Genomic DNA, 72,089 nt, shown 5'->3' with positions numbered 1-72,089 from the left:
CACTGATGTCTCTCACTGGTGCAGGAGGGAGCCTGTGTCTTTGGGAGGAGGTAGTTATTCTGTGCTGGCCATTTCTCCATAGCCATGTGGACTCCCCCCGACCCCCTTTTCACAAGGCTCTGGTAGGTTCCAGGCCTGCAGCACTGGAGCGTGGGGGTTATAGGAACTGGCTGGACCCTTCTAGGTTCTCCTCCCCTAACCCCAAATGGGTGTGTTCACAAAAATCTTCACCACGTTAAATAACGCAGAGTGAAATAGTAAATAGCAGCGGGAGAGAGAGGCGGAAAGGGAGGCGAAGAAGAGACTGCAAAGCAAAAACATAAATCTGTGGCCATCTGGAGGAACAGCGACATGGATCCGCTAAAAGCTGCATAAGAAGAAAGAAGGGGGTTGGGGAAGCTCTTGGAATGTGGCTCAGCTCTTAGCTGCAAAGGTGAGGGCATGTCTTGCAACAAGCAAGGTGACGAAGGGTCAGGTCTGACCTGATGAAGGCAACCAGAGAACACTCTGACGGTACAAGTCCAAGAGATGAACGTGTCCTGCTGCCTTGGCGTGCCAGAGCTTGAGCCAGCGCTGGCCTGGGTTAAAGGAGGTGCCACTTCAGGGCTGTAAGTCAGTGTCACTCAGTGGAGCTACGTGGACTGAGGCCTGCAGAGGGTCTGTCCCCAGAAGTGATGAGTACCCCTGGCTGGCTAGTAGAACCGCCATAGGCTCTGTGTGGTGTGGACGTGAGGGCTTGGGCTGCAGCTGAAGCTCTGGGACCCTCCCGTCTCTCAGGGTCCTGGAGCCCAGGCACCAGCCTGAGCCTGAACGTCTGCTCAGCAATTAAACAACCCCTTCGCCCAAGCCCCGAGGGTCTGAGCCAATGGGCATGGCTCAGGTGTCTAATTGCCCTGTAGACATACCCCATGAAGTTCCATAAATCACAGAGGAATGCATGGGCCAGATCTTTTTTTTTTTTTACTTAGGCAAAACTCTCATTGAAGTCCACTGAACACACCCAATCCCTGCAGCAAAGAACCTACAATCTAAATAGACAAGGGGTGAAAGGGGAAACTGAGGAAGAAGCAACTAACCCAAGGGCAGAGGCAGTGCTAGAAACAGAACCCAAGTCTCCAACTTACCAGTCAAGTATCTTACCTATTGGACCATGCTGACTCTTTACATGTATTAGATCCACAGGGTATTTCCATGATCTTTAAAAAACTCTCACTGGAAACAAGTGCTTCCCCCCCAACCCAGTGTTAACGTGCTGTGTGGTATTGTCAACACAAACACAGCTGCTCTTTCTTGTCTGCAGGGTGTCCTACACATTCATGGCAACAGTAACCTCAGGGGGCTGGTGCATGAGCCTCAGAAAAGTGAAATTGACCATAAATGAAGGGAAACTGACCCCTGGGAATGTTCAAGCTAAGTGGAATGAAATAATGCTGATGATGATGATGAAGGAAAGGGAAAGTTTTTAAAAATTCTTTCCATTTTAAAGGGGCACACTCAACTTGAAATCTAATCCATATCTTTAAAATGATTTTAAAATAGTTTCAAGTGCCCTTGAGTTCCCTCTGCCAAGTTTTGTGGGTTTTTGGTACAATTTGTTTATTTTAATCTTTGTCTTTGTGGTGTGAAGAATTCACACAAACACCAGGGTTAAGAAAGGATTTTTTCCCCTTCCTCTGATATCTTTCTGCTAAAATTATCTAGGGGTTAGTTGTAACAACAGGTGACAATTGTTTCTAGACAGATCTGATTTATAAGGTCATGCTGTCCCTTTAATAATACAAGGTGTTGTTAATAGTGTGTATAAGGGATTTCTTTTAATATATTTTATTTGCCTTGAGAAGGGACCTTTGCAACTGAAAACGCACTGAGAAAGGACAGCCCCACCGCGACAGGGCTGATGCATCCGCACTGAAAGCGGGGACAAACTTTCCATCGATTTCAGCAAGAGATGGATCAGGCCCTACGTTAAAAGCTGCCCATCCATCCCTTGAAAGAACCACTGATTCCCTTTTACTTGTCAATACCTTTATCCCTGTGCAGAAGCCTGGATTCTGTCAAGAGGCGCATGGGGGCCGACACCTGTGCTTGAGAGGAGCCCCCTGAAAGCAATAAGGCTCCACGTGAGTGTTAGGGTCCTTCTGCCCATAATGAGCTCCTGGTAGGGTTGGGGTCTAAACCCTCAGTGTTGGACTTCAGTGGTGCAGAGGACTTCTGTGGGTCCTCTTCACAGAACTGACCTGCTGGGAGTCAGTGTTGCCCAGCGGATAGTGCAATGGAGCGGGACTCAGGTGAGCTGGCTTCTGTCCTCCCTGACCTCTGCACTTTCTATGATGTTGGACACACAAGTAATTGAACTGGGGACCTCAAGAGCCAAAAGTAGGAGCTGTCATGGCTTGAGCCCAGCTGCTGTAGCTTACATTGGAACAACTCATACCCTCTGTGGATCAGCAAAAAGGGGGCCCTGAAAAACCCACTCATCAGTGGGTTATATTTCTACTTTTCCCTTGGTCCCTCTATCTGTCTTGTCTATTTAGGCTGTAAGAGCTTTAGAGCAGGCACTTTCCTTCACGATGGGCATGTACAGCAGCTATCACATGGGTGCACTGATTTTGACTGGGGCTTGTAGTCTCCACTAGTATATTAATAACAATAATAATAGCCCTGGGCACATAGGGGCTCACATGTTTTTACAGCAAAAGAAAAACAACAACGCTAAGACAAATTTTAAAATGAGCTTTCACACGTTTGGGTGTTTTGCTTCCATGGTCACTCACTCCAGAAACACCCTAGGAATGCTGGAAGAAATAGCATTGAAATGCACCAGCACAGAAGCTGCCAGATTTTGGATCTCTCGTTATTTCCCGCCCCTTGCCACTTTTCTGCCTGGATAAATAAAATCATTCAGCAGGTATGTTGTGAGGTGCTAAGCAAGTGTACGTGCAACATGCCTGTGAAATCATCCCATGACATTAACTGGTAACCGCCTTTTTCAATAAACAAAGAAAGAAGAAGAAAATGAAAACCCTGCAGTTTGGCTGAAAATGTATTTGCTTAATGCACAAGATATGAGCATCAAAAGATGGAGGCTTATTAAAATGTAATGGTGTGGAGAACAAAAATAAAACGGCAAAGAAAGCAAGCATTAAACCTCTTATCAATATTTCTCCTGAAATATACATAATGCATTTTCTTTTCTGAAAAATTAATAACCTTGCTTTGTCAATTGACTTTTTCCTCTCTCTCGGTCTCTCCCTCTCTCCTGCCCACAGTGGATGTCCAGTAGAAATCAAGCAGAGAGTGAAAAAAACAGATAATCCTTGGCAGTTCAACACTTGAGCTTTTTAGTGGCTGCTGAGGGTTTGGCTTCCAGACACCAAGTCTCTACGGGATCTGTAAAGAAGAAACTTGGATACCCTTGCTGCTGCTTTGTGCGTGGGTGTTTTTTTGTTTTTGTTTTTCGCTTGTGGCCCCAGCTCAGCAGAGCATTCTTCTTCAAAAAAGCACGTAAGCATGTGCTTATGTCCCATGGATGTGAATGGCCTTAATTCTCCATGGCTCTGCGGTGTAAAGGAGGCTCAGAGCATGTGTAAATCAGAGAGAAGTAGCAAGGCCTTAGGGAGACTGAGCATTCAGGTCATTGACTTCAATGCGACTTGAACATGTGCTTAAAGTTAGACACGTGCTTAAGTACATGGGGCCTGAATTCAGCAAAGCACTTAAGCACATGCTTAAATTTGAGCATGTTCTTGACCCCTGATGGAAATACTCATATGCTCCGCTGAATTGGGGCCTGGCTGCACAGGGACGGCCTTCAGCATGTACTGAAATGCTTTGCTGAACCGGGAGCCGTGTGAACAGGCTCCGTTCTCTTTTCCAAGATGATTGGGTCTCTCCTGTTATTCTCGATCGTCCTGTTGTTTCATCAGCAAATACCGGCTATAAGCAGCAAGCAGTCCTCCCTGTCTGCATTAAAATCCATAGCAGCGTGGATTAAACCATGAGGTTTAACCCTGTCATATCCCGAGGTCAGCCCTGCTTTGTGCCGACGCAGCCCTACCTACGTCAGGGGTTTGTATTTTTGTCACAAGGTCAATGTCATAGATCAGGGCGAATGCCCTTCAGGTAGGGAGGGGTGAAAAGAACTCTCAGGAATCTGGTTGATCCAGGAGAGTTTCATGGATAGATGAGCTGAGATTTCCCAAAATGACTAGGGATCTTTAAAAAAGCCACCAACAAATATTATGTGGCCTGGGAGCCATGATCTTAATAGAATGTGACACTCCATCAACCTCCTTTGCCTCCAAGGATCAAAAAGCATTTTACACACTATTGCCAAATGACACATGTGGACAGGATCATCATCTCCATGGGACAGATGGGGAAACTGAGGCACAGAGCAATGAAGACCAACACTGCCAAACTTGGGTGCCTCTGTCTAGTTCTGGGTTCAAGGCAGTCAGTGATCTGGCCTGTGCTATGCAGCAGGTCAGACTAAATCATCATAAAAGTCCCTTCTGGCTTTAACATCTAGGAATCCACCAATCCACAAAAGTTAGGCTCTTAAATCCATACTTAATCCGGTGACGCGCGTACATCACTGCGCTCAGTGTGAGTAATTCCTTTAATTTCACATGAGCAAAGTTACTCATGAGCCGAAGTGCTTTGCAGGATCGGGGCCTTGGGGACTAAACTAAGTGGCCTGATTTTCAGATGTGCTGATTACCCGCAGCTCCTAGACTCAGGAACTAGACAAGTTCATGGAGGCTAGGTCCATCAATGGCTATTAGCCAGGTTGGGCAGGGATGGTGTCTCTAGCCTCTGTTTACCAGGAGCTGGGATTGGGCAATATGGGATAGATCATTTGATGATTCCCTCTTCTGTTCATTCCCTCTGGGGCACCTGGCCTTGGCCACTGTCGGACAACAGGATACTGGGCTAGATGGACCTTTGGTCTGACCCAGTATGGCCATTCTTATGTTCTCCCACTGATTTCAGGGCAGCCCACTTTGAGCAGACTGACCTAAAAGACTATCCCAGAACCACACACCAGCTCCATACATAGCTAGGAAGAGAACCCAGGAGTGCTGTTTCTTTTGCCTCTCTTTGAACCATGGCGTCACAATCCCTCTCTCATGTCCCCACCTGAGGAGAGTCTAAAACATTTGTTTTTCCCGTGTTAACAAAGAAGGGCCTTGACTGTGCTCGTACTGAAGAGAATGTTGGTTTTGCTCCTGATTCCAGGTGGGAGCAGGGTCAGGCATAAGGCCTCAATTGATTTGTCTGTGCATGCCCTTTAAAAAACATTACATATGGTGCTCTTAGAATCCTGAATCCATTTGACATTAAAAAAACAGGGACTTCCATACTCATGCCTTATCACAGGGAACCCCCTGAACGGTACATGTCATGGGGTCATTTTAGTATCATGAGCTCCCTAAACTTTCTGCTTGACCAGCCACCAGGGAAAGATACTGGATGTCCTGACAGCTTGTACAATAGGAGAACACAATTGTTACAAGATAATTGTTCTGGGGAATATGGGAAGGTGACTAGCTGGGAAGATTTAATGGGCATCATCAGTGAATGCACTGAAACCATTACAGCAAGGGATGGGACCGTCTCTCAGGGTGAAATTCACTGCTGGTGGATTAAGCCCCATTTAAATCTAACAGGTTTACATGGGATGTAGTGGCCTACAGGTCATAGTGAGCCCCCTGCCTGAAGGTGAATTCAGCCCCCTTTGAATATATTTGCCAAACACATTTTCCAGAGTTTTTTCTCTATGGATTGAGCACAAACACCAGCAATTTGAGCTATGTTTCTTAATGATGATTGGTCCCTGCTCCCTGATTGGATGCGAAATGTGAATTCACCCACCTGTGAGTTTACATTTGATATCCTCACACACTTTGCAATTCTCCCTGGTCAGCAAAACACAGGCATGCGCCTGGAAAGTGACCACAAAAGGGGGCATAGGGGCAGGGCTGAGGGCCAATTCCCTGGAAAACTGAGGAAGTTTTGCATTGCTGACCCAGTTCTAACAGGCGCTGGTCCTGCTGTCCCCAAGTTCTGCAGAAGTTTTGCCATTGATCTCAACAGAAGCTGGATCGGGCTCAGACAAATATCACCATTCAGGATAGCACTTAAACACACACTTAAATTAATTTAATTAAAGTCAACGAGACTCAAATTTGAAAAATTTTGACCAGCTTCCTGAATGGCCAAAAAACGAGGAAAAGCTTTTGTCAGCCAACTCTAGTAATTCTCCTTGACACTTTTGCCAAATACCATGGGACTTCCCCTTCCCCCTGAAATGAGACCTTGGTTTGCGGTGTCATTTAAAAGACCTGTTCTTCCAGTTGTGGCAGCCTTGTCACATGTACGGCATGGTGTAAGGGCAGGAGCCAGAAGTTTCCAGTTGAGAGGTAAACCTGCTACCTAGCACGACATGTTAACACCTATTAAAGTGTGACTGCAATGGTGCAAGAGACCAAGCATGAGCTGAAACAGCTTAAGCTAAAGCTCTCAAGCTAGGGTTGTAACTGACTTAGATTTCTGCCAATCAGGCACTGGAGGGGACTAGGCATCAGTGTGTTACACAACAATAACTGGCCTTCAGGCGGTATGATTGAAGTCCTTTGGGAAGCTTTTCCTGGAAACAAAGCTGAGAACGGTGAACACTGGATGGGTGGTGGGTTAATCATAGCATAGTGAGCTGTGGAAAGAAGAAAGGAATCTCTAGAACCGTTCCAAGCTTTGATGAATTTCATATCCACATCAGCTTTGGCCCATCTAGTGCTAAGAATGATCCTACTGGAAATACTTCATAGATTCCAAGGATAGAAGGGACAATTGTGATAATCTAATCCAGTGGTTTTCAACCTTGGGACCCCTAAACATTTTCAAATGGAAGTGCAGACCCCTTTGGAAACCAGACAGTCTGCGGGCCCCCAGGGGTCCATGGACCATTGATCTAATATGATTTTCTGTATAACACAGACCATAAAAGTTCCCCAGAATAACTCCTTATGAACTTAAGCAGCAGTTCTCAAACTTCCTTGCACAGCGACCCCCTTCTGACAACAAAAATTACTTCATGACCCCAGGAAGGGGGACCGAAGCTTGAGCCTGCCCAAGCCCCAGTGCCTTGGGGGCAGGGGGGCCAAAGCCCGAGCCTCACCGCTCCAGGCACAGTGGGGAGGAGGGGAGCCCAAGGCCAAGGGCTTCAGTCCCATGCAGGGGGCCTGCAACCTGAGTCCTGCCATGCAGGGCTGAAACCCACTAGGGGCTTGGGCTGCAGCCCTGGGCCCCAGCAGGTCTAAGCCAGCCCTGGTGACCCCATTCAAAGGGGGTTGCAACCCACTTTGGGACCCAACCCAGTGAACTAAAGCATATCCTGATTTAAGAACCGCCAATAATGGAGAAGCCACCATAGCTCTTAGTAAATTGTTCCAGTGATTAATTACCTTCATTATTAAAAATGTACATCTTATTTCCAGTCTGAATTTGTCTAGCTTCAACTTCCAGCCATTGGATTGTGTTAGACCTTTCTCTGCTAGGCTGAAGAGCCCGTGATCCTCGTGTAGGGACTTAAAATGGAACATAGCTCTTAAAGTTCTTGGTATCCGTTGTCTTGACCTGAAATGTTCTAATGGTTCAATTCGCTGCCAGTGGAGTGTATGAAAAATTCTGGCTTCAGACCAAGCCAACAGAAAGAATCCGAACACCCTTGACAATCTTGGTTTCGACTGCCAGGTGAGGAAATCATGGCTCAGTTCCCTTCAGCTAACAATCCCGAGAGTGCGGAGTCTACAGAGCAAAGGTAGGAATCAAGTGGTTCTCTGGCGAGCTCTCAATGGCTCTTTCAGAGAAGACAGCTGGGCTTGTGGTTAAGGCCCTGTAGCCAGCGTTAGGAGATCTGGGTTCAATTTCTAGTTCTTCCAAGACATTAGCTTGGCAAGTCATTTAATTCCTTTGTGCCTCAGTTTGCCTTCTACTGAAAGGGGATAATAGTCCTTCCTTTGTCCATTTAAATTCTAAGTGCTTTCAGGCAAGGACTGTCTTTTACAATGTACAGACCCAAGCATGAGGAGCCCTAGAATATCAGGGTTGGAAGGGACCTCAGGAGGTCATCTAGTCCAATCCCCTGCTCAAAGCAGGACCAATCTCCAATTTTTGCCCCAGATCCCTAAATGGCCCCCTCAAGGATTGAACTCACAACCCAGGCCAGTGCTCAAACCACTGACCTATCCCTCCCCTGATTGCATATGGGTCATCTAAGCCAGGGGGTCTCAACCGTTTTCTTTCTGAGCCCCCTCCCCCAACATGCAATAAAAATTCCATGGCCCACCTGGTGGGTCACAACAACTGTTTTCCTGCATATAAAAACCAGGGCTGGCATTAGGGGGCAGCAGGCAGGGCCATTGCCCAGGGCCCCAGGCTCCACAAAGCTAAATTGCTCAGGCTTTGGCTTCAGCTGCTGGTGGTGGGGCTTGGGCCCCGGGCTTCAGCCCTTTGCAGCGGGGCTTCGGCTTTCTGCCCTGGACCCCAGTGAATCTAATGCTGGCCCTGCTTGGTGGACCCCCTCAACCTGCTCACGGCCCCACAGGGGTCCCGGACCCCTGGTTGGGAACAGCTGAGCTAAGTGCTACTGTAATACAAATAATTGTACGTCTTCAGAATTAAGGAACAATGCCTAGATCTTACAGAGCACTTTTAATCAGTCAATCTCAAAGCAATTTACAAAGGAGTTTGATATCATTAACCCCATTTTTCAGATGGAGAAATGGAGGCACAGAGAGGAGAAGTGACTTGTCCAAGGTCAAGTGTGAGGCCAGTGGCAGAGCCAGGAATAGAATCTACAGCTCCTGATTCCCTGGCCAGTGCATTATCCTATGTAAGTGTGCATCAAAAAAGGCATAATAAAGCAGAATAAGGGGCAGTAAGAAGAGGGGGTTTTTTCATTGTGTGTGTGTGTGTGTGTGTGTGTGCGGGGAGTGAGGGAAAACCAGTGTGGGCTTTGCTGAATGCTCTGCCTCCTAGGAGAATGCCCCTAGTAAATGGCAATGTGTTGTCATGGCCACCAGAGCTGTCCATGGTCCTGGCTGGGTTAGAGTGAGTGAGGAAATGGCTGGAAATCAGAAGACGAGGAAGTCACTTGCTTCTCTGACATCATTCCTCAAGGCCCATAGAGGAAAAGCCACATAGCTACTGCTTGCTACCACAGTGGAGACCGAGGTCATCCGGGCTGGTTCAGACTGTCTTGGACAATCCTGAGACAAAGTTAAAGGGATCCCGCTTAGAGTGGAATACGGGGGAAAGCCACGAGCTTGACAAAGTGGGATTCAGCTCGTTAGAAGAGTTTGATTACTGAGGCTTGGGATCAAAATGAAGGTTTATGTGGTGGTGAAGAACAGAGGAATATTTTACCCAGATACTGCTAAGATCTCAGCAGCTGGCAGGGTCAGCGGATAGCGTGTCAAATATTGAGCAGACATGTCAATGTTGCCAGCTCTAAGTGAAAACAAAAATCCGTTAATGGTCTTCCTGAGACATCCTCTTGGCATGGTAAGTTCTCACAGAGCCTGGAGTAGACAGCATTCACAAGGAGTTGATACAGTGTTTAGTAAAATGATCATTCAACAGCCATTAACATAAAACAGACCCCAGACTCCCCCAAACCTATGGGGAAAGAATGTTATTGCCCTGTTTCCGGGAAGATCCATATTCGACAAAGCACTGAAGCGTGTGCTTAATTTTATGCACGTGCTCATGTCCCCGTCATGGGGTGCTCTACTCACCGCAGGTGGTGCCTCCTCCTGTCCGTTCTCTCCCTCCGTCTGCAGCCTCTCTCTTGCTCCAGGAGCTGCAGCTTCCTCTTTGTGACTCAGTCCTCTGGCCTGGTTTCCCCTTCTGGGGTACAAAGTCTCTCTGGCCCCACTATCCAGGCAATGCCACTCCTTCAGTGGCTGGTAGGAGAACCCCGGCCTGCCCATTCCTCTAGCTTCCAGCTCAGACACCCTCTAATCAGCAGCCAAAGTCTGCACGATCTTAAACTCTCTTAAACTCCCTGAACCTTTTCCTATACCCTCTCCCCTAGGTTTCCGTCTTTCCCTCTCTAATGCCCAGAGAGAAGCTACATGCTCCCTCACTGCCGCCCTCTTCTGCTGCCAGCTTCCTGGCTTTATAGTTAGTCCCCCTCCAGCATCATTCAGGGGTTCCTCAAACACCTAATTCCCCTCTGCTGTGGCCTATCCAGTTAATTGGCCCCTTTGCAGCCTCATTAACCCCTTCCAAGATGGTGTGGGGGTGAACTCCCCATCACAGGGCCATTGAGGACAATGGGACCGAAAGGTAGGGGTGAGCAGGAAATCGTTTTCCCATCTGTAACAGGGTTCATTCACTGCAAGAGACCTCTTCCTGGCAAGCCATGGAGTAGCAGCTTTCTGCCATATGGTGCCCCCTGCCGATGGTCACTCTGCCACTGTGGTGGTCTTTCTCCCTGTAATTCACAGGGCTCTCTTTTTATGACTCAGCCCTCTGGCTAGGTCCCTATATAGTCCCCCCTTCTGGGGTATCAAAGTCTCGCTGGACCAGCTGTCCAAGTGGAGCCTCCAGTAGCCCTCACCACTTACCAGTGGCGGGGGGGGACGGGACCCAGCCCTGCCCCTACTCTGCGTTCCAGCCCTAGGACCCTTTAGCCATCTGCCAAGGTCTACACACTCCCCTCCTTGCTGTTGTTTCCCTGGGCTTCTTCCTACCCTGCCTTCTCAGGCTTTCTTTCCCCACAACTCCTCTGGGGTTGACCCTTCTTTCAGGGTTAAGATCCCAGGGCTTATTCTTCCCCTTGAGTTTCATCCTTCTCACCACTATTCTCCCAGAGAGTGACTAAAGACTCTCTCCCTGCAGCCACTTGCAGCTACAAACTTCCTCCCTTTATAATCCTTACCCAGCTTCTCCCCCAGCTGTGCTTCATCAGCAATTAGTATTAATACGTCCCTGGGCCTCCTGTCAGGTGGCGCGGTGATGTTAATTGGCCCCTTAGCCCCCTCAGGGCCGGTGGGCGGGTGAACACTCCATCACACCATCTCATATCTGAATCAGGACAAAAAGCCAAAATCTCAAAACTGTGTGTGAACAGATAAGCTAAAAAACATTCTGATCAGGTAAATGGAAATGTTTTGTTTTGATAATTGCAAAATAGCTTATTTTGTTTTCCACCTTTTATATGTTCTTAGACTTTTTTTTTTAGCATAAATTAACTACAGCTTTGAAAAAATTCTTTCAAAAGAGAAAATGAAACTTATTTTTGAAAATGTTCCCCCCACATACGGGAAATCTATTTCCTGCCCACCCTTACCTTTCAATCCGATATGTGACCTCATTGTCTTCAATGGGACTGTGATGGAGTGTTGACATTTTGACAATTTCAGAATTTTTTTTCAAAAAAATGTTGACTTGAGAGAGTAATCAAAACCAATCCTTTCCCGAAGTGCCAGATTGCACAAATCAGCCTTTTTCACCAAAAATACCCACCAAAAAAACAAACAAAAAGAAAATTTCATTGGAAAATTCCTAACCAGCTCTAAAGTATAGGGATGGACTTTAATTACTGTAACGAACTGGGACCTCAGGTTATGAAGTCAAGTGCTCATAAGCCAGGCAATGCCAGAATGAAGGTAGCATTCTTTGCTGTGTAGTGACTTCCCCTCTAATTTTAATAACTTCAGGACTAGTTAGTTTGCACCCTACCTAGAACTACACACACTTTCACCTGTTTTTTAAAAATATGGATACATTGATGAATGGAGGGATTTTGATTTGTCCGCTTCTCTGGAGCAATCACATTCTGAAAAGCATTTAGGTTCCTAATCCAGAGTCTGATGCTGATTTCATGCTACTGAGTTTGCTGGCTTCTACCGAGTTACACCAGTACGAGGCAGATCAGAACCAGGCCCCTGAGTAAGCGTTGTGCACCAGAGGGTGCAAATTGGGAGGACAGGGGAAAGCACACGGTCTGTGTGGAGGGAGTTACTGAGCCTGCAGAAACCATGACATCTTCAGGACCCCATGGGAGTGAGTGTGCAGTGCATGCTGCCATACCTGGCAGAGAGGCATAGCTAAGGATATGATTTCATCATGGAGGTCACAGATTTTGTGACTTTAAGGGCCCTCCATGACTTCTGCAGCTTTAGCTCCCACCACAGTGACAGGGCGTGAGCTGTCACCCACCCACTCTCCCCTCTCCCATGCAGCGTGGCTAGGACTGACAGATCCTTCCCCCACCTCCCACATGGATAGATCACGGGCTTCCGTGAAGGTTTGTTTATTGCTTGCGATCTGTCCATGACTTTTACTAAAAATAACTATGACAAAATCTTAACCTTAGGCATAGCCTATGTGCTCCCCTTGTCAGTGCCTGGGGTCGGGGGAGGTGGTTCTGATTAAAGTTGGGTGATTTTTTTTGAACAAATAGTTTACTTGCCACAAAAATGTGGTTTCAGAGCGACGGAAACTATTTGCGAATCCATGTAGAATTCAGTGAAAAGTTCCGGTCTCCCCACCTGAAAAAGTCTCAGTGTTTTGACTTTTCATTTCAAAACAACACTTCATTCAAAATTCATTGAGATTACATTTTTTTAAAAAGGGGCTGGGTTAAAAAAAAACACCCCAAGATGAAATGAAATGTTTCATTCCACTCAAAATGATTTCCCTCCCTGATTTTTCAGTTTGGCCACCAAACCAAAAAACAATAAAAAATTAATCTATCATTTTCTCAGTCTGCCTCTGATCTCACTGCTTTGACTTGCCCATGCCTATATGGCCAGGTTCTGCTCTCACTTCCATGTGTGTAAATCTGGAGTAGCTCGCCAGTGAAGTCACTCTGGATTTACACTGGTGTGATGCCGACGGGAATCTGGCTTGAAGTACTTGTGAGATGAGACGCTGTTCCTCGAACTCTAGGGGAGCAAGAACGTAAGACTCCAGAGGAGACAATGCATTGATCCCAAGGCTCTCTTATAGTCAACTGTGAACACGACAGACCAGACTTGCTCAGACTTGCCCCTGGGTCTTTCTTTCCTAGATGTTACCTTTCCTCTACAGTCAGCTTAACCCATATAACTACCATCTACAAGATTAGGAACCATCAGGGGATCTGATCTTGATGTGTTCTCCCAGCTATATGTGGAAGAAGGTGGAGTTTGGAAGATCATGACTTAAAATGACTTAAAATCGATGCCTCTTGACATCACGAGTGCAAAGTGGAAAATCTTTATGGGGGTGATGAGTCAACCCTAGAACTGACCCTTGTCCTTTGACCCAGGCCACAGAAGGTTGGACAGACAATACTATAAAAATACGTGGACAAATAATGGCAAACACATGAGAAAAGACATCACTGGGATACTGCAGCTTCCTTGCCACAAAGAGAGAAGATACTGTGGGGCACGTCTGAGAGCACTTGAGTTAGGAGAATTACAACCATTGCCTCTTTTTTCAGCCAGTTATCATGGGTTGGTAGCTGAACAGGGGAAGGCCCGTAGAAAACAAACACATAGGGCCATATTCTGCTGTCAGGGACAGCTGTGTAAATCCGGAGCGACGGAGAGCAGAATATGGGCTACACATTCTAACCCAACAGGTAGAAATTCAAATGATTTCCTTTACACAGAAGAACCCCTGCAACTAGAATCAACTATTGAGGGTTACAGAGTAACAGCCGTGTTAGTCTGTATTCGTAAAAAGAAAAGGAGTACTTGTGGCACCTTAGAGACTAACCAGTTTATTTGAGCATGAGCTTTCGTGAGCTACAGCTCACTTCATCGGATGCATAGCTGCAGTTTCCACGATATGCTATGCATCCGATGAAGTGAGCTGTAGCTCACGAAAGCTCATGCTCAAATAAACTGGTTAGTCTCTAAGGTGCCACAAGTACTCCTTTTCTTTTTATTGAGGGTTAGATTTCCAGTTGTACATTGTAGCTGCTGGTGTCACAAAGACCAGTGCAAAACCATGTCAAGGTTCCTTCCCCACCCTGAACACTAGGATACAGATGTGGGGACCTGCATGAAAAACCCCCTAAGCTTATTTTTACCAGCTTAGGTTAAAACTTCCCCAAGGTACAAACTATTTTACCTTTTCCCCTGGACTTTATTGCTGCCACCACCAAGCGTCTAACTAATATATAACAGGGAAAGAGCCCGCTTGGAAATGTCTTTCCCCCCAAAATCCTCCCAAAACCTACACCCCCTTCCCTGGGGAAGGCTTGATAAAAATCCTCACCAATTTGCATAGGTGAACACAGACCCAAACCCTTGGATCTTAAGAACAATGAAAAGCAATCAGGTTCTTAAAAGAAGAATTTTAATGGAAGAAAAAGTAAAAGAATCACCTCTGTAAAATCAGGATGGTAAATACCTTACAGGGTAATCAGATTCCAAACAGAGAGAATCCCTCTAGGCAAAACCTTAAGTTACAAAAATACACAAAAGCAGGAATATACATTCCATTCAGCACAGCTTATTTTATCAGCCATTTAAACAAAACAGAATCTAATGCATATCTAACTAGACTGCTTATTAACCCTCTACAGGAGTTCTGACCTGCATTCCTGCTCTGGTCCTGGCAAAAACAACACACAGACCGAGAGAACCTTTGTTTCTCCCCCCGCCCTCAGCTTTGAAAGTATCTTGTCTCCTCATTGGTCATTTTGGTCAGGTGCCAGCGAAGTTATCCTAGCTTCTTAACCCTTTACAGGTGAAAGGGTTTTTCCTCTGGCCAGGAGGGATTTAAAGGTATTTACTCTTCCCTTTATATTTATGACAAACCATAATTCAGATCAGCAGATCCCAGAGACTGAATACACAGTGGAGGTATGTGATTGTGTGTGTGTGTGTGATTGTGTGTGTGTGTATCTTTCCATTGTGTCGTCATAGTTTTTCTGGCCACCTGCTCTGAAGATGACTACTGATTTTTTGTTTTTTTTCACATCAATAAGAAATTTATCACCAAACCCTGCTTGTCTTAATCACATAAGTAATTGACCTCCTTGGTACTCCTGTAGTAAGAGACAAGCAGGATTTTGCTACCTTTTAAAATCAGTGATGACTGTGGTGTAACCAGGTCCAGGTGATTGGAATGAGAGGAAAATCCCAGATTTGGATTTAAATCCCGTGAACCACATTGTAGGCAAACAACGCATTGTAAGCCCAGGAAAAGAGCCGAAGTGACGGCTTGTGTCTGATTCATCTAGTTTTTATTGTGTATCATTCCTACAGGAGCAGAGCTGTGTATGGTGATCTATATACAGAGGCACGACTGCCTTCCAGGCCTATAGCGCTTCAAGTTGTACATAGTGGATGTAACACTGCCCTGCAGTGGCTCAAGAACATGAGTCCCAACCTCAGGGCAGAGTGTTAGGAACCAGGGCACAAACCCCACATTGGTGGTGAGTTCTATACCTAGATTTCACCAATTACCAAGTGTAAGCATCTCAGGCACTGTAACAATCTTAACACGGAACCCACACGAGGAAAGGCAATTCTTGATTTCGTCCTAAGTGCAGCACAGGATCTGGTCCAAGAAGTGAATATAGCGGGACCACTTGGTAATAGTGACCATAATATAACTAAATTTAACATCCCTGTGGCGGGGAAAACACCACAGCAGCCCAACACTGTAGCATTTAATTTCAGAAAGGGGAACTACACAAAAACGAGGAAGATAGTTAAAGAGAAATTAAAAGGTCGAGCGTCAAAAGTGAAATCCCTGCAAGCTGCATGGAAACTTTTTAAAGACACTATAATAGAGGCTCAACTTAAATGTAGGCCCCAAACTAAAACACGGTAAGAGAACTAAAAAAGTGCCACCATGGCTAAACAACAAAGTAAAAGAAGTAGTGAGAGACAAAAAGGTATCCCTTAAAAGTGGAAGTTAAATCCCAGTGAGGAAAATAGAAAGGAGCATAAACTCTGGCAAATTAAGTGTAAAAATGTAAGTAGGAAGATCAAAAAAGAATTTGAAGAACAGTTAGCCAAAGACTCAAAAAGTAATGGCAATTTTTTTTTAAGTACATCAGAAGCAGGAAGCCGCTAAACAATCAGTGGGGCCACTGGATGATCGAGATGCTAAAGGAGCGCTCAAGGACAATAAGTCCTTTGCGGAGAAACTAAATGAATTCTTTGCATCAGGCTCCACAGCTGAGGATGTGAGGGAGATTCCCAAACCTGAGCCATTCTTTTTAGGTGACATATCTGAGGAACTGTCCCAGATTGAGGTGTCATTAGAGCAGGTTTTGGAACAAATTGATAAACAAACCAGTAATAAATTACCAGGACCAGATGGTATCAACCCAAGAGTTCTGAAGGAACTCAAATGTGAAATTGCAGAACTACTAACTGTAGTTTGTAACCTATCATTTAAATCAGCTTCTGTACCAAATGACTGGAGGATGGCTAATGTGACCCCAGTTTTTAAAAAGGGCTCCAGAGGTGATCCCGGCTATTACAGGCCGGTAAGCCTGACTTCAGTACGGGGCAAACAGGTTGAAACTATCGTAAAGAACAAAATTGTCAGACACATAGATGAACATAATTTGTTGGGGAAGAGTCAACATGGTTTTTGTAAAGGGAAATCATGCCTCACCAATCTACTAGAATCTTTGAGGGGGTCAACAAGCATGTGGACCAAGGGGGATCCAGTGGATAGAGTGTACTTAGATTTTCAGAAAGCCTTTGACAGGGTCCCTCACCAAAGTCTCTTAAGCAAAGTAAGCTGTCATGGGATAAAAGGGAAGGTCCTCTCATGGATTGGTAACTGGTTAAAAGATAGGAAACAGAGGGTAGGAATAAATGGTCAGTTTTCAGAATGGAGGGAGGTAAATATTGGTGTCCCCCAGGGGTCTGTACTGCGACCAGTCCTATTCAACATATTCATAAACAATCTGGAAAAGGGGTCAAACAGTGAGGTGGCAAAATTTGCAGATGGTACAAAACTATTCAAGATAGTGATACTCAAGGATCTCACAAAACTAAATGACTGGGCAACAAAACAGCAGATGAAATTCAATGTTGATAAATACAAAGTAATGCACATTGGAAAACATAATCCCAACTAGACATATAAAATGATAGGGTCTAAATTAGCTGTTACCGCTCAAGAAAGAGAACTTGGAGTCATTGTGGAGAGTTCTCTGAAAACATCCACTCAGTGTGCAGCGGCAGTCAAAAAAGCGAACAGAACGCTGGGAATCATTAAGAAAGGGATGGATAATAAGACAGAAAATATCATGTTCCCTCTATATAAGTCCAAGTACGCCCACATCTTGAATACTGCGTGCAGATGTGGTCGCCTCATCTCAAAAACAATATATTAGCATTGGAAAAGGTTCAGAAAAGGGCAACAGAAATGATTAGGGGTATGGAGTGGCTGCCATATGAGGAGAGATTAATAAGACTGGGACTTTTCAGTTTGGAAAAGAGACAACTAAGGGGGGATATGATTGAGGTGTATAAAATCATGACTGGTGTGGAGAAAGTAAATAAGGAAGTGTTATTTACTCCTTCTCATAACACAAGAACTAGGGGTCACCAAATGAAATGAATAGACAGCAGGTTTAAAAAAACCAAAAGGAAGTATTTCTTCACACAACACACAGTCAACCTGTGGAACTCCTTGCCAGAGGATGTTGTGAAGGCCAAAACTATAACAGGGTTAAAAAAAGAACTAGATAAATTCATGGAGGCTAGGTCCTTCAATGGCTATTAGCCAGGATGGGCAGGGATGGTGTCCCTAGCCTCTGTTTGCCAGAAGCTGGGAATGAGTGACAGGGGATGGATCATTTGATGATTGCCTGTTCTGTTCATTCCCTCTGGGGCACCTGGCATTGGCCACTGAAGACAGGATACTGGGCTAGATGGACCTTTGGTCTGACCCAGTATGGCTGTTCTTATGTTCTTATGGAGTCATAGACAGTCTCCTTGAGTACTCCAATATATCTTGCCACCCAGATGAGCCTGCCTTTGTGATAGATGGTCCCTTACACCAAGAAGCACAGCAATATTCAGATCTCACACCACAGACAACACTTGTAGTCAACCCTATAATAAACTATATACAGATTTATAAAATAGGGAAAAGAAATTAAATTATTTACAAAGTTAAAGCAGGTAAACATAAGTACATAAATGAGTTATAATCTTAAATTTCGAAAGGTAATGGAAGCTTCTATAATCTGCAAGCTCCAAATATGCTTTAGGGCTAACCCAGGCAAAACATCTGGGGATCTCTTGCTTATGCCTGGAAAAGCCTTGCCCTCCCCCCACACCCGCTCCCCCGTTGTCCAAGCAGCATAAAGATACTCAGTTCCTTTTGTTTTGGGTTTTTATCCCCTTCCTGCTTTGTGCTCTGAGCTGCAGTTCAGCTAATGGGAGGAATCCCCTTGCCTGACTCATCTTCACCAGACGGGTGGAGATGGGGGATAGCAGAACAACAAACATCTTTTGTCCTCTTTAACGTCCCACAATAGCCTCTCTGATGTCAATGGACCTTTCCTGTCGGGCAGGGCGTAAAACCTTCTCTTGCAGATCAGCCCTTCATACTAGTCAGCGACTCTCTTCTGTCTGGTGATTTACACAGTCATGGAAGCTTACAATACAACTGCTCAGGGCTTGGCTACACTTGCGAGTTACAATGCATTAAAGCAGCCCTAGGTGCCCTAGCTCACGCCCCGTCCACACTGGCAAGGCACGTAGAGCGCTCTGTCTCTGCGGCTACACTGTTGCTGGTACTCCACCTCGGTGAGTAGAATAAAGTTTGCTGCGCCCCTGCTGGAGTGCCGTGTCGCCAGTGTAGATGCCCCGGTCTGTTATTGCGCTCTGATCGGCCTCCAGAAGTGTCCCACAATGCCTGTTCTAGCCACTCTGGTCATCACTTTGAACGCTACTGCCCTGCCCTCAGGTGGCCAACCATCAGACCCGCCCTTTAAATTCTCTGGCGATTTTGAAAATCCCCTTCCTGTTTGCTCAGCCAGGCGTGGAGTGCTCTCAGCGCATCTTCCCAGGTGACCATGCCTCCACGCGCCAGGCGAGCCCCAGTATGGAGCAATGACAAGGTGCTGGACTTCGTCAGTGTTTGGGGGGAGGAAACTGTCCAGTCCCAGTCGCGCTCCAGCCATAGGAATTACGATACCTTAGGCAGATATCAAGGGCCATGCTGGAAAGGGGCCACGACCGGGACACACTGCAGTGCAGGGTTAAAGTGAAGGAGCTGCGGAATACCTACCGCAAAGCCCGAGAGGCAAACAGCCGCTCCGGTGCTGCCCCCGCGACCTGCCGTTTCTACAAAGAGCTGGACACGATACTTGGAGGCGACCCCACCTCCATGCCGAATACCACCATGGACACCTCAGAGGCCAGTGCAACAATGCAGGAGGAGGAGGAGGAAAGTGGGAGCGAAGGTGCTCCGGCAGAGGAAGACACCCCGGAATCCCTAGATGTATGCAGCCAGGAGCTGTTCTCAAGCAAGGAGGAAGGTAGCCAGTCGCGGCGGCCAGTGCTTGGGGAAGGACAAACACCAGAGGAGGTTCCCGGTAAGTGGCTTTTATTTTGGGAAGGAAGTTATTTGGTGCGGGCTCTTGGGGCGAGGAGGGTTAGGGCCGCATGCATGCGTAGATGCGGAATAGGGTGTTGATGTGCGCTTTCACATCGCGGTAATCGGCCTCAGTGATCTCTTCAAAGGTCTCAGCCAGAACTTGGGCAATGTGCTTGCACAGGTTTCTTGGGAGAGCCACTGTTGTCCTCGTCCCAGTCAGGCTAACTTGTCCGTGCCACTGTGCCGTGAGGGGCATGGGGACCATTGCCGCACACAGGCAAGCTGCATATGAGCCAGGGCAGAAGCCGCATTGCAGTAGAAGACCCTCCCCTGCTTGCCTCAGCAGCGAGATCTCTTCCAGGATGAACTCCTGTGGAAAATATGGGGACAGTGTTCATATAGGGGCCCCCTGCTGCTGTTGGCTCTCCCCAAGGCACAGAAACCCAGAGGGCAGTACAGCCATGAAACAATCAGTCACGCGTGACCCTGTGTTTATACACCATTTTGGGGCTCCCGTGGGTTATGTGCACTTGCTTTGGGACAGGCAAATTATGCTATTGTGTAGACTGTGCTTGGCCGTGAATATGGGGGAATCATTGCTCTGTCTGGTGTGAACAATGCTGCCTCTGTTAAGTGTTGCATTTTGCCTTTACAGATGCAACCTTGAGATCTCAGCCGTCCGTGTTATCAACGGCCGAGAGGCTGCAAAGAATCAGGAAGAGGCCACGTAGAAGCAAAGAGGACATGCTGCTTGAAGTCATGCAGCATTCAACTAATGAAAATAAAACGGTGCAGGAGTGGCGGGAGAGTGAAAGGAGGGTCCGCCAGCAGAATGCGAATCGCTGGCACCAAAGCACAGAGCGGCTGATAAGCATCATGGAACGCCAAGCGGACTTGATCCAGGACTTGATCCACTACCGCGCCTGCCCCCACCGCAGCCCTTGGCCCAAAACTTTCCTTTGTGCCACCATGTCACCTCCAAACCACTTTCCCCAACGTCCGGATTCTTACCGCCACCTGCTGCCTCGAACACCTGTAGCTTCACCACCCAGCCCTGAAAACTACGACCCTGACCCACTGCGCTCAGCCCCCATCACCCGGCGGTGAAGCCATCCTGAAGTGCAGCACGCATTGCACAGCACTCCAGACAGGACATACGCAAATCTGTGATTGTACCATTCCGTTCCCCACCCCACCCCATCTCACCTCCTTGCCCTTTGTGTTTCCCCAGCAGTTGTGTTGTGTTTCTTTTTAATAAATTGATTTTTTGGCTTTGAAAACATTCTTTATTATTGCAGAACGTAAAAGAAACCGTAGCCCAGGAAAAAAGGCACTGCAAGTCAATGTATCATACGTAGCAAACGCAGATTCCTACCGCACTTCACTCCCGTGCAGGGCACCACACCAGACATTACTGGTGGCTTTCAGCCTCAAATTGCTCCCTCAAGGCATCCCTAATCCTTGCAGCCCCGCGCTGGGCCCCTCTAATAGCCCTGCTCTCTGGCTGTTCAAATTCAGCCTCCAGGTGTTGAACCTCCAGTTCCATGCCTGAGTGAATCGTTCACCCTTCCCTTCACAAATGTTATGGAGGGTACAGCACACGGATATACCCGCGGGGATGCTGTTAGCAGCCAGGTCCAGCTTCCCATACAGAGAGCATCAGCGACCCTTTAAACGGCCAAAAGCACACTCCACAGTCATTCTGCACCGGCTCAGCTTGTTGTTGAACTGCTCCTTGCTGCTGTCAAGGCTCCCTGTGTAGGGTTTCTTGAGCCAGGGCATCAAAGGGTAAGCGGGGTCTCCAAGAATCACAATGGGCATTTTGACTTCCCCTACGGTGATCTTCTGGTCTGGGAAAAAAGTTCCGGCTTGCAGCTTCCTGAACAGGCCTGTGTTCTGAAAGATGCCTGCCTCATGCACCTTTCCGGACCAGCCTGTGTTAATGTCAATGAAACGCCCACAGTGATCCACAAGTGCCTGGAGAACCATAGAGAAATACCCCTTCCGATTAACGTACTCAGAGGCTAGGTGGGCTGGTGCCAGAATTGGAATATGCGTCCCATCTATTGCTCCTCTGCAGTTAGGGAAACCCATTTGTGCAAAGCCAGCCACAATGTCATGCATGTTACCTGGAGTCACGGTTCTTCTGAGCAGGATGCGATTAATGGCCCTGCAAACCTGCATCAACATGATTCCAGTGGTCGACTTCCCCACTCCAAACTGGCTAGAGACCGATCGGTAGCTGTCTGGAGTTGCCAGCTTCCAGATTGCAATAGACACCCACTTCTCCACTGTCAGGGCAGCTCTCAATCCCGTGTCCTTGCGCCGCAGGGTGGGGGCGAGCTCCTCACACAGTCCCATGAAAGTGGCTTTTCTCATTCAGAAGTTATGCAGCCACTGCTCGTCATCCCAGACTTGCCTGACGATGTGATCCCACCACTCAGGGCTTGTTTCCCCAGCTTGTTTCCATGGTGGTGAGCATGTCCGTGAATGCCACAAGCAAGCTCGTGTTATATGCGTTACTCAAGTCAATATCGTCGTCGGAGCCCTCACTGTCTCTTTGGATCTTAAGGAATAACTCGACTGCCAAACGTGACGCTCTGGCGAGACTCGCCAGCATATTCCTCAGCACTTCGGGCTCCATTCCCGCAGACCGAAAGGGAAGACAGAGCGCGCAGTGCAAAAACCACTGAAAGCCAAATGTGGACGGAAGCAAAGGGAATGCTGGGATGGGAAGCGATGCATCACGGGGCATTGGGACGGGACCCAGAATGCCCCGCACTCCCAGCCCCCTTCCCACAAGCCACAGCGCCAGAATGGGAAGAGGGTCTTTGTGGGATAGCTGCCCACAATGCACCGCGCCCAATGCTGCTGCAAGTGCGGCAAATGTGGCCATGCCCGTGCGCTTGCAGCTGTCAGTGTGGACACACGGCAGCGCTTTCCCTGCTGCGCTGTATGAAGGCGGGTTTAACTCACAACACTCTACATCTGTACAACTGTAGCCATGCCCTCGGGTATTACCTCACAATGTGGGATACAGCTGCTGCAAGTGAGATTAATGCAGGCAGCCCCTCACAAGGATTTCATGAAGTCTAAACACTAAACACATCGTCATTCTAATACCAATTGTAACAACCCTAACACAGGTGAGCCAGACCGGTCCCAGCCATGTATTTGTCAGTGTTCAGTGAGACATGGGGACCTTGGCATGAGCTGGCACCTGGTCTGCCAGTGTCACAGCGGGGAACAGATTTTTGTCTTCTCACAGTAGCACCCAGGAGCACAAGTCATGGACCAGATCCCACGGTGCTAGGCACTCGACAAACAAACAGACGGTCCCTGCCCCAGAGAGCTGACAAACCGGCAACAGATAGATACAGACCAATGGGGGAGGAGAAGGAAATAATGAGAGAATATTGGTCGGCATGGTAAGCAGTGGGCTCAGCGCACCAAGGGTTTAACTGCTGTCAAGGTTTTTTTGTAGGCACCATGGAAAAGAAAAGTTTTAAGGAGAGTTTGGAAGGAAGACAATGAGTTAGTTTTTCAGATGGCTGTGAGGAGCTTCTCCATTGCCTGGCCTCACCTCCCCTTCCGTTCCCCCTCACCTGTCCCCACCTCCCCTCCTGTTCCCCTCACCTGTCCCCGCCTCCCCTCCCGTTCCCCCTCACCTGTCCCCACCTCCCCTCCTGTTCCCCTCACCTGTCCCGGCCTCCCCTCCTGTTCCCCCTCACCTGTCCCCACCTTCCCTCCCATGCCCCTTCACCTGGCCCTGCCTCCCCTCCTGTTCCCCCTAACCCAGCTCCACCTCCCCTCTCATTCCCCTCACCTGGCCCCACCTCCCCTCCCATTCCCCCTCACCCAGCCCCGCCTCCCCATCCATTCCCCCTCACCTGTCCCCACCTTCCCTCCCATTCCCCTCACCTGGCCCTGCCTCCCCTCCTGTTCCCCCTCTCCCAGCCCTACCCTCTCCAGACAGGGATCAGATTACCTCCCTGTGATGCCCCAAGCAAGTGTGTGCATTTGTTAAGGAAAGCAATCAATGTATTTTTTAAGTTCATAGACTCATAGAATCGTAGGACTGGATGGGACCTCGAGAGGTCACCTAGTCCAGTCCCCTGCACTCATGGCAGGACTAAGGCAGAGAAATGGGGAGAAGCCAGCACCAAGTGACCAGCCAGTTTTCCATGGATCACCAGCAACGGCTCTGTGGGCATGAGTGGTGGGTGAACCCCCCTTCAGGGAGGCTAGCCCCCAGTCCTGCCCGAGGCCCCACCCCCAGCCTGTGAGAGCCCCAAGGCTCCCCCTCGCTGCAGCCAGAGCCGTGAGTCATTCCCCCCCTCATGGCTTGAGCCCCGAGCCCCCACCACGGCTGGAGGAATCACGGCCCAATCGCCCCCAGACAGCCTACCCCAGCCACACCGACCAGCCCAACCCCCAGGCCATCCCGGCCCCCGGGCCGCCAGCCAGCCCAAACACTCGCCCAAGCCGCCCCGGGCCATCCCAAGCTGTCCCAACCCCCATTCCAACCCTTGGGCCATCCCAACTTGCCCCTGGCCACCAGCCCAACCCCAGGCTGCCATCCGGCCCAAGCCATGAGCTCCAGGCTGCCTCAGGGCACAGTGTGGGTGGGGCCACAGCCTGGGTTAGGGAAGGCTTAGCCTCCCCTGGCCTATGATACCCACTGCCCATGTCTATGGGCCAGTGACACCCACGAACCACAACATGGGCACCACTAGTGTGAGCCCATCCATCCCTGGTCCTTGCAAAGCTTGTTAGTCACTAGTACGGTGGCAATGACTCTAAGCAAACCAATCCAATTCTGCAGCAAGAAACCAACAGATTTGGGTTCTCGAGTAAAATCGGGGGCTGGATATTTCTTTTCTCTCTCCCCTCTTTGTTCCTTTAAAACTCTTTCTACAGGAGAAGAATTACCAGCCATGGGATGTGGGGAAATGGATAACTGAGTGACTGAGGCAGGAGGAAGAGAATTAGATGTAAGAGAAGGAGGATTACAAGTAAATTAGGAAAAAGAAAAGGAGGACTTGTGGCACTTTAGAGACTAACAAATTTATTTAGTTAGTCTCTAAGGTGCCACAAGTCCTCCTTTTCTTTTTGCGGATACAGACTAACACGGCTGCCACTAAGTAAATTAGGGAAGATGATTACTTGTCAGGAGAAAAACTGTCACCAACAGGGTCAAGAATATGCTGTATTTAAAAGGACCTGGATCCTATATATACATTGTGGCATGACATGGACCAAGGGCTAAATTCACCCCTGTTCAGGGGTTCAGTACATGGACTCTGCATCCTTTAAGCCCTATTTGGAGAACTTGTTAGCTGTGCAATGTACCCCTTGTTAGTGGTCTTCCAGGGGGTCCGTCAACTCATCTAGAGATTTGCCTAGTTTTACAACAGGCTCCATAAAAGCACCAGTGAAGTCAGTACAAACTAAAATTTCATCCAATGACTTTTTTATACTGTTCTCTTATACACATGACTTATGAGGAGAGGCTGAGGGAACTGGGATTGTTTAGTCTGCGGAAGAGAAGAATGAGGGGGGATTTGATAGCTGCTTTCAACTACCTGACAGGTGGTTCCAGAGAGGATGGTTCTAGACTATTCTCAGTGGTAGAAGAGGACAGGACAAGGAGTAATGGTCTCAAGTTGCAGTGGGGGAGGTTTAGGTTGGATATTAGGAAAAACTTTTTCACTAAGAGGGTGGTGAAACACTGGAATGCGTTACCCAGGGAGGTGGTGGAATCTCCTTCCTTGGAAGTTTTTAAGGTCAGGCTTGACAAAGCCCTGGCTGGGATGATTTGATTGGGGATTGGTCCTGCTTTGAGCAGGGGGTTGGACTAGATGACCTCCTGAGGTCCCTTCCAACCCTGATATTCTATGATTCTATGATTCTACACACCGAAATGGAAGTACAATATTTATATTCCAATTCATTTATTTTATAACTATATAGTAAAATAAGAACATAAGCAATTTCTCAGTAACAGTTGCTGTGACATATTTGTATTTTTTATGTCTGATTTCGTAAGCACGTCATTTTTAAGTGAGGTGAAACTTGGGGGTACACAAGGCAAATCAGCCTCCTGAAAGGGGGTACAGTAGTCTGGAAAGGTTGAGAGGCACTGGTCTAGTGGAAGTACCTATGTCATTATTTTCCCATAGCTTGTATGACACCGAACAGCTATGTTAGAATATGCACTGTCACGCATATGTCCATCAAAGTGCAGGCCGTCATATCATATGTGTCTATTCCTGTACATGGTTTATTGTGAGCATAGTGCATGTACTAGATAATGATAATAATTATCCCTGGGTCTTTTATAGCCCAGTTCAATCAATAGATCTCAAAGAGCTTTCTAAATGCAGTCAGCAGTATTATCCCATTTTTCAGATGTGGACAGTGAGGCACAGAGGGGAAAGTGGCTTGCCCAAGGTCACCCAGCACATCAGTGGCAGAGCCAGGACTAGAAACCAGGTCTCCTGAGTCCCAATCCAGTGTCCTATCCACTGATGATGATTTATTTATATTGTGGTAGCCCCTACGAGCCCCAGTCACAGATCAGGACCCCATTGTGCTAGGCGCTGTACAAACAGAGCAAAAAGATAGTCCCTGTATAGATAGTCTAAGTATGCTGTATACTTCATGGTCAAACTGTGTATGATATGGCCCTTAAAGCAGCTGTGGTCAAATGGAATGTGCCCAGGGCTAGGAGTCAGGGTATTCAGGCTCTATTTTGCCACTGATTTGCTGTATGACTTCGGCTAAGTTAATTCGTGCTAACGTTTTCCAGCTGAGAAACATCTAAATCCATCGGGGGCGGCGGGGGGGTTGCTAATAAAAGTGGCCTAAATTACAGTGGCACTGAACACACGTGGCTTTCATTGGCTGCAGTGGGAGCTATGGGTCATCCACACTCCTGAAGATGGCCACTTAATCTGGACGCCTTATTACGGCTTTAGGCACTTGGCTTTAAGTGCCCAGCGTTAGGCACCCGTTTGTGAAAATCCTGGTCTGAGCCCCTCCTTTCTTTTGTTACCCTGCCTGTAAAATGACACCTTGCTCACCTTTGCTCCGCACTTTGAACTCCAGACACTCTTGTATATAGATAATGTTGTGATGGGAATATCAGATAGACGGACAGATAAATAAAGAGGTGATGGAGAGAGAGAAGGAGGGTGGGTGTATGGGGATAGACAGATATGTAAAGTGTTGTATATACTACATACTGTAAGTGGAGTGTACCATATAGACATCACCTCAGGTAACTATAGCTGTCATGGGTATTCTGTACACACAATATAGTATCGGTGGAATGTCACACTCAGTTTTTGGTGTAATTACAAATGTTTTGGGATAGATTTTGAGGGGGAGAGATATGACAATGATGCTCTCTCCTTTTTCACTCCCTCCTTTGGCCCCTCCAAGCTCTGTTCTGTTTCTGACATACAAGAACGTGGAAAATCCCTTTGCCTCATCCCCTTGAGACTCTTCCCCTGCCCCTCCATTGTGTAAAACCTAATAGCACCTGCACTGACTCTTAAATGTTTTAAGCGGTTTTAAGAGACATCTCAAAAGCTCTTGCCAAGCCAAATAATCAGGAACACACCACCTTGGAAGAAGAAAGGGAATCATTCTGTTGTGATGCCTGTTTTGCAAAGGAGAGAGTTATCTCATTGAAAGGAGACCATGGCAGAGAGAATTTGCACAATTAACTCACACCCTGTGTCTTAGGCATTTATTTGATGGGCTTTGAAATAGGAATTCAGATTCTGAGAACCACTTTTAGGATCAAATATTGAAGACTGAAAGCAAGACACCGACGTACATGGGACCCAGAAGAATGGTTGACTTAGGATCCTTGTAGCTGGAGTGATATGTTTTACCTAATGGATCTAAGAAAGAAAGAAAGAAAGAAAGAAAGAAAGAAAGAAAGAAAGCCTTGTCTACACACAAAGTTGCAAACTAAAATCAGTCTTGTGTGGCCACTACTAAATCAATTTAAATCAGGCTTATATTGGTTTGCTTAAGTCGATTCCTTCCCAAACTATGTTAAATGGACATAAACCAGGTTTAAATCAATTCAAGAGCATTCGCATGAGTTTTGCACCAGTTTAACCAAATCAGTTTAAAAGCATGCCTTTAGCTAAACCAGTGAAACTTGTGTGGAAAGAAAGAAAGAAAGAAAGAAAGAAAGAAAGAAAGAAAGAAAGAAAGAAAGAAAGAAAGAAAGAAAGAAAAGTGCTGTTCCTTGAAAAAGAATCAAGCAATAACTGCCTACTAAAGTACATATGTTCAGGAAACCAAACACCCTGCAGACCAGGCAGCAATGGTACGAAGTGATAAGGAATGGGTCAATATAGTTTTCTAAAAGATTTTTTTAAAGAAAGGTTAAATGTGAGTTACTATTGATTTTTCTTCTCCTCCCCCCCACACGCCCCCATCTCCCCTGCAAGCCTGGAGCCACCCTGGAGGACAGATTGCAGCCCAAACTGACCAACTGACCACTGAGGGACATGGAGAACTGTCCGCTGCTACTGACCAATGACTGCCCAAAGGAGGCCCCGTTGCCTAGCAACCCGGCTGGCAAGAGAGAGCAGAAAGAGATGGATTTTCAGACTGCAGCAGCCAAGCCGATCAATTCTGCAACATGGGCTACAGTGGCCAAGCGGAATTGCTCTTGCTCCCAGCAGCTATTGATCTAGCCCTGCTATAGGCATTGAATGAGCTCTAATAAGCCCTGAGTAAACAGGAACAAGGGCTTAAGTGATAGCCCAGCAGTCAAACATCAACTCCCTTTGTCTTCTTCTTCCTCTTTTTTTTTTTAATTGCTGAAGGGTTTGCAAGAAAAGGACAATAAAGTTTATTGATAGAAAAATAAAGAGTCAAAATATCACTTCATACATGGTTAGAGCCGGCCTATTAAGACTGAAAAAAGCAGGAGACCCTGCAGAATGCCAAGCCCGCGTGATGGGCCTGGACAGCACACTGCTCAGATGCGTCAGGCTTGGGGAAGGTTTGGGAGGCTTGGCGGGAGCTTCCCCACTTTATTTTCATCCCAGCATCCTGCTGAGGGGGGTCTCCAAATGCAGTGGGTTGGCAAGAGCCCTTCGTGACCAAATGACCTTCTGATCACTGCCTTTGGAGCAGGGACGTGTGTGGGGAGGAAGCTTCTTTGTGCAGTGTCCAGATTGGCTGGGATTGTCAAAGGAACCCAAGGGAGTTAGGCACCCAATTCCAACTGCAATGCGATTGGATCTGAGAACTGGACTCCCGTAGACATCTTTGAAAATCCAGCCACTGTGGACGCAACGCAAATAAGCTTCTTCCATGCACATCTTTCTGCTTCAAAGGCTTCCACCCTGGCCAGCGATGGGATGGTCTAAACAGGAGACCTGGGCCTGTAAATCTGTCATGAACCCAATGGAAGACCACTGGCACAACCACAAGCCCGGAATAGTCCCCGCCAGCCTCCAGTGCCCTGGATCTGGTGCCTTTAACCAGCAGTGAATTCATATACAGGCTGGTCACAGAAGAGTTCGCCACGATCTCAGAATTAGTTTGCTCAAATCCTCTGGTCTCAACCTGTTAAGACCCAAAACAATGGACGTGTGTGATGAAGTGGGGGAGAGCAGGTAGACCCCACCTGGATGCAGGGGAGACTTGGATGTGCTGTGCTGAGAAAGGCCAGGCCTGAGGGCCCTGAGAGTTTCCTATGCTGTGGTCAAACGCTCAATAAACCCTCCTGTTTTACGCCAGCTGAGTGTCACTCCAGTCTAGAGAACAGGGATGCATTATTCCCTCTGGGAGTGGAGGTGCTGGGTGTCCAGAGCAAGTGGACTCCCTGAGGGGGCCCATGGCGAGAAACAGGTGTGCTAAGGCTCAGAGAGGTGTGGCTCCAGGAGGTGGAGGGACTTAACCCCCGAGAGTGGACCCCCAAGAAGGGCTGTCTCACTGAAGGAGGTTCCCCCCGTGGACCGCACGGGGCCAAGAGTGGGCACGACCTGTGAGTCGTGCCTAACACATAAATCCCTCGGAGCATATCTGATGTCAACAAACCACAGCAACAAAGAGCTGGGGAAGAGTGGGTATGGAAGAAAACACAGATTTGCCATGAGAGTCAACACGAAGGGCACTTGAGAAGGATGTTATGTATCATTGCCCAGGCAATAATGGCTCAGCTCTGGAGAGGTTCTGAGAGCAGCTTCAACTCCTGTTGATTTTAAAGGGAGATGGAGTTCTAAGGCGCTCAGCAATTCTCCAGGTGGTCATCTTCAGCCAGACTTTTGAGCACCTGGCACCAGTAACCGGGGCCAGAATCTCAAAAAGAGCTCGGCTCCCGTTGAGGCTACTACCCCAGGGCTAGATTTTGTACAATAGCCCAACAGTCAGCGTGTGGCGCTGCCTTGAAAACTGGGCCCATTGCGCCACCAGATTTTAAACAGAACTCCCTACTACAATAAACCCCGCAAAAACTACGGTCCACTGTGGCCCAGGATTTGAAAATGGGGATGATGTAACTCCTAGAGCTGGTTGAACATTCTTAGACGGAGCAGTTTTCCATCATCAAAATAAAAATGTTTCATGGGAACACGTAGTTTTCGATGAAATTTTCAAAGGGATAAAGTTAGTACAAATGGTTCTGACTTTCTTGTTTTATTCCGAACATGTCAAAAGACTTTGTTTTTATCAAGTAGAAATGCTTTGTTTTGACTTTATCATTTAGTTGCATGTCAACTTTTATAGCAGATTATACTATTCATTTAATAGATCATACCATAGGTGTATATTATATTTAATAGTGTGCCTTATACGGAATATTGTAGATCACGTTCTGACATTATCAAAATGAAACGTTTCACTTGATCGAAACAAAACATTTTGAGGCTTCTGAATTGAAATTGTTCAGAACCTCTGTCCTGTGAGAAGTTTTGACTTTTCATTCTGATTTGGAATGAAAACAAATGTCCAAATGTCAGAATTTTTCCTGGGATGGAAATTCTGTTTTCCAACCAGTTCTGGAAACCCCTGGCTCCTTGCACAGGGACCTTTTCTGACAGCCTCACTCATGTTGAGGTAGCAGCTTATTCCACAAGAGTCCCACTGGAGCCGGGGGAGGCTCTACTGGATGTGAGTGGGGGTAGCAGAATCAGGCCCTCAGTTTGTACATCTAAAGGAGCTGGCCAGAGTAAGAGGAGAGGCTACTTGAGAGGAAGAAGGGGAAACCGAGGCTACACCCCTACAAAGGGAACCACAGGGATGTGGGTCCTTAGACCTGGGTGGAACCCCCTTTAATCCTATGGGGTGGCACATGGGGGTAAGTGTCCCTGCTTGCATGGCCCTTTGCAGGAGCAGGGACCTTAGATTGTGGCCCATTCACTGCAAGGAGAGCTTTGCCTGAGCAAGGCATTCCGGATTGAACATAAGAGCAATGACTTCCATCTATAAAGTGCACGCACATGCTCTTTCTAGCCCCCTTTCCCTGCCCGGCACCCTAACCCATCCAGTGAGCTCCCACTGGTCTCTGCCACAGCTGGGATGTTCCTGTCTGCGACTGCCACTGACTCCCGTGGCTTCCCTGAACACAACTGATAACAGTCACTACACATAGAAAAGGACCCCAAGGAGAAAAACAGCAGCCTCAGTTACAAGCTGCCACTCAGTTCTCAGGCTCCACCCCAGTTGAAACACTGGTGCAGACTAGAACATTATTTGCAACCGTGTGCCAACTGTGGACCGTTCCCAGGGTCTTCTAGCCAGCTGTCACTCACATGAGCTTTGGCTTCGTCCAAGGCAGGGAGTGCTGTCCGCTGCAGTGATTGCTCCAGCCAGGCAGGGCTCAGTCCTCAGAGGTGCTGGGGGAACAGCAGCCAAAAGCAGAGCTGTAGCTGGGGGACTAGGCAACCTGTGTCTTATTCCCAGCGTTGCCACTGACCTGCTGGGTGACCCGGGGCAGGTCACTTCCTTGTTTTGCTTCTCCTCCAACACGTTGTCTCTCTGGCTTGTGAGTCCTTTAGGGCAGGGACTGCCTCTTACTATGTGTCCGTGTAGCACCCCGCACAAGGGAGCCCTGACCTCAGCTCGGAATGCGGGATGCTCCGATGGTACACATAATACTAAAAACTGTGGCCAAACTAGGTTTAAGTCCGTGGCACAGCTTCTGCTTCCAGCAGCTTCTCTGGCCGGGCAATCTCATTTGGATTTATTCCTGTTCACTGCAGGGGATCAGCTCTTCTGCCTGGGTCCTCAGAGGTTTAATTAAACAGGACCCTGCCAAGACCCAAAGGAGCAGCCAAGTCAGGCTCCATTACTTGACTTGCCTGCAGAGCCAAAGCTACCGACAGTTCTTGGGCCAATTCTTCTGCCAGTACAAATGGGTCCAGCTCCATTGAAGCCCCTGGAGCAACGTCTATTTACTCCAGCTGAGCATCTGGCTCGCTTAAGCTAGTTTGCAAATATTCCAAATTCCATAAATCTTTTTTTCACCCCGGGCTGTCTCATTATCTTAAGAACAAGGGTACGTTTGTTTGCAATGAGAAAGCCTTGGGGGGTGGGGGCGGAGGGGGCCAAGGGTAATTTCTGCCCACTGAGGGCTTGACTCTGTTCTCAGTTGCACGGGTGCGAAAGGGGAGTCAATGGGCCTGAGTCTTTCCTCACCCAAGGGCTTTATTCTGCAAAGTGCTGAGCACCTCCTGGGAGCACTGTGCACCTTAAACTCCACAAAAACTCCGTGGAAGCTGGTGGCACTCAGCACCTTGCAGGAGTGAGCCCTTGGACAGGTGTAAATCAGGAGTAACTCCATTGAAAGGAAGGCTGAATTTGGCATAGTAGCAGCTCCTGGGGGCTCAGCAGACCTGGGTCCACTTGCCAGTTCTGCCTCTTTGTGTGACCTCAAGTAAGTCATTCCATTTCTCGGTGCCTCAGTTTCCCATCTGTAAAGTGGGGATAATAATACTTGCTCACTCCACTGCCTTGTCTATTTAAACTGGAAGCTCTTTGGGGCATAGTCTCTCACTATGTCTAGGTACAACCCCTAGCTCAGGGGGGCTCCTGGATGCTGCTGGAATCTTATTACTGCAATCTATGGTATCGGATTCCAGGATAGTCATTCTGTCTGTGTGTCCCGCTGAAACCTAAAACTTGTTTTGAGTCGGTGTGAAGCGATGGAAAGCTACAAGCAGGGCGGAGAGCTCTTTTTGTTTAGTATGTCACCAGGTTCCGTCACCCCTGGGATTCACGGTCTGTTACTGTCCAATTCTTAAATCCTCAGCTATTTTAGGCTATTTTACACATAACGCCTTACACTTAAACTACGGCACGGGCTTGCACCTGGTTTAATATAATTAAAGTCAATGGTATTAAATGAGCAGAAGCAAGAAAAGATTCAGGCCTAGTGGACTAGATTCTGAACTCATTATGCCATGGGAAATCCCAAGTAACCCAAATTAAATACGTGGGACCACTCCCGAGTCACACAGGATCCTAGGAATTACAGCCTTGTTGCTAGCACTCATCCCATCTAGCCTTTGTCATAACAGTGCTGATAATTAATTGGTCTGGTATTAAGGTGGCTGTCTCCTGAATTCACCCGAGCTCTCCACTGCAATTTAACACCAGTTAAATCAAATGAGTCCTTACCATTAAAGATAGATAGCTAGATAGATAGAGACATAGAGACAGATATAACACACACAGATATAGCCTGCTTGCTCAAAAAAGTGGCAAGGGGGAAAATAGGCAGATATTGGTCCATCCCTAATGATATTTGCTAGTCTCCCAAGAAGAGAACAAACATAATCTTTTTTTCTGAGGGTTTCTGCATTTCAAAGTAATATCAGAAGGGCTTGAAGCTTAATCTTCATTACCCAGGAGGCTGTGGGAATCAGGCAAAAGGGAAAAAAATCTAATCAATACGGCAGTATGAATTTACTCCCAGTGGGGTCCAGGGCACCAATAATTTTTGTCTTCTCTCTGTTAAAGAGATAGTGTCATTTTAATTCAACGGTGTGTCAATTGCTTTAATCGGAGGTGGGCATTGGGGAAGTCATCAAGCCGTGTGGCTGGGCAGCACACCCCAAAGGGGGGACTGGTTCCAGAGGGACGGAGTCAGGGTTTTTGTTGGATTTTTGATTTTTCCTGTGGGTCTGCAGAACATCCCCTCCCCCTTTTCCTCAGCTCCCTTCTTTTCTTTCCAACTGGTGAACACAGCCAGGAAGTGTGTGATGCCTTTTGGTAAAGGGTTATACTGGAACAGTGGGTGTAATTACATCCGGGATAAAAATGACACGAGGTTGAACAATATTGCCAAGGGGCTGGAAGGAAAGCTAGGCAGCAGGAGAGGCAACAGACTTGTTTTATTTTTAACCAGTTCCTTGCATCTACTAACTGCGTTAAGGTGACATTTATGACTGAAGGTGCTGAGATCCTGCATAACAGCATTGTAGAGGGGTGGTCACCCCGCTCCTGCCTTGAAGGGGTTAAAAGCAGCCCAGGAGAGGGCTGCTGCTGGGGAAAAGCTGATTGGCCAAGCAGCCACAGCTGTAGCCAGTGCAATCAGGGCCCAGCTGGCCCTTATAAGAGGGCAGTGGGCCAGAAGGAGGAGGACAGTCTCTCTCTCTCTCGATGTTGAGAGGGAAGGGCCTGGTTGCTGGGGAGTGTACCTGTGTTCCTAAGGTGGAGCAGGGCTGGGGGAAGGCTGGAGGAGCTCCAGGCTGGAAACCACCCAGGCTGCAGGCCTAGTGTAAGGTGAGAAAGGGTACTGGGCTTGCAGGGGGCAGCCCACGGGTGGGCAGAGGCAGCAAGTCCAAACCCCTCCTTGCCTATGATGAGTGGCTTAGATACTGCAGTCTGCCCCCAGTGAATGGGGGCTAGATAGTGACTGGGCAGTAGCCTATACTGAGATGAGGGTGGGGGTTCCCCTGGGAGGGGAGACCTAGAGCGTGGAGGTTACTACCATGGGGCAGCACCCCAAGAGAAAGGGGCACCGGGATCTGGGAGGGATAGGGGGGCCAGCAGAAGTGGGACACTGGCCTGCAGAGGGTGCTCCGGAGCTGGAAACAGAGCTAATTCCCATGAACCAGCAGGAGGTGTTGCAGGGGTGAGTCCTGCCCGTCACAAGCATCTGGGAATATGAGCTTGAATTCTGAACAGCTGTCTGGTAGATTTTTGGTCATGGAGATGAGGGAATGGCTCCTGTTTGTACAAATGTACTACCTACGTGTGGGCCAGAGTATTCACCATTCCCCTTCTGCTGATCCTCCTACAGTGATCATAAGGAACCAAACCCAGGACCTCCAAAGCTAACCCATGAGTCTGTGTAGCTTGAGTAAAGCCCTCAACTGGGTCTTTAGCAGACTTGTATCCGCTATGGATCAAGCACAGGCGGGGATGCGTATCACACACACCAAACAGTCGGTTGCAATATCTCCCCTGCTGAACAGTGTCCGACAACCAACCAGGAAACAGACACAACACCGTGTGATTTATGGGTGCCGATCTCAATCTGTGAAAATTCTGGCCTTAGCCCCTCCATTCAGTTGTTGCTCTGCCTGTAACACAGGGATAAACACCTGTCCACCTACAGCACTTTGAGCTCTATTTACTGCAGTATGTAGGTAAAGTTGTAATGGGCATGTCAGATAGATGGACAGATAAATAAATATGTGTACGGAGAGAGAGAAAGGGGGCATGTATACGGGGATAGATAGAGATGTACAGTATCATTATATATACTACATACTGTAAGTGGAGTATGAACCATGAATAGTAAGTAGTTGACATGAACAGCCGGCCAACAACTCGACTCCTCCCACTTAAACCAGTTTTAAGGTGTGATGGGGTGAAAGTCTTGTACAGCTAAGAATGATTGGGTAGATAAACTGTCAATCAGTGAGAGAGACGGGGCGGGACTTCCCTTCTCTGCAAAGGGTTCTGGGTAGGGAAGCCCTTTATAAAACTCCTGTCCCTCCCACCCAGAGAGGTGGGTTGCAGGACTGATGAGGCAGGGTCACTTGGATCTGTAAGACATGTGGAGAACTTTGGATGGGTAAATGGCCTGATGTTATGGATTTGGACCATTTTTTGTGTGTGGGGGGAGTTTAAAATAATTTTTGGTACCATCTTTTGATAAACCTCTTTGCGCTGAATCCTGCTGACTTGTCTGGCTAGCCTCAACCCCACATTTTGTCTTGGTTGCCTGAGGAAATTTACCAGCCTAATTAAACCACTATAATTATACTTCTGTGGTTAAACCAACTCCTCCAGTGGACACCTCTTCTGGAATAAGATGTACACATAGGGAGTTATACTGGTTTAACTAGAGATATATAATTATAGTGGTTTAATTAGGCTGGTAAACTTCCCCTAAGTAAATGCAAATCAATTAACTTCAGGGAAGTAACTCCTGATTTACACAGCTGCAACTGAGGGGAGAGTCACGGTCGGAAGTTGAAATTTGCGCACACTGAACAAGTGTGGAGAAAACAAATGAGTAAAAATAAGTCTCTTTCAGGGCATGTTGGAAGGGATCCACAAAAGTTCTTAGCTGTCTGAACCCCTTACTTAGGTGCCTAAGTCCCAGTTTTGGCTCCCCAGTGATCCACAAAACTCCTGCCAAACCCTGTAGGCGCCTAAATTCACTCCGTGCCTAAATTTTCCAGGGGAAAAGTTTCCTTTGTGCCTTTGTTTCTGCCTCTGGGCATGTGCACTGCTGCCTTCTTCTAGGCATCTGGATGCCTATCACCCACCTAGCCCCTTGAAATATGTATTGACCCCTGATGCTAAACAATGGGTTCCACCTTGTATTTAGCTGTGGCACTCTGAGTACATTTCCCATTCACCGGACGATGAGCTCTGTGGCGCTCGAAAGCTTGTCTCTTTAACCAACAAAAGAAGTTAGTCCAATAAAGGATATGACCTCATCCACCTTGTCATTTTAGCAGCAGGATTGAACCAGGGACCTCCAGGCTGCACGCAATAGTGTTATAGCATGAGCTCAAACACAATAAGTGGGGCTGTAAGGACTTCTATCCCCTATAGCTATGCCCAGAGGAGGGTCTGAAATACACACTCCCTAGTGGGTTTTGCTATCATAGAGCAAAAGAGGCTCTCCAGTCTCTTGAGCCATCTGATCTCTCGTAAATAATACATTTTATTGAAAATAAAACCAAGGGATGTGAGGCAGGACAGACCATCCTGAGATGAAGAATAATAAACTTGTTAGAGGTTCTCAGAGCACTTTAAAGGTAGCAGTGAAGTTTGCCTTGGTCAATGCTCATGGACTGAGTGCAGCGCTAGCAGTGAGGAGACCTGGCCTCTTTTCCTGGCTCTGCCACTGATTTGCTGAGTGTCCTGGGACATGTCACTTACCTACTTGGTGCCTCAGTTTACCCATCCATAAAATGGAGGTTATGCTGCTGAACCACCATGGAAAGCGCTTTGAGCTCTCCAGCTGAAAAAGCCCTATTGAAGCGCCAAGTATTGTCACTGTTAGTGACAGGCCCAGGAGCCAGTGTTAAAATGTTTCTCAGACTCCAAGAGACAAACACACCCAGCTTGCACAAACCAGGTTGCTGGAGAATATTCCCCAACCAAGCACTTCACCACAAAATTAAGTCGACCTAAGTTACGTCAGCGTAAAGCCACCACAGTAATTAGATCACTTTTGCACGTCCACGCTACGCTACGCTCCTTGTGGCAGCAGAAGATGTTCTCACCAGGAGCGCTTGCACTGATTGAACTGTCAGTGTGGGGGGTGGAGCATTGGGGGACAGCTTCTGAAAGGCAGCAACCGTCGACATAAGCAACACAATGTCCACTCTGACACTGCATCAACCTAACTCCATTGACACTGATTCTTCGCCTCTCGCAGAGGGGAAGCTATTAAGTCGGTGTAGTGGGCGAGTTACGTCAGTGGGAGCTACGTTTTAGTGCAGATACTTACAGAGATGCAGCTTACATTGACTTAATTCAGCAGTGTGTAGACCAGGCCTGAGTGTTGGTGATGGACTCAGGGATAAGATCTGAATCTTGGGGAAAGGTGATCAGGCATAGGGAAGGACGGGGAAGTGGAAAGGAGAGATCCTAAGGCTGAAAAAACTTGCCTTGCCCAACCCAAGAGAAAAGCAATAGTCCACATCTGATTAAATAGTTATATTTCCCAGCCTGTACTTAAGGCTTCTCTTTTCAAACCAGCATGTCCCAGATACCACGGTGATGGACAGGTGGATATATACCAGGAAAAGCATAGCCTATTGCCCCAGATATAAAAATTACTTTTTAAATTTTGGACAGGCAAATTTTGGTTAAAACCCAAACTCTCATCTGCGTCCCCTCCCCACAGATAGAGCTGCGTCAGACTCTCTGTGGGAGAGGAAAGTAGTGCTAAGCCACCTATGTGGCTCTGGGTTTCTGGGGCTAATCTGCATCAGCCAGGTCTCTCGGTGCACCCCCAGGGCTGCTCTAACATACACCATCTGACCGAGGCCTCCAAGGGACTGGGCCTGCAGCCAGCAATTGCTGAGTCACCCTATTGGCTGCATGGCGGAAGCCCAGGACTGGAATAACTGGGGGGACAGGAAGTCAAGATTGAGGGGTATTTGTTGAGATGTGTTTTCATAGATATTAAGGTCAGAAGGGACCATTATGATCATCTAGTCTGACCTCCTGCACAACGCAGGCCACAGAATCTCACCCACCCGCTCCTGCAATAAACCTCTCCCCTATGTCTGAGCTATTGAAGTCCTCAAATCACGGTTTAAAGACTTCAAGGTGGAGAGAATCCTCCAGCAAGTGACCCGTGCCCCACGCTGCAGAGGAAGGAGAAAACCCCCAGGGCCTTTTCCAATGTGTTTGAGACGCTTGGGACTGCAAGAGCAGTGGGGACGGTGGGCAGGATTGAACTGCGTGGGCAGATCTGCGTGTGGAGTCCCCAGGAGCTGAACAGCAGTGGAGCTGGAGGGTTAGAGCGGGTCGCATTGGCAGAGTGGCATGTGGGAAGAACCTAGGATGGACCAGCAGGGAGAAAGGGGTGCCGGGTAGGACTGAGATGCCGCCGTGGAGCTGTGTGCAGAGAGCTCCAAGCATGTGTACGTCTTCTCGCCAGAGCTATCAGCCCCTCACTACAATGCAGTGAATGCACCCAATCGTTGGAACTTTAAAACAAAATGTAAAACAAGGAATAATGGTAACAAAAAAGGCTTAATTAATTGGAGTGAATTGCATCACAATAGTGATTTCTCAGTAACATGGCTAAGTGCCCCATTATTCTGATTTCACTCAGTATTCATGGATAGTAAATAAATCACAGGATTAATAGCTGGCTGCAGAGGTGGAGGGTGGAGGTAGCAGGGTAGCTGGCACCTCTACAGGTCTTTTGTCAATAACCTCAGCGCTTCCGACTGGGATGGCAAACAAAAAATTACAATAAAAACATTCTTTTTTTTTTTTAGCCTTTGGAAAATTTCCCCTGGAGATTCCCTGGGAAGCCTTTCCTGCTCGCACCACCTCATCAATGCTCCACTCTGTTTATCAATATGCTATTAATACTGGCTTATTTGAAATCATTTGTTTTCTGACCACTCCAATTCCTTGGCTGCCCCCAGGAAATGATTCCAAATGGAGACTGCGGCTGAGCAGAATGCAGATGGCTCGATTGGCGGGGGGCGGGGGAGCCGTGCAGAGTAGGGGACGTGGGGGAGGCTGCCTGGTGAGTTTAGATCAGATGGAAAATTCAGATCCAGACTGTAACTTTGTCAGCATTGGAGGTTCTGCAGATCAGGGGCCTGAACCTGTGAAGACTTATGTCTCCAATTAATTCGACAGCTGTGCATCAGAGAGGACAGTGGCCAATGCACTAGACTGGGCCCAAGGTATATAGTCTCTATTCTGAGCTCTGTCACTGGTGCCCTTTGCAAGTCCCTTAATCTCTCAGTCCCTCACTTTCACATCTGCAAAATAGGGTCAAGCAGGCTTCATTTTCCCCACCCTTCATCCATCTCTATTGTAATCAGTCTATGTACAACCAAGGAGAGGCAGTGCTAGATAGTGGTTAGGACACTGGGCTCATATGCCGAGGTTGTGCGTTCTGTTCCCAGCTCTGTCACTGTTCTGGTGTGTGTGACCTTGAGCAAGATGCTTCCACTCTCTATGCTGCTTTTGCATCTTATTTATTTCGATGGCAAGCAGGGGCAGGGGGAATCTCTGCCTGTCAGAGCAGGTTGGGAAATTTCACTCAGTGTCAGACAGTGCCAATGTGTCGAAACAAGAACCATTTGCCACAAAAGGTGGGTTTGACAGATTTTTCATATCCATTAAGAAATTTTTTTAGAAACTATCGACTTTTCAATTTGATATTTTAGAAACAAAAGATTCCAGTTTTCTGGTTCAAATCTACTTTTTGCTTAGAAATCTAACCTAATTATAGTAAAAATAAATAAACACATAAATAAAATGGTCGAAATCTAAATGAAATGTTTTGAAATGCTCGGAACGAAACGTCTCGAATGACTCAAACAGAAAACTTTGTCAGAACATTCCAGATTCAATTCGGGGTGATTTTCTGATATCCCAACATTGTTTGCCGGATGGGGAAAGCGCTTCCCACCCAGCTTTCCTCACTATGTGCAGTGCCCAGCACAATGGGGTCAGGGTCGCTAGAAGCTATCGTAAACTATATAATCATTCAGATATTTTGTACATACATATGTGTCCCCGTTGAAGCCCTAGTCCACAGACAGAGCTAACCCTGGTGCTGTGCTTAGCAGGCCCACTCACTGGTGTGACCTTGCGGGTCTTTGAAGTGGGTGTGTTTGTATGGTGCAGATGAGCTCTTTGGCCTATTGTATTTGATAACCAGACTAACCTGTTTGCTGCTGCGCATACCGAGTGCATCGAGCACTTGGGCACGTAAGTCACAGAATCTAAAGATGCAAAATGCCTATTAGGTCATCCAGTCCATCCCCCCAGCCAGTGCGGGGATTGGTACGTCCTAACTTTCCATGCATTGATTGAAATAGAAAGTCAATTAATATCAGCAGCATAGGAATATGGAGTGTGTAAGTGTGTAGGCTCAGCAACAAAGCAGTGTTGTCTAGGCTTAGACTGTCTGACTCCGATCACCCCAGGTTTTCTCTCATCAGCATAACAGCAGGCATTACACTTTGTTTCCTTAAATTCCCCCTGCTGTTTCAAAGGGAAGCTTTCTGTTGTATACTGTTGCTCCGTACCATTGAACAGTTGCTGGGTCCCTATGTCAGAGGTGGCTGCATTTCAGTGGCAGGAAGAGCCATTCCTATACGTATAGCATTTGGGATCCTGTGGGAGGGAAGGCACCATTAGAAACGTGAAGCATATCACAGTTCAGGCACCTGCTGTTCACTGTTACAGGCTAAAAGAGAACAACTGGGCTGGAACTGACTGCGCACCTCAAACTTCTCCGCAATGGTTGGAATCCAAGCACCTTGACTCGGAGAGGGAATGTGCTCTACTGCGTAAGCTGCTGCATTAATAATCGAGAACCCTTGGGTCTCTTTCCAGCTCTGTCACTGACATACTCTGTGACTTTGGGCAGTTTGTTTCATGCCTCTGTTTCCTCTCAGTTTGACTGTGACATTTCTTTGGCAAGGGCAAAATCAAAAGTCAAGGTGAGGCCAACTCAGGGACGCAGCGTTCTGGTGTGGAGCTCAGAACCAGAGCCAGCTCAAATTGATTTGGGAGGCGGTGTGGTCTATAGTGGGTGGAGCACTGGACTGGGGCTCAGGAGCTCTGCGCTGTATTCCCAGCTTCACTGACTGGCTGCATGACCTCGAGCACGTCACGGCCCTGCTCAGTGCCTCAGTTTCTCCATCTGTAAAATGGGGGTAATGGTACTGCCCTTCTTTGTAAACAGCATTGAAATCTACATATGAAAATCTCTGTATAAGAGCTAGGTGTAAAGACACATTAGACTCCCTTTCACTTTCCAGCTTCATTTGCAGCTTGGCCCTCATTAAGGGCTGGTGAGGGTTTAAGCAGGGACAGGGATGGCAAATTGGGAGCAGCGCTAGAGAAGCTGGCTTGGATTGAAATCTATCCCTTCCAAGGCAGTCCTGTTCTCTCGAGGCCTCCAATCCCAAACTGCAGTAGAGCTGGTCATTGTGCTGTGTCTTAAAATTCCTGTGTAGGGACTGCAGCTGCAAGGGGCTGGTGAATCAATTAATCAATCATAATCGAGATTACAGGGTGTAATCATAATTAATTTTCAGACCTGATTGATCATGTCACGGTTTTCTCATGTTCGTGTGAGCTGGGTTGATAAAACTGACTGTTTAATGGAGCTTTTATGGGCTTCTTCCACTCCCAGCACATCCCTGGGGTTTTGCTCCGGCTGGGAGGAAAAGAGCCCAGCATCCCCATGAAAAATCAAAGCAACCAGCTGGTGGAGGGGGAATTAGCTTGCACAAGAACCTCAGCTGGGAGGATTGGCTTCAGTTCTTACTGGCCAGCCCCATGAAGCAGGGTAACGACTGCTGCTACCAGAGGAGTTAATATTCCAAAGTCTTATAGCTGCAGGGATACAAAGTGCAACAGCGGTATGCGTGCGGCTGAGTGACAGATGTTAGATGCGCCTGTATAATTTTACATATATACTGTCCCTTAATGCTGGCTTTTCTCAATGGTGCAATGAGCTGGCTGATAGGCCCGTGCACCACTGCCATCTGCTGGAAGGAATCAGAACGGTGCAGCTGTGAGCCACAGCCCTTCTACTGCTAGCAGGGAATGAAGGTTTTCTTTTAGTGCATGTTACGGGGTTGGGGGGGGATCTCTTCGTCTGTCAACATGATGTTCCCAGTGCAGCACAGTGACAAACAGGAAGATACTGGGGAGGTTACAATGCTCTTCCTCTCTGAACCAGTGGAGACCCAAGGGACTTGTGGGTATTTGGTCTGCCTGACTTCCTAGCAAAACCTGCAGGGGAGCTGTATCTTCCCCATGAAATTCATAGAATCATAGAATAACAGAGTTGGAAGGGACCTCTGGAGGCCATCTAGTCCAACCCCCTGTCCAGAGCAGGACCAATCCCAACGAAATCATCCCAGCCAGGGCTTTGTCAAGCCTGACCTTAAAAACTTCTAAGGAAGGGGATTCCACCACCTCCCTAGGTAACGCATTCCAGTGTTTCACCACCCTCCTAGTGAAAAAGTTTTTCCTGATATCCAACCTAAACCTCGCCCATTGCAACTTGAGACCATTACTCCTTGTCCTGTCTTCTGCTATCATTGAGAATAGTCTAGATCCATCCTCTTTGGATCCACCTTTCAGGTAGTTAAAAGCAGCTATCAAATCCCTCCTCATTCTTCTCTTCCGTAGACTAAACAATCCCAGTTCCCTCAGCCTCTCCTCATAACTCATGTGTTCCAGTCCCCTAATCATTTTTGTTGCCCTTCGCTGGACTCTCTCCAATTTCTTCACATCCTTCTTGTAGTGTGGGGCCCAAAACTGGACACAGTACTCCAGATGAGGCCTCACCAATGTCTAATAGAGGGGAACGATCACGTCCCTCGATCTGCTGGCAATGCCCCTACTTATACATCCCAAAATGCCATTGGCCTTCTTGGCAACAAGGGCACACTGTTGACTCATATCCAGCTTCTCGTCCACTGTCACCCCTAGGTCCTTCTCTGCAGAACTGCTGCCTAGCCATTCAGTCCCTAGTCTGTAGCAGTGCATGGGATTCTTCCATCCTAAGTGCAGGACTCTGCACTTGTCCTTGTTGAACCTCATCAGATTTCTTTTGGCCCAATCCTCCAATTTGTCTAGGTCCCTCTGTATCCTATCCCTCCCCTCCAGCGTATCTACCACTCCTCCCAGTTTAGTGTCATCCGCAAACTTGCTGAGGGTGCAATCCACACCATCCTCCAGATAAATTGCTTTACTCTTTTAGGGGACAGGGTGACTCGGAGGCCTGGCATGCTAGAGACTGTCATATTTAGGTCCCTGGTTTAAATATAGCAGGCCCAGCAATGACCAACCGTCAGTTGGCTGCTTGGAGATCTCTGCGAGGGGAGTACAAGGGTCTGAGTCCCACTCCTACGAGACCGCAGCGTAAATCTGGGTGAAATGTTTTGAGCAAAATGTTTTTTGGGGGAAAAAATGCAGATTCAGCTTGACTGAAATGTTTTGGGAATTCATGCTGAATTTGCAGACTTGTTTCGGTCGAAACAAAATTCCAACAAACTCAAAACGTTTTGATTTTTTTGACTCAAAATGACTTTGTTTCTAAATTTCCCTCCATTTTATTTTGAAAAAAAATGAAAATGTTATGAACTGTGTTTCAGGTCAAATCAAACAATTCCCCCTCCCCTGATTTTTTGGAACCGTCAGTGATGCGAAAAAAAGCAGGTATTCACCCAGCTCTACTCTGGAGCAGTTCCACGAAGCTTGATGGGTTACACTGCTATTAAACAGCTAAATACGATCTACAGCTTCGGTATCTGATTCCAGGCACCACCCCCATCCCCAGGAAAGTCTTGGAGACATCCACCTCCTAGCCACCATGTTCAGCAAACTTGACTTATGCTGCCACTCCAGGACACCATCCCAAGAGCATGGGACCAGGCCAGGCTGCATGGAGAAGCTGTTGGGTTTATCATCATGCTTCAGAGAAGGCCTCCTGTGGCTAGATTTTTAAAGGCACTGAACACTCTCTACTCCAGCTGGAGTTAGTGGGAGCTGAAGGTGTCCAGCACCTCTGATAAGGCTTCATGGTGCATGGAGATTTTGTACCCATCCATTTCTTCACAACGCTCCTGTCTCTTGGGATGGGATTGTGAAGTGTTGGCTCTGCAGAGCAGGAAAGTCATGGCCTAGAACTTCTGGCATGGAACATCAGGACATGTCTGTGTGAGACAGACAACCCCAGGCTGCTCTGCAAGAAGCAAGGGAGAGCATTACAAACCGGACCATACTGGATAGACCTGCCAAATATCTGAGCCTGTTCTTTAGGCTGGACCATTCAGCTCAAGCCAGGAATGCTTTGGTCCAGCAGAAATCACCACAGTTGAGAGATGCTGGCTAGGAGCCCTCTGAATGTCATGAACATAAAGTAACTAGACATGGATCAATCCATCAATGCACAGCTGTGGCTAAATACTGCTGTGCTCACCTCGCTCCAATTAAACTCTCATTTCCGATAGATCCCTTTGTGTCTCTGACTCTCTGCCTGTCTCTGGCTGGCTCAGAGGCCTGGGTCTGGATGCGGGTCTTCCTCGTCTGTAGGCTGCTAATTCAAACCAGCAGTGACCATTGAGGGAGGGAGGCTTCAGGGGCTCCTCTCGGATACTGCCCACAGAATTCGGACTAACTTCCCTCCTTTTCTGGCAGACTCAGCAGGATGGTCCCGGAAGCCTGGTCAACCTTCTCACCCCTAGGTCAGAGCTAAGGAACAGTGGGCAGAAGGAATGCACTGCCATTGCTCTGTCCTCACCTCGGTCAGTCCATCCAGGTTTGCTGCAGAGGTTTTCCCTCGTTCGTCGCTCTCACTCCATCCTGCGGCAGCAGGCAGTCAAATTCTGGGGCAGAGATCAGAGCTGTGAAAAATGCACCGAACTCCAGCTGGGTCAGTTACAGACTCAGGCCAGGTTCCCAAGCTGGGGCTGTTTTACCATCATGCCTGAAAACCAGTGGCTTTGACTTTCTCCTTTTGGGATTCAGGGCTTGAGAACTCACAGCGGAGGAGAACCAAGCACCAAGCTCCACGCAGCTCCATTCGCCACAGTGCAAGAGCTGCCTCTTTGCTGAGGTTTCCTCCTTCCTCTCTCAGTCCAAGACAGGTGCAGATCGGGCTGGGAGACAGCACACAAATTAAACCAGAAAGGTTCAGTTCAAGTTGTGGGCCGGGCCTGAAGGTCTGCTTTAATTTGATCTGAACTGGAAATAGCCCTGAAAGAAAGAAAACCCCTGTGGATGGGTTCGGGTCTGAGTGCATAGCTGAAATTCCAATCTGCCCTGGCTTTTCTCCAAACACCGTGGGCTTGGGAGAAGTTCTGGTCTGGCTTCCAGCACACACACAGGATCTCACCAGACTCATCTTACTCAGAACCCTTTGCTCAACCCCTGAATTAATTCCTGTAGACTCTCAGCACCATCTCCCTGAGCCCTGGTCCAAGGAGATGTTTGTGCAGAGTGGAACTCGATTACTGCAGAAACCCTTCATCTCGCCTGGTCAACAAAAGCTATGTGTGAGCATGTGTACGCATGGAGGGGGGGAAGAGGTTGGCTACAGGAAGGGACATGGCCAAACTTGGTCTCACAAGGACTGGACCAGGTGGGGCAGCTGGAGAGATGTGTGGGGACCAGACCAGCTGGAGGGTGTGGGAGCTGCCAGGACTGAAAGGCCTGGCGGGAACCCACACAACAGAAGCTTGGTATTGATTTCCCATCGATCCAACACAACCACATTCTGCAGCGGCCGCTGTCCTACATTTCAATCCCACACCTTTGCCTCTGACTTTAATGGGTTTCCTCACAGCCCAAAGCTTTATTTAACCAGAAGGGGAAGGATCTCGGTTACAGCGGCCAGAAACAAAGGAAACGTATTTCATAAGGGCCACTCACAGCCGGTTTGTTGTTGCTTGTCTTATTTAAAAATATAAGAGCTACACAGGCATAATATATTACACACACATGTGCATGCGCACACACGGTTTCACACACACACACACACGTATACAGATGTATATATGCATGCATCTGTGTACACACACATTATATATATGTATATAAATAAAATATTTAGCTTTTATATAGCCCCTTTCATCCCTAGATCTCTCTCTCTCTCACACACACCCACCATTATAAATATATGAGGCATTCTTCAGACATAAAGAGGTTGAACCTCTGCTTTAGTGTAAAACTCAGCTCCGCCTTAGCTCTGGAGCTGTAATTGGTGCCCCACTCTGTGGATGTATGTGTGTAAAAATACACGCACACATCCTTACAGATCTTTGCACCTCCCCTCCCACACACAATTACTGAACAACTAATAAGAAAAGGAGGACTTGTGGCACCTTAGAGACTAACCAATTTATTTGAGCATGAGCTTTCGTGAGCTACAGCTCACTTCATCAGACTAACACGGCTGTTACTCTGAAACCTGAACAACTAATATAGAAGATCTGTATCTAGAAAAGGATGGATCTGTCTTACCTAGGTATTTCTAACACAACCATCACTGTAGTGTCTATACCACTAAATAGAGCATGAAGGTTCCCAAGCAGTTGATCCATAACAGACTTTGGTTCATTATGTGTTCCCCCCACTCCATTTTAAAGAATTTTCAGAGCTTGGCTTAATGCCTAGATGAAGCAAGACATGACAATCATCTTCTGGATAAAGAGCTGAGCTCCTCTAGCGAAGTGATACTCAAGGCGGCGGCGCCTCCTGCTGGTTGTCCTGGGAATTAGCTCATGTCCCACTCTGGAGCGCCCTTTGCTGGCCGGTGCCCTTTACCTTGGGGTGCTGCCCCACAGCAGTCCCCCCACACTCTGGGTCTCCCCTCCCAGGGGAACTCCCCACCCTCTAACCCCACCTTGCCTCAGTGGCTACTGAAAGTCGTCATCTAGCCCCCTCTCACTGGGTCAGACTGCAGTCCGTAACGGCAACTCATCATTGGCAAGAAGATTTTTCCAATAAGGCCTCTGCCTAACCCCTGGCTACACCTCTTTAGCTCCAGTACCTGCCTTGGGCCTTTAACAAGGCCAGCAGCCTGGGGAGTTGACAGGATGGAGCTCCCCAGCTCCTCTTGCTTTTCCCCAGCCCTGCTCCAGGTACCCTGTGCACCAAGGCAGCTACATCCTTCTTCCTCCAAGTCTGGAGAGAGACTCACCCAGCTCCTCCCTGAGCCTTTATAACAGGGCCAGGTGTGGCCTGACTGGGGCATGGCCCCAGCTGTGGCTGCTTCCCCAATCCGCCTAGCTTTCTCAGGAGCGGGGCAACTGCCCCACTACTGCTCCACAACCTCATACAAGACACTCGGGAGATGGACTTGGGGGGACAAGTTCATAATAAATCAATGTTCAAACAACTGGAAATAATATAAAAAAAACATTAAGTGGGGAGTGGTGGGTGGCACAAGGCCTGGCACCAGCCTTCCTCTTTACAACCAATCTCTCTCCTGCACCCGGGTGCTGGGCCGCCTCCGCATTTCTATTGTCTCATTGCCTTGTCCAAACCTCATGCCAGTGAGTGTTTTGCCCCTGATGGGAGCAGAATGACGCCAACCCTGAGCACTTCTGAAAGACCCCTACTGACTCCCCCCTCCAATCCCCCCCTTCCTTCTTTGAACTAGACCAAAGCCGCATCAGGTCCCTTTGATGTAGCATGTTCTCAGCGTCTTCCAGCCAATGAGCCCACTCCCTCCCTGGGGCGGAATATGGACGCTGTGGTTACTTTTTGATTTATACCGAGACGGGAAAAGAAATATATTTTCTTCAGTTATTAATCAGTGAGGTGTGAGAGGGAGACATGGGCTGGAAATTAACTCCCTGACCTTTGGGTTGGGTTTTAATTCCCTCCCTCCTCTTTCCTGAGTCCAGCTCCATTCAACTCTAATAGATCCTCTTCCCCCCGGGAAAGGTCAAACAACTCCCACTCCAGGATGGAGAAAGACAGGGCTGCTACCCAGAAGAAACTCAGCCAATGACACAGCGCTGTCAAGGGAGGGAGTTTTCTGGACCCTGCCCGGTGTCTGTACCTTTAAATGCAGACAGAAAGGCACAGGTATAGCTGAAGGAGGGAGCTCTCTACACATCTCTTCTCCTCCCCAAATCCCATTCTCCCCATCTAGACCTCCCGGTGACCGGTGGCTTATGTGGGGCCTGGATTTAATCCATCCTAAGAACCCCCAACTAACCCATTGCAATTGCTCTGGTGTGTACACACACACAAATATACCCGCACACCTCTGCAAATGCACACACCCCAAATCAAAAGGCTTCTGTCTGCTAATGTGCTTATTTTGTTCTATTCTATTTTATTCTCGTTTGGTCTATTCTAGCCACACTGTACCCATCACCATGGCATCTGGTCGCTTGGCATCCTGTCTCCCTACTCTACTAGTTCTACCACCTGCTCCTTCATCTCTCTGGCAGAGGGCCTCCACCCACTGATCCTCAGACCCAGCTTCCTGGGTGAAAGGGCGCCCTTTCTGCCAGGGCCCAGGTGAGTGGATCTATGGATCCTGCCTCAGTTTACCCCAGCAGGTGCCTATACTTTTGCAGCTCCAGTCCAGCACTACTCTCAAGCTGGCCAGACAGTACCAGTTCTGGAGAGCCAACTGGGACAGTTGGGATCCAGGTCTCTCCAGTAAGGACAGTTTTACTTCCTTCCCAACCCAACCCAATTCCTCTTTGCTGAGCTGTGTGCACCTCCGTGCCATGCTGCTGTATTGTCATCTTGACCTACCATGAAGATGCAGTCACTCCATGAGCAAAACCATCCAGAGAACGGGATAGGAGAACGGGGATAGCTGGCCACCACATGCTGAGTTTTTAAAAAAGGCTCCAGAGGTGATCCTGGCAATTACAGGCCGGTAAGCCTAACGTCAGTACCGGGAAAATTGGTTGAAACTATAGTAAAGCCCAGAATTATGACCACACAGATGAACGTGACATGTTGGGGAAAAGTCAACACAGCTTTTTTAAAGGGAAATCATGCATTACCAATCTATTAGAATTCTTTGAGGGGGTCAACAAAGCATGATCCAGTGGATATAGTGTACCTGGACTTTCAGAAAGCCTTTGACAAGGTCCCTCACCAAGGACTCTTAAGCAAAATAAGGAGTTACTGGGTAAGAGGGAAGGTCCCTCTCATGGATCAGTAACTGATAAAAGACAGGAAACAAATAGTCAGTATTCACAACTGAGAGAGGTAAATAGTGGGGTCCCCCAAGGATCAGTACTAGATCAGTGCAGTTCAACAGATTCATAAATAATCTGGAAAAAGGGGTAAACAGTGAGGTGGCAAATGTTGCAGATCACACAAAATTACTCAAGATAGTTAAATCCAAAGCAGACTGCAAAGAGTTACAAAGGGATCTCACAAAACTGGGTAACTGGACAACAAAATGACAGATGAAATTCAATGCAAAGTAGTGCACACGGAAAAACATAATCCCACCTATCCATGCAAAATGATGGGGTCTAAATTAGCTGTTACCACTCAAGAAAGATCTTGGCATCATAGTGGCGAGTTCTCTGAAGACGTCTGCTCAATATGCAGCATCAGTCAGAAAAGCGACCAGAATGTTAGGAACCATTAGGGAGGGGATAGATAATAAGACAGAAAATATCGTAATGCCACTCTATACATCCACGGTCTGCCCACATCTTGACTGCTGCGTGCAGTTCTGGTTACCCCATCTCAAAAAAAAAATATATTAGAATTGGAAAAGGTACAGAAAAGGGCAACAAAAATGATTAGGGGTATGGAGCGGCTTCTATCCAAGGAGAGATTTAAAAGACTGGGACTGTTAGCTTAGAAAAGAGACGACGAAGGGGGAGAGGATCGAGGTCTATGAAATCATGACGGGTGTGGAGAAAGTGAATACAGAAGTGTTACTTACTCCTTCACATAACACATGAACCAGGCGTCACCCAATGAAGTTAGCAGGCAGCAGGTTTAAAAACAAACACAGGAAGTACTTCTTCCCCTTGCCAGGGGATGTTGTGAAGGCCAAAGTATAACTGGGCTGACAACAGAATTAGATCATAGAATCATAGAATCATGGAATATCAGGGTTGGAAGGGACCTCACAAGGTCATCTAGTCCAACCCCCTGCTCAAAGCAGGACCAATCCCCAATTAAATCATCCCAGCCAGGGCTTTCTCAAGCCTGACCTTAAAAACTTCTAAGGAAGGAGATTCTACCACCTCCCTAGGTAACGCATTCCAGTGTTTTACCACCCTCCTAGTGAAAAAGTTTTTCCTAATATCCAACCTAAACCTCCCCCACTGCAACTTGAGACCATTACTCCTTGTCCTGTCCTCTTCTACCACTGAGAATAGTCTAGAACCATCCTCTTTGGAACCACCTTTCAGGTAGTTGAAAGCAGCTATCAAATCCCCCCTCATTCTTCTCTTCTGCAGACTAAACAATCCCAGTTCCCTCAGCCTCTCCTCATAAGTCATGTGTTCCAGACCCCTAATCATTTTTGTTGCCCTCCGCTGGACTCTCTCCAATTTATCCACATCCTTCTTGTAGTGCGGGGCCCAAAACTGGACACAGTACTCCAGATGAGGTCTCACCAATGTTGAATAGAGGGGAACGATCATGTCCCTCGATCTGCTGGCTATGCCCCTACTTATAGATCCCAAAATGCCATTGGCCTTCTTGGCAACAAGGGCACACTGCTGACTCATATCCAGCTTCTCATCCACTGTCATCCCTAGGTCCTTTTCCGCAGAACTGCTGCCTAGCCATTCGGTTCCTAGTCTGTAGCGGTGCATTGGATTCTTCCATCCTAAGTGCAGGACTCTGCACTTGTCCTTGTTGAACCTCATCAGATTTCTTTTGGCCCAATCCTCCAATTTGTCTAGGTCCCTCTGTATCCTATCCCTGCCCTTCAGCTTATCTACCACTCCTCCTAGTTTAGTATCATCTGCAAATTTGCTGAGAGTGCAATCCACACCATCCGTTCATGGAGGCTAGTTCCATCAATGGCTATTGGCCAAGATGGTCAGGGGTGCAACCCCATACATGTTCCTAAACTGCTGGCTGCCAGATGCTAGGACTGAATGACAAGGGATGGATCACTCAATAAATTGCCCTGGTCTGTTCATTCCCTCTGAAGCATCTGGCACTGGTCGCTGTCGGAAGACAGGCTATTGGGCTGGAGGGACCGTTGGTTTGGCTGTTCTTATGTTCATCCCCGAACCCACAGAGCGAGTGCGGCATGTGTCAGCGCTGTGTTGTTGTGTGAGTGCAGCAGCAGATCGACAGCGCTGGGGACTGACAGAGCAGTCCCAGCACAGACACTGGCAGTGGGAATTCCCCCTACGCTGCCCAGCAACGTGTCTCCAGCCAGGGCCCGGGAGGAGATTAGTCTCCATGCCCATGGCCTCTCTGATGACGAAACGTCCCGCTGTCATGAAATCATCATCCCTGGCTCTTCTATCGCTCATTTCACGAGTAGATCATCAGTGTAGACACTCAGTACAGCAATGGGAGGGGCTGTCCCGTGACTGTAGTTAATCCACCTCCCTGAGAGGTGGTTGCTAGGTCGATAGAAGACTTCTTCTATCGACCTAACTCTGCCTACACCAGGTCAGGTGAGCATAGCTACATCTCTTGGGGCGCAGATTCACCCCCTGTGAGATGCAGCTATGCCAAGATAAGTTTTCAGTGTAGACCACCCCAAAGCAATTCACAAAGGTCAGAATTATTATCTCCAGTTTTACAAATGGTGAAACTGAGGCACAGAGCAGCCCTGTGACTTGCCCAGGTCGCCCAGTAGGTCAGTGGCAGACTCAGAAATAGAACTGAGGCCCAGGCTGGTACTCTAACCACTAGGCAACATTGTCCCCCCCTGTTATTCTCTATTTAAAAGTACATTGATGGCCCCAATGACTGATATCTGAGCACCTCACCATCTTTAATGTATCTACCATCACAATCACCCCATCCCGGATCTGTCAACCTCTCACTTTTTCAAGCACTAATCTCACCCAGGACAACTTGGAAGTCATGAGCTCCCTGCTCTGCCACTGATTTGCTTGGCACCCTGGATAAGTCCCTGCACTCCTCTTTGCCCTGATTTCTGTAAAAGGGGGATACTGACACTGATCCAGCTTCTTGAAGTGCTTTGCGCTCCAGGGATGAGTGGCATGGGCTATTCCAGCTTGGTATTCCTAGCAGCAATATGCCAAATCTGCCCCACCCCCCAAGTACTGGGGAGAGAAAAAAGTTTACCCCGGAAAGTTTTGTTTGGCTTTCTCTCCTCCCCGCCCCCTCTTCTCTCCTTCTTCCTCGGCCTCTCCCTCCCTTCCCGAAAGCAGCACTGCGGCAGCACATACTGGCAAACCGATCAAGGCAGGAGGGCTGATCAATAGGCGTATTGAGCACCTTTCAAGCTACGGTGATTTCTGCGGATTCAGTGCAAACCACAAGCCTGAGCCCCAAGCCATCCCCCACACCCACACACCCAAGGCCAGTCAACCTCGTGACATGCCCCTCACCCACCCTTCCCCCGGAACCACATGCCACCTCTCACGCCTCATGTCAGCTCCTCGTCACCTGGAGATGGGAAGGCTGGAACAAATGCTCCCAGTATGTGAGAACGGTGTGCCTGGGTCTGCTGACCCCGGCCTCGGAGCCTTGCTGCTTTGGGTTGGGTTTTTTGCAGTACAGACTTACCCTAAGAGGCCCTGCAGAGCTGAGTCACTGCTGAGGTTCTTGAGGAGATTTTTCACTTGATGTTTGGTCACGGGACAGGGGAATTTTAGGCACCCATCGGCACGTTCTCTTGTCACCGTTGATTCACGGTGTGATTGGTCCTTCCCGGGAAGCTGAATAACTCAGAAGGAAACGTCAGGGCAATTAGAAAAAACCACGGGCCAGAATTATGCACCGGAGCCCATCAGACTTACAATGGCTGCGATGTAGGAGCAGGCGGGTGGGGGAAGCTTAAACAGCGCCTGTCGGAGAACACTTGGGCCGGCAGCATAGCCATTGCCAAGGGAACGCACATGATGCACATTCAGGAAGGTTTCCTGAGTGGAAGGGGAAGTCGGTGAAGGTGTCTGGACAAGGGGCTTTGCTTGGGGTGGAAACAAAGGCCCAGGCTCCTCCAGCGAGTAGGGAGAAGAAAGGCTTAGATGTCTGCTCCAGGGAGCGAATAGTCCATCAGAGGGCAGATTGGGTAGCTGAGGTGAAAAGGGAAAACCACCCCCTAGGCTACCACATACATCATGACACCCCACTGCTTCAAATTGTTATCTATTTATATCCCCATACAAATCTGTATAGCTCTCTATCTCCTTACTCAGTTATCTCTCTATCCCCATACACCCCGCACTATCTATCTATCCCCAGAGAATCATAGAATCATAGAATATCAGGGTTGGAAGGGACCTCAGGAGGTCATCTAGTCCAACCCCCTGCTCAAAGCAGGACCAATCCCCAATTAAATCATCCCAGCCAGGGCTTTCTCAAGCCTGACCTTAAAAACTTCTAAGGAAGGAGATTCTACCACCTCCCTAGGTAACGCATTCCAGTGTTTCACCACCCTCCTAGTGAAAAAATTATTCCTAATATCCAACCTAAACCTCCCCCACTGCAACTTGAGACCATTACTCCTTGTCCTGTCCTCTTCTACCACTGAGAATAGTCTAGAACCATCCTCTCTGGAACCACCTCTCAGGTAGTTGAAAGCAGCTATCAAATCCCCCCCTCATCCTTCTCTTCTGCAGACTAAACAATACCAGTTCCCTCAGCCTTTCCTCATAAGTCATGTGTTCCAGACCCCTAATCATTTTTGTTGCCCTTCATGTGTTCCAGACCCCTAATCATTTTTGTTGCCCTGTATACACATCTATATATCTCTTTATCCCCTTACTCATCTATCTATTCCTGTACACTCCCACTATCTATCTATCTATCCATCCCCATACGCATCTGTATATCTCTCTAACCCCATACACCCCCACTATCTATCTATCCCCTTATGCCCCCTCTCTGTATATCTATCTATCTATCTCTATCCCCTTACTCATCTATCTATCTATCTATCTATCCTCCTCTGCTATCTGATACTCTTCTCCATGCTTGAGAGGAAGGATGGCCCTGTGGTGCTGGCGCTAGCCTGGAGCGTGAGAGATCTGCTTTCAGTCCATGACTCTTGTGCCCCTCTGGATCCCAGTAGCCTGTCCGTACAATGAGGATAACGGCACTGCCCTGCCTCACATGAAGGTTGCGAGGATAAATACATTCACGTTTGTGAGGTGCTCAGATAGGCCCCGATTTAGTAAAGTATTTAAGCACGTGCGTGAAGTCAATGGGATTTAAGCACATGCTTTAAAAGCTTTGCTGAATCAGGGACACACTACAGTGACGGACGGATGGGTGGGAGAGGGTATAGAAACAGACCGACTGAACCAGAAACAAGAAAAGGAGTACTTGTGGCACCTTAAGAGACTAACCAATTTATTTGAGCATGACCTTTCGTGAGCTACAGCTCACTGCATCCGATGAAGTGAGCTGTAGCTCACGAAAGCTTATGCTCAAATAAATTGGTTAGTCTCTAAGGTGCCACAAGTCCTCCTTTTCTTTTTGCACGGCTGTTACTCTGAACCAGAAACGCATCAAGAGCAAGGGTGGTCAAAAAGTTTCAGCAGAAATTGTTTTTGATGGAAAATTGGGTTTTCTATTAAACATTTTTTCACGTTGTTTCCCCATGGAAAAAGTCAACTTTTCATTTAAAAAAATGCAAACTGAAAACAGTTTTTAGCCAAAAATGTTCATTTTTAAATATTTTGATTTTGGGGCAAAAAGTTGGCCTTTTCCACAGGAACATCTCCCCCCCCCTCCCCTCCCCCCCATATTTTCTGACTAGTTCTAATCAAAAGTCAGCGGCAAGAAAGTTTGATATTGTAGGTATTGCCAAAATGAGTGCCAAGCAAGCGTGAAAAGCAACATACAAGGGGAACAGCTAATTAGATTATTAAAACCATAAGAATACATTTAAATATAACACATAAAAAGCTTAGTTTTAATAATATAAAAGTATTACTTTAAACAAATTTCCACCAATCCTATTATTAATAAGTGTTTTCTATTGATTGTGCTCCTTCAAAGTTTAATATTCAAATAATATGTTGAGTGGGAAAATACCATTTATTTTTTATAGGAGCTTTTAGGATTTTTTTTTTTAATTTCCCATGAAAATTCTTCATTGACAAAAAATGAAAACCACAGCATTTTGGTTTTCAAAAAACATTTTATGTTAAAATGTGTTTTGCTAAAAAAAAAAACCCTCAGTGACCTGAAAATAAACTTTTATAAAAAAGAAAAACTGAAAAATTTTAGTGAAATACGCTTTCTCCCCAAAAACGTTCGGTTTTCTGTTTCCAGGTTGTTGTTTTTAAATATTTTGGCCAAAGTGAAAATTTTCATGGGAAACTGATCTAAAAGTAATTTTTTGGCCAAAATAATGGTTTCTGAGAAAAATTCCAGGAGCTCAGATTTTGACAGTTGGGATTTTCCAACGTGCTCAGCATTGCTCTAGGTAGGCCAACATTTTAAAAATCCCACTTGCAAATATTCAAAATAGGACGCTAATTTATATTCCCATTTTTCATCTGGGCAAGTAAGCACAAAGAGATGAAGTGATGTGGCCCAAAGCCACACAGCATATCTATGGAAGAACCCAGGAGTCCTGGTTCCCACTTTTCTGCTCCAGTCACTGCAAATCAGAATTTCTCCCATTGCTGAAAGTTGCACCGCTTGGTTTGGTTTTAGGTTGTCCTGATGAGGCAATATTCATGGAGGAAACAGGTCCAACAACGGCTATTAGCCAGGATGGGCAGGGATGGTGTCCCTAGCCTCTGTTTGCCAGAAGCTGGGAACGGGCGACAGGGGATGGATCACTTGATGATTCCCTGTTTTGTTCATTCCCTCTGGGGCACCTGGCATTGGCCACTGTCGGAAGACAGGACACTGAGCTAGATGGACCTTTGCTCTGACCCAGTATGGCCGTTCTTATGTTCTTACGGCTGATATTCTGTTGGGTCCTAGTTCAAGGCAGTTTGGTAGCTGGGCTGAATGCACAACCAGGAGAGTTTAAATGCCTTTCACTGGCGGTTGCATGTAGGGTGTCAGCAGCTCATCTAGAGCTGGAAGCCCAGACCCCCAGCTGCCCATCCCTTGCTCTAGCCACTAGTTCCTACAATCTCCTCTGCTTCAGGAATGGGCAATTGCATCAGAAGGTCTGGCTCCAGCCACAGCTCTAGTCTTGGGATCTCCGGAGACTAGGAGGAACAGGGGCATTTCTCTTGTCCTTGTGCAAGGCTCAGCCCGCGGCATTCTAGAGAACTCTGTTTTGGCAGGGATCTCAGGGGCTGCAAGGCCTGGGGGAGAGAACGTACCCAAACTGCGGCAGAGAGCGGCGTGTCCACTTGGGTGAGGGAGGCTCGGGGGCTCCAAGCACACAGCACATGCACAGAGATGTCTTACTGTGGGCTCAGCTCCGATGCCTCAACTCCAGCCAGTCAACTACTGCTCCAAAGGTGCCTAGGAATCCTCTGTGATCTTGGCCTTCACACAGGAAGTAGACTATGTAAGCCTCAGGGTGGCCTTTACGCCTAGCACTGCATTGCTTCAAGCAGTCGTCACAGGATGCACCAGCATTCCCAAATACAGTCAAACTCTGCCCGATGTATTTCTGCATAAGCTTTGTGTTCTCCGTCATCCATGCATCTTTAGCCTGACAGCTAGTCCCTTTTCTGTAAAAGACGGGATATGCTGGTGGTGGAGGATGAAGGCCAATGAGCTCAGAGGTGCAGTGTGGACAAGCACCCAAACAATTCAGATGCTTAATCCCAGTCTTACTGGGACTTCTAGTTCTGCAAAAAATCAGGGTGTTTTTTGCAGCAGAAGAAACTCCTGCATTTCGCTGGGACTTTCAGCTCTGACCGCGGACAGCCGAGCATGGCGTCTGGGAGCTTTTTCTGGGACCAGAAGCGCAGAGGCCACCACGCAAATAAAAAACAATGGAGTGGGGTGAAGAAAGGCTGGACAGACTTTTCAGAACCTCGCCAAAGCTTTACTTTGGTTCTGGATTCTGGTTTGGGGCCCGTTCTTTTTTGATCCAAACTGGTTCATCCCTTGCTATTAGTTACTGTAGATCCCACTCAGTAGCAACCCAGGTAGAGACAACTCCCGGTTAACAGCAGCATTTTGCCCCCAAGCAATCTCGTCCCATTGACTTTAGTGTTAATGGGATTTGGCTATTGGCAAGGGCCTGCTGCTGAGTAACCACATCTTGGGAAGAAAGGCCCCAACTGAAGGCAGGGTTGTGAGGCTGCAGCCAGGGAAGGAAGCACTCGGACGTGCTGAGCCTTCCCTGACTGCAGCCCTGCAAACCTGCCTTCCACATATCGGCAATTGCTGGATACCAGCACCTGTGTAAAAACCGACATACCAATAAGCACCATTTACTGTGTCTTCATTCACACGAGAAAGGGCTTAGGTCAGTGGGGCATTAATCGTGCCCTCTTTCTGGTATCTCTGGGGCAGGGGAAGTGCAGATCTGTTGCTTTCAGCGACTTTAATGCCATTGAAGACACCGGGATGACCTCATGGCCCTCAGCTGATGCTGGACATACCCAGCCCAACCAGAGGGGATGCTCCAGCTGTGTGGATTTCAGTGGGATGGCAGCCTACCCAGGAAGACTGGGTGTGGAAGAGTTAAGCCATTTGCCGGATTTCATTTGCTTCTGTAACCATTTAGAGTGGGGCTGATGCTGGCCCCCCTCAGCCATTTGATAGCTCAGGTCACATGGCTAAGACTGGGACAAAGCCCTGTTCTCCCATTCCAGCTCTCAGCACTTCTGTGGTTTCATCATTTTTTGTTAATGATATATTTGAATTTCCCCAACTTCCTGCTGCCGGTGTCCCGGCAAGCTCCGGGCTTCACCCAGGTGCCCTTTACCTGTCCCCATGCAAAGGGGGCAGAGCCAGGCATAGATGATCCTACCAATCATGCCAGACACAGCCAGGTCCAACACACCCCTGGGCGGCTGCACTTCCCTCTAATCCTAGCACCCCCTCTCCCCAAATTCTGACAGTGCCTGCCTGAAAACATGTCCTGTTACTGGGGCAGGTCTCTGGATGGGGACAGAAGCTGGAGGGCATTCATGCAGGCGGCTGGGGAGCATTTATAGGGGAGGATAGTGTAGGGGACATGGCTAGTGGAGGAGGTATTTTGGGGTGAGGGGGACTGTGCAGTGTGATTTGAGGGGCCTACCCGGTTACGGTGATCTTACAAACACATCTGCTAGCTGAGGGTATGAACCAGGGATGTTGGGGGACCATTTCCAGGGTGGATGGTTGGGGAATATGGCGGGCACGGTTTAAAATGGAGAGTTCTGTCTCTATTACACTGTATTTGATTTAGAGGCTGGAAGGGAATGTATCTATCTAGTCAGGAAGCCAGGGAGCTCACTTAGCACGTGGAAAGAATGTGTTCTGGGCCTTGTCCTAATAAAACCTCGGGAGGACAGAGCCGGTATAGATTTTAGAGAGGGAGAGCATTGGGGAGGGTGAAGGATCCCACCTAATGGCATTTAATTTCACTTAGCAGCATTCAGATTGCACTGTCTCCGATACGCCCATCCGTCACGCTCCTCGTTAGAGAAAATCTATTTAAAAAATCTGTAATTTTTATTTTCAAGTCTAATAAAGCTCTGTGGTAATTTTCCCTTTAAATAACCATTACACGCTTAAAAATACACTGGAGATAGACAGATAGGTGCGTGCGCGCACATGTGTTTAAAACAGGATGTCTTGATTAGCCCTTGTTAATAATTTCACCCCGCTTCTGACAGGTAGCAAATGTCAGACCCAGGCAGGTCTGCTGTTGGAGGTGACATCAGTGATGCGGTGTTCGGGTGTTTTCTTTGTGCAACTTGTTTGTTTACACTATATACAGTAGTGCTGGAACAGAGGTGGTCACAAACAGCACAGAGGCAACCTCTTCTTTCTGAAATCTCAACCCAAATGCCAGTGGTTCCCAGGGAGCAACTCTGCCCCAAGAATGGACTCCAGTTAGGGAGATTAAGGCAGAGAGTCATGCTGTTTGCAACTGCCCCTTCCCAAAGAATCACCATCACAAAAACAACAACAGCACAGCATTTCTTCCAAGACTGTCTGTACACCGCTCACATGCTAAGACAAAGAACTTGTAAGACTATGTGTAATGCCACCACCAGGTGACTCCTGATATTACAGCAACAAAAATAACTGGTGCTAATAGAGTGCTTTTCATCTTTAAATATCAAAGAGCCCTGCGAAGGAGGTAAGTAGTATAATCCCTAGATCAGAGGTAAATCGATCAGACTGGGCAGCTGTAACTCAATTGAAGACTGTTATGCCCTCTTCCTATCTCCATTTATCATCTTCTTCCCCCCCCGGCCCCGCGGCTGGAGCCCTGAGACCCTTTGCTCCCCCCCCACAGCCAGAGCCACAAGTCCCCCCTCACCTGGAGAAACCCCGAGTGCCCCCTCCCCTTGGCCGGAGGAGCCCCCGGCTAGCCAAAGCCCCGCCCAACCTGCCCCGAGGTGCCCTGAGTCCACCCCCTCATCTGCCCGGAGGAGCCCTGGGCCAGCCGCTGCCACGCTTCCCCACCCAAGATCCCAAGCTGCCCTGGGCTTCCCAAAGACACTTTTAATATGCCCCATGCAGGTTCCGGGGTGGCTCAGGAGGCGGTATTTGCTACTCAGCTTCCTGGATTGAACAGGTTTCAGAGTAGCAGCCGTGTTAGTCTGTATTCGCAAAAAGAAAAGGAGTACTTGTGGCACCTTAGAGACTAACAAATTTATTTGAGCGTAAGCTTTCGTGAGCTGCTGCCTTAAGCAACTACCTATTCTTTCTTCATGTGTTGGAGCTATGAGAGAAAAGGGATGGACTTTATTAAACACAAGGCTATCATGATTCAGGATGCTCAAGTATACATGATCCTTGAACAATTCCTGGATCTCCTTGAGGAACCCCTTAGTTTAGAATGGCCTATTGCCATGACTGGAGTCTACTAGAAACAGTCAATGCCTGAAGAGTTAAGAATACTGTGACGGAATACACCCCTGTATTCACACCCTACACACTACTGTAATATTTTTTTGTACAGCCTTATAAGACATATGAAAACTCATAATTTGCTGGTCAGTATTGCCCTGATAAAATACGTGTGGAAACATTGTATGTAAAGTTATACGATTTCCCTGTATTGTGTTATTAACACATGTTCCAAACCCACAGCCCTGCCCAAACAGAAGTTGGCAAATAGGCCTGTCCTAAACAAAGGAATGTGCACTTTGTTTAGTTTGCATAAACAGAGTCATCAAGCAGGGAGGGAAACAAAGAAAGCTAAAACAGGTGAGAAAAAGCCAGCAGGGAACATCCTTCCACATAGACTTTAAACGTTTTTCAAGAGGATGACTGAAACTATAAAAAGGAGGGATAAACAGTCCAAAGGTCCTATCTCTCTCCCTGCCTACTGCATTAACTGAACCTGATGAGAAAAAGGAAGCAGGTGTTGGACTGTGTGGGTGGGGTCCCGACCTGAAAGTTTGGTCAGTAATCTACTGGAGCATGTGCTGAGAAACTTTGCTTGAATCTAATCAGTTTGTTAAGTTAGGCATTAGTAAATGTCCTATCTTTAGTTTTCTTATAACCATTTCTGACTTTTATGCCTCATTTCTTGTACTCACTTAAAATCTCTCTCTTTGTGGTTAATAAACTTGTTTTACTCTTTTATCTGAGCCAGCGTGTTTAAATTGAAGTGTCTGAATAACTATTTGAGATAAACTGGCATGTTATTTCCTTTAAGGAATAATGGATTTAAATTATTTTGTCCTGTCCAGCAGAAGGCCAGGCAGTACAGGACATACATTTCTTGGGGCAGATCCAGACTGGGGATGTGTTGGGGTCACCCTGCAGTATAACTCAGGCTGGTGAGAGCCAGAGTGTAACCCAGGTGTAGCTGGCTGGCTGCAGTTACACACAGACCGTCAGGGTGTGGCTTGCATACTGGAAGGTTGTTTGTGAGCAGCGCAAGTGGGAGCTACTTTAGCAAGGCAATGCAAGGTACCCAGGATTACAGGGCAGAGGTGACACTGCCCCCTGGTCTGGACTGTACCCCGGTATGTCACAGATAATATGGTTTTGGCAATTAATTGATCTTTAAATATTCATGGTAAATAGGCCCAATGGCCTGTGATGGGATGTTAGATGGGGTGGGATCTGAGTTACTACAGAGAATTCTTTCCTGGGTATCTGGCTGGTGAATCTTGCCCATATGCTCAGGGTTCAGCTGCTCGCCATATTTAGGGTCGGGAAGGAATTTTCCTCCAGGGCAGACTGGAAGAGGCCCTGAGGGTTTTTCGCATTCCTCTGTAGCATGGGGCACAGGTCACTTGCTGGAGGATTCTCTGCATCTTGAAGTCTTTAAACCATGATTTGAGGACTTCAATAGCTCAGACATAGGCGAGAGGTTTATCGCAGGAGTGGGTGGGTGAGATTCTGTGGCCTGCGGTGTGCGGGAGGTCAGACTAGATGATCATAATGGTCCCTTCTGACCTTAATATCTATCTATCTATCTATCTATCTATGTCTTTTGACTGTATTCGGACGAGTTATAAATTAGTCATTAAGGAACTCAAAATCTAACAGGTATTTTTAAGGGTTTAAGCCCTAATCCTGTAAAGCACCCACTGGGACTGCTCCTGTGCTTAAACTAAGCATGTGCTTAATTGCTTTGAAGTATCAGAGCCTTACAAGGGGAAAAACAAAGGCAAGCATGAAAATACATGAGTTATTCAGAACAACGGGATTGCAGGCAACACTGGGTCTTGAGTGGCCTCTGAGCGATGTGAAATTGATCAGGTAACTGGCAGAAAGCACAGCGTGAAATTTTGAGGGTTTTATGGGACTTGAGTGGTATCTAGGCCTTGCTCTGGCCCTTTGCACAGAGGTGAATTTCCCCTGCCGTGTGAATGGTGATGGAGTTTGGGACACCTCAAAAGGACATTTGATCCAAACTTCCAGGTCAGAAACGTACGTTTATGGCAGACTGCGACATAGTGGAGTGTCACAAGGGCAGGTGGGGGCGGAGCAGGCAGCTGATTCCAATGAAGCAGCTCTCTCAGTGCCCAGTGGGAGGGGGCTGGGCCTATATAAACCAGACTCAGTTCACTCCAGAAAGAGAGAGAAGGATGTGGCAGCACCCTAGAAGATTGGCAGCCTGAAACAGAACCCGGGGTGGGGGGGGGCAACAGCTCCAGAAACGAAAGAAGAGAAAAATAACTGGGGGTGGGCGGGGGGGAAAATTTGGGACGAGTTGGTCACAGGCTGAAGCCTGCCTCCCCAGGCAACTGTGGATTTGCCATAGAGGTAAGATGGGGAAATAAGTCTAAATACTTTTGGATGCAGCTGATGATCAACCAAAATTCTGATATATCCTTTTGTACTATGTATTCTTTAGCTCTGTTTCCCCTCCCTGTTTTTCTCTCTGTGGTAGTCAGGTCATTCTGGCCCATCAGGCGATGGCTTGGTGGCACACACACACAGATAAGTTAGATAAACAGAAACTATTCTTGCTGGAAGATTGCAATGTAATCCTACTTTATGTCTTAGAATTCAGAACGATAATTCACAAGAACCCAAAACCAGAGAGAGATGAAGCAGGCTGCTCCCTAAAACAGAGATGCACAACTCATGTCATTTACTCTACGCAGTCAGGCTGAAAACTGACTGCTGGTAGGCCCACATTGCACAGAACTCCCTTTCTGAAAGCAAGATGAAGAAAAAACCCTGAAATTTAAAGTCACAGCTGATGATTTTAACACACTTTTTTACACCCCAAAAGCCAGCAAGCCACTCCCCTTCCCAACAGTCCGGCACTAACCAAGCTGCGTGTAATACTCCCACCACAGCCGTCTGGTTGGGCTTGGCTCATACCCATAATGTGCAGAGGACTTGCAGGTCGGGGGGTGAATAAGTAGAGAATGGTGGGTGGAGAGTGAAAGGGAACATTTGATAAGGAAAAAACACCCATGCAACAAGCACAGAATGAGATGGAAGGACGCAAAATTCCCCTTCATAATTAATAAATGAAGAATATCGTTGTTAATCGATGTAGCTGTGAAGAGAATATCGATTGCAGTTTCATGCTATTTTTTGTGCAGCTTAGATTTTTACACCTCATTTAGAGCCAGGCCTCTCTGGGGAACTCTTAAAACCAAAAGGTATTTGCAAGAGTCCAAAGGAAAGAGAAGAAAAATGCAGGGGGGGAAGATTAATTATTACCGAAGCTGAAGAATTATGTTTGTGTCTCACTGCAGCTGAGCGCAGTTCTGATTTAAATATTTGATTAATACTGGATTATAGCCAAGGTTGATAACTTATCTTCTTGCTGGTCATTTAGTAAACAAGCCTGAAACCATTAGGAGCATTTTTAATAATAATGTCAGGAAATTATGTTTATGAAGCAGATGGTTAACCCTTTTCACACTGGCCACACACAGACACTCAGGCGCACGCACCCCCCCAATATGATTTTATAGATATAGGTACATCAGATATATACACTCAATTTGCGCACACCTGTGGGTGCAAGGGAGGAGTTCCCCATTTTACAGATGAGTAATGGAGGCACAGAGAGATTGACTTCTCCAAGGTGACACAGGAAGGCAAGGCAAAGCCAGGAAACAAAACCAGAGTGGTAGACAGAATCAGAGAGAGAGAGAGAGAGAAAGATATGATATGATAATATACTTATGTTATATATATATAGAGACTGTGTGTATATCCTCTCTCTGGCTAGCGATCTCTGTGCCGCTCTGGGTTCGATTCCTGGCTCTGTGATGCCTTTCTGTGTGACCTTGGAGAAGTCACTTAATCTCTGTGCCCCAGGATACATCTATACTGCAAAAAAACCAACCCCACCACAGTAGCAAGTCTCAGAGCCCAGGTCAACTGCCTCGGCTCGCAGGGCTCTCACTACAGGGTTCAAAATAGCAGTGTGGATGTCCGGGCCCAGGCTGGAGCCCAGGCTCTAAGACTGTAAAATGTGGAATTCTTCCTTTCTCAATCTTCTTCTTTTCTGTTGGCTGTTTAGACTGTAAGCGCTTCGGGATACGGTCTCTTGCTATCTGCTTGTACAGCACCTAGCACAATGGGGCCTCAGTTTAGTTGAGGCCTCTACTCACTACTGTAAGAATAAGAACAAGACTAAGGCTATAACAGCCTGGTCGAGTGTGTCACGTTTCCCTCTAGCAGCTCTTCCACACGGAAGATAATAGTCTACTACTTCTACCAGCCAGCGAAGTTACTTCTTCAGCACAGCAAGTAGAAGTCTACGCTTTTGGTGCAGGAGGTCCCACACCAGCCTCTGCCATGCGTGTGCTGATGAAATAACCCCATTAACAGGCAGCACTAGCATGCTTTTAGCTTCCATATGGGCCAACCAGTAGAGGGGAACATGATGTTTTTAGCCAGCATGTCCCAGTTATCACTAGGAGTGTATGTGCTCTAGGGGGTGCATATCGCATGTGTAGCTCTGTGGCCCCTCGGACCCAGTTTCCCAAAGAGCTGACACCAGTTCAGTTCCAGAAACCTTGGGAGCTCTAGTGTAACCAGTCACCACCAAACCAACATGGTGCTTGAGATGGTGGCCAGCAGTGCCCTGTCTACACTAGAGTCTGGATTTTCCAAAGGGACCAGTGATTTTCAGTGTCTCATTTTATCCGAGGGTAGGGGGTGCAGCATCTTCTGAAAGCCAGAGCCTTTTAAAGTGTCTCCACCATTTGAACACCCCCAACTTGAGGGCCCCCTCCCCGCAAAATCTGGCTCCCAATATTGCAAACACTGGGCTAGCAAGGGTGGGAGATTGTTAGGCAATGTCTCCATGGTAGCCAGGGCCTGTGGGTGTGTTTGTTAGGGGGAAGGTCATGTACTGTAACCCAGGTGTGTGTGTGTGTGTGTGTCGGTGTGTGCGTGTAATGCAAGGAAAGAGTTAAAAGCACATTAAAATGCTTCCTGAGAGAGGCTGCATGCTTGCAAAAGTATCGTCACCCTCCAAGGCTGAGGCCACACCCACGCCAGCCAGAGCTCCCTCCGATGTTGTGAACCCCTTCAGGGCAAGGTGGTAGCCAAGATCTGCCCTGCGCCATCCCCTTGCTCCCTTCCCATGGGGACTCTGGGTCTCGCTGCCTTATCTGATGTGCTGCCAAGTGCCTCCCACAAAGCCTGCAGGGACAAGGGCGTGAGACCCACCATGTTAGCTGGAGGGGATCGAAAGATCGAGCACTGGCATGGAGACCAGGCAGGGCCGGGATGTGCTGCTGCAAAGACCAGGCGGGCGGGACGGAGGGAGGGAGAAGTCGCTTGTTTGAGCCGACAGCTCTGCAGTGAGGATGGGGAGGGGGCAGGGCCCAGTGCAGCGGCGCTCAGGGGAGCAGAAACACGGCGGGGCTGTAAGGAATCGACAGGGGATTCTCCTTGGAGGCTGCAGCGGGGCACAGACAGACCCTGTGGTTCTCTCTGGCTCTCCAGGTCCTGGCCTGCGCGCTCCAGACTGGGGAGGACACGACGGCTACTCAAGATTATTCCTTACGTTCAGCTAGCGCCGGGCCCTGCCCCACAGAGCTCCCATTGGAAAAGCCGTAAGAAGGGGATGAGACAGAGAGAGTATGTGGGGTTGGAGGGAGGGAAAGATGGGGGTGACCAAACTAACGGGGTGCTTTTGCCCAGACTAAGTGCGTGCCTGGTTTTCACCATGTCAGCGGCTGTGGTCGCAGCTCGCCAGCAGCCGAGCGGTTACCAGCCGGCAGTATTCGGTACGCAAATTTGTAGGAGGAGGACGCAGAGACTGGGGGCTGAATGGGATTTTGCATGGGAGCTTTTCCTGGGGCAGCGGGGGAGAGAGCACAGAGGTTCTTGCGGGAGGTGGGGGACGATTGGGAGATGGAGGTCGGCGGCATTGGGCCTGTGCCACTAAGTTCAGACCGGGGGATTGAGCTTCCCCACTCCCGTTGCCATTCTTGCCTCCATTCAAACATGCTGCCCCCTGCCCTGTGGCTTCCTTATGCACTGAACCCCCATGGCTGGAAAACAGCAGGCCAGTGACTTCCTGGATCCCTCACCCCTGGCAGTCCAGCTCGCTCAGGGACCCCAGGAGGTGTTGAAACCATGAAGAGCCATCAGAGCAGGGCTGCTGAAAGGGAGCTGCGTCCCCAGCACTCGCTCCCTCCTCCACCCTTCAGCAGAGCCCACGCATCCATCTCCTGCTTCTTCCTTGATAGGCCCTGGTGCTGCGGATCCATGCAGATCAATGCAAAATTAATTAGAGTAATCAACTCAGCTGTACCATGGAGATCATACACGCAGGGTTTTAGGTGACTAATTGGTGGAAGCTGACAGCCAGCGTCCCCAGTGTCTTAGAGGTATTAACACTTTTTTCTCTGTAGATTAATTACCTTTTCCCACCTTCCACTCAATCAGTCCTTTAGCTCAGCGTCGTTTTGGGGGGGAGGTGGAATGGAGACAGCCAAGGCCTGAGCACGACGCACATATGGTTGGTGGCAGGGGGAGGCCAATGTTTGCTATTTGGGTCACGCCTGTCGCAAAAAGTTGCCGATCATAGGGAGGGCAGGCAAAAGGCATCCCTAGGGCCTGAAAAAACTCTACGGCCTGATTCTCATTTATGTCCAGGCGCCTTTGCACCCTGTCGGCAGCATAAAGGGACCATAAAGTGGGCATCAGTTACACGGGGGCCCATTCTAAGACCTCTTCGTGCTGCCAAAGAGGCATAAAGGGGCCTTAGTGTGAATGAGAGAAAAGGCCCTAAGAAGCATGTACCTCAAATGCTAATGGCTCCACGAATGCAACATTGAGGGGCTGGTTCTGCTTCCCTGGTGGAGGGTGGCACCTTGGAACTACTCGGGGAGTCAATTGCAGCCTGAGCGAGGGCGGCAAGCCCTAAGGATGGGGCTAAAGGACAGATCCTGATCCACGGCCACTGAACAGCATCTAATGCCACGAGTGGCCCCATTGACTTAACGGGAGGCGGCTTGCAGAATACAGAGCTGCTCATTGCGTGAAGGAATGAGGCTGCCCCCAAATAAGTCGGTGCCTTTGAGCTCAGCCCTCGGCCAGGGGATGGTGCAGGACCTGCTCTGCTCCAGGCGTGGTCCAGGGAGGGACTATGACTCCGAGCATATGTCTACACTGCAACCCAAGCTGTGACTGCAGCGGGTGGACGTACCCGCATCCGCTTTACTTGCACTCACACTGCTAAAAGGTAGCAGTGTAGACACGGGCTTTGGTGAGGCTAGCAAGGCGAATACAGACCTAGGGTCCCCAACGTGTTTCTCCAGCCCACACCGCCGCATCTACACTGCCATTTTAGCCATGCTAGTCGCGGGTATGTCTACCTATGCCGCACTCAACCTCAGATTGTTGTGTAGCTTTACCCAGAGACACCTCTCTGAGGCACAATTCCCTCCCTGGTTCCCCTTTGCTTCTGGGGTGTACTAATTTGCTGGTGGCCGATACCAGCATCAACTTACAACAGTCCACCCACCGTGCCACCCGGGGGAAGGGGAGAACAGGGCAGAAGGCAGAGCCAAGGCTCCACCCCTTCTGGGAGGAAAGTAATCAGAACCCCAGGGGGTGTAATTGTATACACAATCTAGCCATACATGGGGTCAGCTTAACAAATGAAATAAATGTAGGGTGGGGTTTCATTATTGCCAAAACCTTCAAAAATCATGAGCCTATTTCATAACCCAAGACTGGGGTCACCCAATGAAATTAGTAGTCAGCAGGTTTAACGCTAACATAAGGAAGTACTTCTTCATACAGCGCACGGCCAATCTGTGGAACTCATTGCCGGGGACGCTGTGAAGGCCAAAAGTGTAACTGGGCTCAAAAAAGAATTAGATCATTTCATGGAGAGTAGGTCCATCAATGGCTATTGGCCAAGATGGTCAGGGAGGCAACCCTATGTTCTGGGTGTCCTTAAAGCTGCCAGAAACTGGGACTGGATGACAGGGGATGTATCACTTGATAATTCCCCTGCTCTGTTTATTCCCTCTGAAGCACTTGTGATTGGCCACCGTTGGAAGATAGAACCTGGGCTAGATGGACCATTGGTTTGACCCAGTATGGCTGCTCTTATATCCTGTGTTCTTAATGGTAAAATTCCCCCTATTTCAATGAGAGCAGAGTTAGGTCAGCACTGAAGCTCAAATCTTCCACGGTATTTAGGTCAGGCACCAAATCCGCAGTGAAATCAAAGGGAAATACCTCAGACAATCAGGGTCTGAGTGCTTTTGAAAATCCCGTGCTAAAATTCTCTGATAACAAGGTCCATTTTGCACATGTTGTACTAATATTTTCAATTATTAGACTCTAAAATGTAGGCCTACTTCTGCATAGCACAATGTACAACATAGACGAGTTAGTGTTATTCTGGGAAACTCACTCCCTGACTGGTGTGTTTCAGTTCATGCACCTCCACGCTCCTTTCAAAGTATCTGTCTCAGAGATAGGCCTGGGTGGAAATCCATAGCTCTAAACACAGTTGTCGCTATGTTTCATACCACAGTCACTCAGAACAACCACAGGGAAAGAACTCAGATCCTCTTGTTAACAAAAGAACAAGACCCATCACTTAAGCTAAAGGAGAATCTCCATTAGCTTTTAGTAGTGTGGGGACTATGACACGTGGGCAGTTCTGATTCCATCTAGTAAAGGGCAGCGCTGTGCATGCAGCCTACCCTAACCAGTTCATCACAAGACAATCAATAGAGCATGTTGAATCCTTTCAGTGGAGCTGCACCGACTACTCAGTCAAGTTAGGGACTCAGCTCACATGTTTATAGGGGCACATTGAGGGATACTTGAGTTTTGTGGAGTCAGAAATCATATCTGGCCTACACATTCATCCGGTTTTAAGCCAGACAATCCTGTTTTTGTAAGGTTTGTCCCTGTCCATTTGGTTTTAGTTTGGTATTATCATGAACGCATGGAGGATGCCATTTTGCAGCGCACGCTGCCCTGCCCTCATGGCGTGACTTTGCATGCATGCCGGAGGAGGTGAGGTAGCACTTTCTGCAAAGTGGCATCCACCGTGCAGCATGACCTCACACGCATCATGTGTGCGAGATCACACCAGCAGAGGTGGGGACAGGAAGACCCTGCCTGTCCTGTATTCTGGGGAATGCATCAGTGTCTACTCTGCCTGCACATGAGAATCTGGTTCAGCAGAAAGTTTGCAACCGTGTGACCCTTGCACCGATAATCTGACAGAATTGCTGCTCCACAAGGCCATGAAATATTACGACTACAAACAGAAGGACAAATTTTGCTGTGTCACGCTGCAGCAAATCTGGAGTGACTCCACTGCCATCAACTGACTTACATTGCTGTGGGGTTTAGTCTGCTCCTCAGCCTAATTCTTGCTCTAATTCTTTCCTATGTTCCCTTTTCCTCCGTACACTCCTCCCACCTGTTTGCCTATCCATCTTTTCTGTACCCTTCCCCTAGTTTTGTACCTCCCCCCATGCTGCCTCCCCTAAGCAGTACCATAGAGTCATCGTCTAAGGCTAGAAAACCCCCAAATATTGTGAGATGCATGATTAAATCATGAGAGTTGGCAACACTTTCTACGTTTCCCTCTGCTTATGCAAAAAAACACCCCCAAAAGGGTGAAAACCAGCCCCAAACTGCTGAATTACAATGAAAAAGTTTGTGTCAACCAAAATGTTTTGGTCATCTCGAAACAAATTGAAAATGCAATGTTTTCTTTGATTCAACCAAAAATAAATGGATACAATTGTTTTGTGTTTAGCTAGAATTGGATTTTTTTAATTTTATTTTTCAGTTCAGTCCCCAGAGCAAAAAAAACCTCCACTATTCTCTCAGTTCTACCCACTAGACACCCCTTCCCTTTTCTAATTCACATGATGCTAGATTTTCAAAAGAGCCCCGGGCAGATTTTCAAGGACTCAGCACCTAAAACAGGGGCAGCTTTTCAGAAGAGCTCATCCCTATTTAGGCTTCTCAATAAAGGCTGATTTTCAAAAGTCCTCAGCACCCAGCCGATTCCAGGGGGACCTTTATGGCCAGAAAAATCTCATTACTTATTAATGAGCCTAAATGACCAATCCCTCCCTTACCGAACACTTCACCTGGAATGACGGCTCTTCACCCTCCGTGAAACTTAATACAACCTAATTGATTGAAATGCAGCAATAAATATTTTATGAGACATTGAAAAGTACTTTCAGAAAATATTCTCTGCCCCACTCTAGGACTGGACTTTCCAATTCTCATCCTCCAGTGTGTTGGTCTTTCTCTGCCCCGTAGCGTTTCTCTACCACCTGCAGTCTGCGTATCTCACTAGCGCTGGCAGGAAATTTTCCAACAGAAACTGCCAATGTGTCAAGCAGGTGGGAAGCCTTGGGACTGGAGATTTTTGGAAAATTCCATTTTGGAAGACCTGACATGGAATTTTTTTGAAAATGTCCCTCCCATGGAAAATTTCACGTATCTGACTTTTCCTTCCACTTTGGACAATCCCCGTAAAACTGGTCAAAATCTTAACTACACAGAATTGCTCAGTGTCACTGGACAGGATTAGGTGTGTGAAATATTTGCAACCGAAGGTGAAACTATCAAAAGTATTTTTATTTATATTAAGTAGCATCTTGAGATGGGGTCCGTACATAGTAACAGTCCCCACACCGAAAAGCTTACAATAGAAATAGACAAAACAGTTGATATGGACTATTATCCCCATTTCGCAGAAGGGGAAGTGAAGCACAGGGAGGTTAAATGACACACCCATGGTCCTACTAGCGGTCTTTGGTAGAGCCAGGAACCTGTCCCAGATCTCATCAACTTTAAGGCCAGAAAGGACCATGGTCATAGGCGGCGGGTATAATAGGCCAGGGGAGGATAAGCCTCTCCTAGCTCAGCCCCTGCCGACCCGCCTCCAGACGCCCGGGCCGTGGTGGTCGGGGTGGCCCCGCCTGTGCTCCGCCTCTTCCCTGAGGCTCCCACCACCCACTGCTGCGAGCGCTGGCAGTTTACATTACGTCAGGGAGGGAAAGATGCCTTTTCCAGGAAAAATTGCTCCCATTTCTAAATAACTTGGAAATTGAAAAATCAAACTATGACATTTCTTATATTTGTAATTAAAAAAAAAAAATCAAATAGCAATGTAGTCAAATTTTATAGGGCCTGGTTTAATATTGTACTTTACCTGGTGATGGCATTTACACTGGTGCGTCATGGGTTTAAATGCTACTCTTAGGATGAGGCCCAAAGGAAAGCTGGTCCAGTAGTTAAAGTGCTAACCTGGGTGGAGAGATTAGAATACAATTCCCTGCTCTGCCACAGGCTTTTTGTCTGATCTTAGGCAAGTCATGTAGGCTCTCTCTATTCCAGGTCCTTGAAGGCATTTGGGCCCCGAACTCCCACTGAAATCAATGAGAGTTAGGCACTTAAATACCTTTTGAGGATCTAGAATCTGGGTCTCTCTGTGCCTCAGTTTCCCATCTGTAAATCCTCATGGGGGTGTTGTGAAGAGCACCTCGTTAAAGATTAAGGTGCTCAAATACTACAAGACCAATCTACTTTGTACTGGTGTGTAGGACAATAGAAAAATCACACTGAAGAGGCACAAAATCACTCTAGACAGTGAATATTTGCATGCATCTTCTCTGGAA

At 47.7% G+C, this 72,089-nt stretch overlaps 1 long non-coding RNA gene across 2 annotated transcripts; it reads left to right on the top strand.

The window, feature by feature from the left end:
• The first annotated feature begins 34,208 nt into the window (after nucleotides 1-34,208).
• On the top strand, nucleotides 34,209-45,579 carry LOC122463845. 2 transcript variants are annotated; one of them, XR_006287496.1, is made up of 3 exons: nucleotides 34,209-34,353; nucleotides 40,993-41,096; nucleotides 43,923-45,579. It is a non-coding gene; the product is annotated as an uncharacterized LOC122463845 (long non-coding RNA). The 2 variants fall into 2 exon arrangements; XR_006287495.1 differs by having other exon boundaries at nucleotides 40,993-41,249.
• Nucleotides 45,580-72,089: the final 26,510 nt, after the last annotated feature.

Source organism: Chelonia mydas, chromosome 25 (assembly GCF_015237465.2).
Source record: "Chelonia mydas isolate rCheMyd1 chromosome 25, rCheMyd1.pri.v2, whole genome shotgun sequence".
NCBI classification, from domain to species: Eukaryota; Metazoa; Chordata; order Testudines; family Cheloniidae; genus Chelonia; species Chelonia mydas.
This window is presented reverse-complemented; position numbering and strand designations above follow the sequence as displayed.